This window comes from Toxotes jaculatrix, chromosome 3 (genome assembly GCF_017976425.1).
Source record: "Toxotes jaculatrix isolate fToxJac2 chromosome 3, fToxJac2.pri, whole genome shotgun sequence".
In the NCBI taxonomy this organism is placed as follows: Eukaryota; Metazoa; Chordata; class Actinopteri; family Toxotidae; genus Toxotes; species Toxotes jaculatrix.
The window spans coordinates 5,470,199-5,542,287 of NC_054396.1; the positions used below are offsets into that span (position 1 = coordinate 5,470,199).

General features: G+C 41.4%; 1 protein-coding gene across 2 annotated transcripts; it reads right to left on the reverse strand.

The window, feature by feature from the left end:
• Window positions 1–429: 429 nt before the first annotated feature.
• chl1b (cell adhesion molecule L1-like b) lies at window positions 430–37,171 on the reverse strand. Of its 2 annotated transcripts, XM_041034365.1 has the most exons (28): window positions 37,007–37,171; window positions 29,122–29,312; window positions 26,802–26,910; window positions 26,399–26,589; window positions 25,651–25,773; window positions 24,312–24,482; window positions 23,991–24,017; window positions 23,712–23,823; window positions 23,254–23,435; window positions 20,973–21,104; window positions 19,925–20,065; window positions 18,848–18,959; window positions 18,413–18,579; window positions 18,167–18,332; window positions 17,916–18,040; window positions 17,430–17,531; window positions 16,906–17,103; window positions 16,618–16,688; window positions 15,576–15,798; window positions 14,241–14,356; window positions 13,767–13,971; window positions 13,512–13,634; window positions 10,619–10,798; window positions 9,391–9,420; window positions 8,458–8,529; window positions 5,727–5,858; window positions 4,661–4,733; window positions 430–2,602 (listed from the first exon to the last, which is right to left on the reverse strand). In XM_041034365.1, exons 2-28 carry the CDS (start codon window positions 29,219–29,221, stop codon window positions 2,398–2,400), a joined length of 3,588 nt encoding a protein of 1,195 aa, XP_040890299.1. In that variant the 5' UTR covers window positions 29,222–29,312; window positions 37,007–37,171; the 3' UTR covers window positions 430–2,397. The 2 variants fall into 2 exon arrangements, with proteins under 2 accessions (XP_040890299.1, XP_040890301.1); XM_041034367.1 differs by lacking the exons at window positions 8,458–8,529; window positions 9,391–9,420.
• Between the last annotated feature and the right edge of the window lie 34,918 nt (window positions 37,172–72,089).

Consider the following 72,089-nt stretch of genomic DNA (forward strand, 5'->3'; position numbering starts at 1 on the left):
GTATTTGAGGCAGATGTGACCCACACAGTGAGGACCCTCACAGTGACACTCTCCACTCCCTACTACCAACCATCAGACATGATTACAGCTCTCGCTGCTTGATCCAGAGTCTGCCTGAGCCCACTCCTTTGATTTCTTATGATTCTCTACTGCAGCCAAAGTAATCAAACAAGATGCTCAACTCAGACAGAGACTTGACCCTGACGCGACATTTGTTAAAGTCATGCTGCAAATGGGAACAGTTTATCAAACATCTCCGTTTTACTCAGAGTGAATAAAGACGCTTTCTCTCCACTCATATTTGACTGCTGACTGGAGGTAAAGGCAGAGGTTTAGTCGGTCATGTATTCCTCTGTGGGGGCACTACATATAGTACTGTAGGTATCAGTGATGGCTGTGACCAAACAGGCAGTCAGACCATAACCAGGATGTAGGAAAGTAAAGCAATTTAATGACATCAAAAAACACCAATTAACATTCTTACCATGCAATGGCTGAATTTATACAAAACACTGCGATTGCTCCGATCATGGTGCTAATGTTAATGCTGGACAACATAAGAACTGTGTTTTGAATGGCAGTAACAGAGTAAGGCTTGTTAAGACTGATCGAACACTGTCTACACAACATTGTATAAGCAGGGTTGGTGGATGTCAAATATGCAACCAGATCACAGTAATCTGATTATATAAAAGTCTATAATCCATTACAGGTACGACGCGCTTCCTCCTTAAAGGGGCACTCCACCAACTTCACACATTAAAATCAGTTTATGGATCATGCAGAGTACGACCCTGATGATGCCTTAGTGTTGTCACCTGGGTTATCGCAACTTAAATTTGGAGACCAGACCATTATTAACAGAAAGTCTGCTGTATAGACTGGGGGTCTGGAGTTTGAAAGAACCAGACGTTTCTGGTGAAAGATGCTATCAGAATGCATTATGGGTAATGTAGGATCCCGTTTTTGGAAGTCTGACCCATGCTGGGGACTAAAAGCAGGATATTTTGGCTTCTGCTGCTACAATTTTGACCACTCTTTTTTGGAAGAAAGTCTCTGCACAAGTCCTTCAACATTTTGGAAGGGCACTACTAAATCACTGGAGTATTCCCTTTGATCCCCTTTAAAGGGTTAGTTTGAATTCTTGCTCTTTCTTGCCATGGGTACATTGATACCACTCTCAGGTCTCTGTATGCTTATTATGAAGCAGCAGCTAGTAGCCCGTTAGCTTAGCTGGAAACAGTTCTGTCCAGATATATCAAAATCCACCTCCTAGCACCTCTAAAGCTCACTGATTAACATGTTATTTGTTCAACCTGTATAAAAACCAGAGTATAAAAAAACAACAATTCTGTTTTGCAGGGGCTATTTCTTAGCCCCGCGGTGTTGTTTTTTATACTTTGGTTTTTATCCAGATTAAACAAACAAGCTATTACGTGTTCCCAAAACTACTCCTATAAAGCTCATGTGGCTACTTGTAAAACTAAAATCTTTTTTAGGGATTAAATTTGAGAGAAACTTCATTTGTGTCATTATTTGAAACACCAGCTATTGGCAGCTGTAGTACTATAAAAAAAATGATCTATAAATTGGAATAAATTGTAATTGTACTTGTCCGTGACCTGTAATGGATTACAGTTTTAAAAATCTCTTCCAAATGTGGTACAGCAGTAAGCACATGTTCAATGGATCTAAATGTTCATAAACAAGGCATAACAACTAAATTATACTTTCTTCTAACATCACAGGGAGATTTATGCTTCAAGGATATTTATGGTAGGATATTTATGGTATGAAATGATATGTAAATTTCCTTGTTATTTTGTCAGGTATAAAACCACTGGAAAAAATAAGTTAATAAGCAACCTTTATACACATCTTACATCATATTTAATGAATCCATTTCAAATATAAAAGGTCAGTAATATTTGCTCCAATTGAAAAATATCAGCTTGATATCCCCACTCATCTGTGGTCTGCTACAACATGACATCAGAGGCAAAGCTGCATGTAATGATGCGCAATGGGGAGTGAAATTTTCCTAACGTCTGTACAAACAGCACTGCAGCTGAAGTAATGGAAAGAGATAAAAGAAAATCCAAGCCCTCTAAATGTTTTGTGTAATAATAATTATAAAAAAAAAAAAAAAAAAAGGACACTCCGCACATAGAATATACACTATATATACACAGTATTTAGTAATGGTCATTGTGTTGCAACTTGACAAAACAGAGCTTCATAAAATGAGAATGGCAGTGTGCAGTTGGCAATGACGCATTACATTTGACACAAAACGTGTGCTCGGTATGGATAATGTCTGTTTCCTCTTTCACTTGTTCCTCCCAGCAGGTTTAATGAAAATGGTGTCCAGGGGAGGAGGGCTGGCGGTTCCGCTCCTCATGCCGGGGTCTGAACGGTGGTTTTGATCTCAGCGGACACCCTCTTCTCCTTTCGCCCCGCGTACTCGCCGATGAAAGAGCCGTCCTCGTTGAACTGAGCGTCCTCGTCGCCGTAGTCCACCAGACTGTCCCCGCTGTCCCCAGCTTTGATCTCTCTGCTCAGTGAGTGTTGGCTTCCCTTCAGTGGCTTCTCGTCGTTGTCACTGCAAGAGAGGCACGGTGGATTTAGAGTCACCTCATTTCACCCATGGCTTCACTCTATGGCTTATTGGAGAGGACGGGGGTGCAGGCTTGAGATATCATTGCCTCTACGATGAGCCTGTGTGATTGGCATTACCTCTGGCTGACCAATGGGAAATAATCACACAGGTGCACATGTTGAGACAATATTAATATACGTGCATCAATGCATCTGACAAAGTGATGACTGGATGAGAAACAAAGCACTGAAAGGGACAGTAGACTGGTGCTGATGTTGAAGCTGCACATTCTGTGGTCCTGTAATGCAATTTAACTGTGAGACTAATAAACAGCTGGAACTTTTATTTGATTAGGTTCATAAGTTACTAACTTTCTCAAATCCTGGTGACAGTACAGCCTTTGCTGACAAAGCTAACACAAGTTGAAGAGTAGGGAATACTCACTATGGTTGACACATCTGACCTGACATATAATAAAATGCTGTTTAAAATATTGTTTAATATTGACTTAAACTACAAAAGACAGCTAAATGAATGGTGTAAGAAACTGTAAGGGTGTTCGCTCAGACACTGGAGGTTGTGTGAGGGCACTGCTGAACCCATGTAAGTTCTCTTTAAGTCAGAGCACACATACTTCTCCATAGAGCATATATAAATAAAACAGTCATACACTTGTAAATGATTGTCATTTAAAGGAACAGTTCAACATTTGAATTCTTGCCAAGAATTAGAATTAGAAGACTAATATTAGAAGACTAATATCATACTCATGGAGGAGGACGGACACCAAGTTAGCTTAGCTTATCATAAAGACTGAAAACCGTGTGAAACAACCAGCCTGGCTGGCACCTCTAAAACTCACTAATTAACAGATTACAGCATGCTTACATGTTGGGGTTCTAAAGGTGGTTGTGTGCCAGACTATTTCTTCCCTGGGAGCAGTGACTTCCTGGAGTCTTGTCATCTCTGTGAGGTCGAGTCGGCAGTGCAGACTCCAACCAAGAAACAGTGGCTGTTACATCTTGTTTTCAGTCTCTGTACTATGCTAAGCTATCCAGCTGTTTGCTGTAGCCTTACAATGAAAGGACAGATATGAGCATGGTGTCGATCTTCCCATCTAACTCTGTGCAAGAACCCAAAGAAGCATGTTTCCCAAAATGTTCCTTTAAGTTTATATATATTGTCTGCCCTATAAAAGGTGTTATATTTTACAGCTGGTGGTCCTAAATTGACTTGCTAGCTAAGAAAATTTAATGTCATTACACATGTTATGTGCAATGTTGTGACCCAATTTAGTGAATCAGGAGTTTGGAGGTACCTAGCAGTTGCTACAAACCAGGAAGTCCTTTACACACAAACGTAGTGACAAATTAAAGAATAGCTGGTGCAACCAGCGCCTAGAGTCAACAGGACAAACTATATATCCTGTCACACTGAGCCGTTTCTGACTTCATCACATCAGCACTGCGGATCCCACTGATTGGGGAATTACACTGGGTCTCGTACTGCAGTAGACTGTTATGAATTGGACCACTAAAGGATTAATGAAACGTGCCCAGATATTACTGCCCTGGAGATGAGCTGCTTTCAATTACACTGATTGGTTTCAGACTCCCGCTGTGTGCTGGGCAGCCTGACTTTAGCTCCATAAGAAGAGCAAATGGCAGCATCTGAGCGACGCTGCGACTCCCTGTATGACGATGATGATGCCACGTCTGTCACATCTAACACCAACACAACACCGTATCTACGATCACAATGTCCTATAAAGGGAAGCTAACACTCCAACAACACTGATGTGGAAACAGCTCAGGGATGCTATTGCTGTTTATCACATACACTTCAGTTACTCAGTCCATCAAATGTCTTGTACAGAAGAAGTGCGAGGCTCCACGTGAACCTCATGCATGCTGGGTTGTCTTTTCAGCGAGAGGAGAAAATGCAGAGAGAATTACTGAAGAGAAGAAGACGGAAACAACCACAAGAGGAAGAGAAATTCATACCTTGTTGCGCGTGAATTGCAGTGAGGTGGTGAAATAGTGCTCTGAGGGATACGCTTACCTGTACTCACAAAATGTGTCGTCATTCATGCCCTGGGACTCCACGTCTGGGTGAAGGTCTTCTTTTTCTTTTACTGCTCACAAAATGAAGAGAAGATAGCAGTGATTTCCTCAGGAGAGGGCTGCCAATGAAGATCACTGTGTCCCCTGACTGGTAACTTTGTTTGAATGAGTTAGATTCTCGGTCCCTTATTCTCTGCACTTATTCACTAGATGAAAGATCAATGCAAGCCATAGAAAAGATTGCAAAATTTTAATTGAAATGTGCATTAGTTTATAAAACTTTTTAAATTATAAATCTAATTCTATAACAAAACTTTAGCTTTATGTTGTGTAAAATATTTTATAAAAGCCATTTTTATAGAAAAGTTACATTCATGATAAAAATGGTAAATACTGTATGAATTAAAATGCATAGTCCTATATGTGGTGTAACAGGAAAAAAGACAAAAACAAAAATGGCTCAGGCGAATGAAAGAAAAGGTTGTTGGAGCTATGGGTGATAATGAGAACTTAATGAGAAAACAAAGGACGGAGCTGCGTCTCGCTCTTTTTCTGCTGACGAGTGAAGCGATCGCTGCCCAGACGACAGCCTGATGGCCATTAGCTGTGAATAATAAAGCTGATAAGGACTCTCATGTCCCCAACAGGAGGAATAACACCGAGATACCACACAGCTTATGTCATTGCTCCCCGCAAAGCCGCCCCATGTGCACCATTTGCATTTTGTCTCGCTGCGCGCTGCACTTTGTTTAGATTGTTGCTGGAAAAAGCTGCGTGTCTAAATAATGCAACATTCAAATGCCGGGCATACAGTAGAAATGCTCATTTTCCTATCAATACACCAGCCTATTTTATGTGTAAATTTGCATTAAAATAATTTTGAGGCCTGAGAAGGAAAAACATATCAGCTTACATATTCCTGTAATGGCTTCAAGGATGTTTGATAATTTCTCTCATAGCAACAAACAGAGAAATGGAAATATAATGATGCTCCGAGCAGCAATTAGTATTCAAGCAAGCCGACATGTGTGTGTGTGTGTGTGTGCTTGTGAGTGAGCACCTACCGGAATACTTCCCTCCTTTATTTCTGTTGACAAAGCAAGCGATCAACACAATGAGTGTGAGGAGAGCGATGGCACACATCAGGCCGATAAACCAGCCCTGGGTGGATATTCCTCCGTGGATGCTGGCCAGACCTGAGGAGAACAATACTCAGTGACTTTGACACGCCTTGGCCTTTTCATCAGGACACTTGATTGAATGTTTACATCGACAAAGCCTATCTGATGCAAAGGCAGGAGGTGGTAGGGCGCGTTGCTGATGGAAACGCTCCAATATTAATATTAAACAGCTAATCCTGCTTGTCTAATTAATCAAGCAAGGAACGCTGTACAAATGCAATTCCTCTCAGCTACTCTGTGCGTCTTAAATCCTAGTGACACCGCAAAGGACCACACGCCGCGGCTTGAATCACTGCTCAAGGACGCACTGCTGCACCTGCACTCTGTTCAGTGAGAGGTCAATTAGCTCTGCTCCCTTTCTTTTTTTTTTGGTTTTAATTTGAGCCGTTATGGTCTCCCTCCTCACCTGTGGACACGGTCGTGATAATGTCTTCAAATAGACTAGAATTCTCAACCCAGCTGTTAGGGATAAGGCTCACAGTGTACTCAGTCCCAGGTTCAAGCCCGTCAGTGATGCGGAAAGTCTTAGAGGAGTTAAAGGCCTCTGTAATCTTCCAGTGACCCTCACCTGTGCAGAGGGTGAATGATCAGGGTGGGTTAGTGCTCATGAGGATACTAAATTAGTGTAATCTAGCGTAGATATGAATGAAAAGACAGGAAGGACTATTTCAGACGCAACACAGCGAACGTCACTACGTGTTTCACCTACAGAATCTACTTCACTCAGTCTAACAACATCCAGAAACTAACAGGGAAAAAAGGTCACATGAGCTTCTGGTTGTACATATTACGCAACATAAAACTCTGTGTGCTCTCCTCCACATATCCAGCTGATATTTGCAAAGCCGTCACTCACAGCTGAGCTAACATTCAACAGGACTGACGGAGAAATGAGAGAAGGTGAGAAAAAGGAGCGAAACACTGAGGAAGAATTATTAAAGGACAAAGCAGGTCAAAGCCATCATGGAGTGGTTAGGAGTGTTGTCATTATGCGATGAAGGATGTTGCTCTTCACCTTCTGTGAAAGAGTCGAGCGTGCTCTTCTGTTTCCCTAACACTATTGTGAGGGTGCATCAATTACATCTGACAGAGCGGGACATCGGGTGAGTCTCAACAGCACACGACAAGAGTAATGTCGATGTGGAAATGGAAATGAAATCTTGCTTGAGAAATATCTAATTATTAGAAGATGAATAAATAATTAATCAATTATCAGAATTGTTTCTGCAATTCTACAATGCATTATTTAATTCCCAGAAACAACGCAGAGGAACTCAGTGTCCTCAGTGAATAGCTATAGTTTTTTGTTTTTTTTATTTATTAATTATTTGCTTTGAAAGCAATTTAAAGTTTCATCTGACTCAGATGTGTAATGTAGCCTTCTGATACTGAACAGAAGAAAAATAAATCTACGTAGTGATGTAGTGAATGATGTGCGTCATTAGTATGGGAAAAGTATGATTTGACAGCAGCTGTCTAAGCTAGTCAATCCACTTCATTTCCCCATGGCAAACATGCAAATCTTCTGCTGTGTCTCCCGCTCAGGTGCATTATTTGCTCAGGTGATAATTCGGCACACAAGGACATCTGCGTCTGCACTGCCCATCCCAACCACTGCAAATGACACTCTCTGACTAATGTTGATGGATTAGTCTGCAACTATGGTAATTCCAATTATTGGAACGGCACGATAACTTCAACTGACATAGGCCCCTGAACTAAAAATATCTGGAGGCTGGCTGCCGTGTTTTGTCACCACACTCCTCAGCTTGCTATTAAACGCTGCAGAAAGCAGCTGCTCACCCAGCGGGGAGCTGATGCCCTGGAAGACGCCCCTTCAAAGTCAGGAGGCTTTTTTAGAGGGAGAGGCCAGAAAACATTCTGATATAGGAGCTTTCAACAGCTTCCACTTATCCACTTATCTCAGTGTCCTGTAAATATCACCCTCCCAGTATGATCTCACACCTCCCCGGCTCGGCCCAGGAGGACATTTCTCCTCACTGTCTTCTCCTCAGCTGAGAATCGGCCCTGGACGCTTTCTTGTCCCAGAGCTGTGTTGCTGTTTACCCACTTGAAGATTACATGGAAATGTCAGGTGACTGTTAGGTCAATACGCTGCCATGTACAGGGTGACTGGGGCCCAACAAATCAATCACTGACAATGAGACATATTTGTCCCATTCAAGTGACTGCACTCTACAGCTACACTGTCGGATCAGGATATAGATCTAGAATCCTAGATTTCCCTGTGGTATAGCAGAGAAATTAAAACCACCTTTTCCATTAGCATGTACTTGTCTCATGACAAACAATACAATAGAGCTGTTACTTTACATCCCAGCTCTTGTTGCTACCGGAAACCACTTAAAACATCAAAGAAAATAACTAATTAGCCTGCACAGTATAGTGGTATTTTGGATCTTTGTTTTTTTTTGTGATATAAATTTATTTTTGAGACAGCAACCAGGGAGTTCAGGGGTTATCACATCACTGCAAAAATCTTTCGATGAAACATAAACATGTATTTGGTTTCTGTTTTATTTTATTTATTTCACAGCTTTTGTTTGTCTCTGTGGTTTGATGCTCGGTGTGTCAGAATGTGCAGCAGCTCTACCTATGGTGGAACGAGTGGGTTTGGTCACAGGGGACTTTGGAGTGCTTGGAGGTGAGGGGGAAGCTGACTTGCCTGAAAAGAAAGACAGACCTTGTGGTTATCAATTGGGATAGAGCCCCGGGGCGCTATACTCTACTGTTAGAACAAATGCTATTTCCAGCTAAACTCTAGGATTAGTAACTACATGTCTACAGTGAAATATAATCTAAAAAAAAAATAATTAAATTAAATTTGTTTATACACAAGGTGAGATGTTGGGATATTTAATTTGTCTTGATCTTGCCTTTTAACAGCGACTTTCTTTTCTTTTTTTGCATCATTAAAAGGAAGAAGGATGGATGTGTGGTGTGTCTGATCTTCTCCCTGGGTTTGGCTCTTAAAGCATCATTTATTTCCTCAGCTTGAGGTAGACATGTTGCACTGAGTCTGCTGTTGCTAGGATAAAAGTCAATATTCGTTTACAGTCACTAATGAGCCAAGATTAATATGAATTTATAATTAGGTTACTCATTACCATTGCTATTAGAGAGGAAGCCACAAACTTTATCTAAGAAGTTGACATTTTTCTAATGAAAGGAGGCATCAGAGTGCTCTCTGCTGATGGCAAGGGCAAACAGAAGACAAGGTCAATTATCTGCAGAGGAGCACAGTGTTTAGCACTTTTTAATTCCGTACAGGAAAAAAATAAAATGTGTGTTCAAAACCCCATGATTTATTCAGGGTTACAGCATCCACACCTGTCCACATTTCTAAATCTAACCATGCACTGACTACTTAGAACATTATCATGACTATTAAACGTGTCATACCAACATGCAAATTTCTAAACGTGTAGAATTAATGGGAAGAATTAATGAGTATTTTCAGAGCGGTTGAGATTATATGTGCAGGTATGACACGACACAGTTTCTACATAAATAGAGATCTACATACTGAGGCCGACAGTGGAAGCCAAAGTGGAAGCTGGAAAAAATAAATAAATAAATAAATAAATAAATAAATGACAGACAGAAACAGACAGGGGACAAGCATTGCATTGCTAAGCAGACGTTTACAGATTCACACACATTTACAATACACACTGTGTGATCAAAGGTAATGCTGAAAGCAGTGTGCTTTTTAGTGGCGTGAGAGTGATGGTAATAGTAGAGTTAGTTGATAGAGTTACCACAAAAAACTTCTTCTTAAGAGCCTTCCACATACAGACACACACACAGGTAACAACTCTACAAAATTGTAATTCTATACATAAAAATGAGTCTGTCTCTTTATATGTTGGCTTTTCAGCATACAAACAAACAAACCCTAAGAGCCAATTAAGTTTCTTTCTGTGATTTTTCTACAGCACAAAGTAATCGCTTGCATATTGAACACCTGCAGCGCATTTCAAAAAGTTGAGTATTTTGTTTTTGATTAACACAACTTGAATGACAAACTAAATTTCTTCGGGGTGGCACCCAATTATTTATGCTGACAGTATCTGTGGCCGCAGTCCATTTTACTGACACTCAGGTGAATCCACGTACAGTTTCCTGTTTCATTTCCCATCCAATCATTCATACCCAGTGTCTATAATCTACAATCTACAATCTGAGCCTGAGTCTGAGCCAGCTGAAGTACGGCCAGCAGTCCTCAACAAATGATATATAATTGAAAAGAAATGATTACATGCTACAAGCCGGCTCATTATGATTACTTACCCACAAACTCTTTCATGATTACACAATGCAGTATCAGAACCTTCAGTTTCCCTCCTGCTAAAAGCAATTTTCTTTCTTAGCTGATTGTTTCATAGCTCACGCTCTCCGTCCAATCAATAAGCACTTGCTCTCTCATGACAGTGACAAATGAAAACCTCCAGTACACCCATATGAAATTGTTTATCCACAAAAATTACTTACATGGAGATATGAAAAGCTTGGCTGCCCAGGCATACATCATATTCTACTAGTTCAATGCTATTTTGAAAGACAGAAATGGCTTTGTCACCTAGTTCGCTTAGCCTGAATTCTGACGAGCCAATTCTACACCTCAAAGCTCGTCTGTGTTCTCATTGTCTTCCCCGGCAAAGCGACACGCTCACCCGCCCGTTCACGCAAGCACAAGCCTATCCAGACACACACCACCCAGTCAATTGCTTTCTGGACCCTCCATCACTCACTTGTTTCTAGGGTGGTGGTGCACTCCTCGCTGACAACAGGCCCGCAGCCCACCGTGGTGCAGGACCGCAGGTAGAACTTGTATTTGCTTAAGGGCTCCAGGTCGCGCAGGATCCACTTGGTGGTCTCAGGGTTGCTGATGTCTATCGTCTGCAGTGGCCCCACCTCCTCTGTGTCGTTGACTAGATGTCAAAATCACAAAACAATATGAATGATTTAGATTACAGTTTTAGTTAGTAAATGACTTTATTAAACTATCAGTTGATCCTGCTCTCTTTTTCTAGTGTTCACTCAGAGGTAATCTATTTCTTCTTGATTACCTTCCTCACTTGATCATGAAAAAAGTAGTCTAAAATTTTTGATGTACCACACCCTCTGGACATGTGAAACAGTTGATAGCTCTGATAAGCTTCTGATTTATTGTTTATGATATTATGATTTGACAGGACTTAAAAGTCATTCAGCTTTAAACATCAATTTCTATTGTTGGACTTACATATTTGCTTTTCTGGCAAAAGACAAAATGCCAAAAAAAAAAAAAAAGAAGTTATTTGCTTTCTGACTTTATGTTATTTGCAAACAAACAGATTAGGTCCTGCACATTTACATCGAGATTTTCTTTGTGTTGTCGTCTGCACTCTGTCTGTCTACACTGTGATGGGATCTCATTTTTCACTACGTAAAGAAGGCCGGCAGGTAGGAGGTGGCATTTATGTTCTTTGTAACAAAAACAAACACAGCAGGTGCTGAGGTGACCTTTGCTGTAAAAGAGGTGCTACGTCTCTCTGAGAGCAAACAATGACAATAATATATTGGTCCACTTTTCTTTTTGCCTTGACACTACCCACTGTTATCAGACATTACAATTTTTTGTTTTGTTTCTATGGATGAAAACGATCCATTTTTGGTAAATTATGCAATCAAGGCTGGTACAGAGAAGAGGCCACAGACACCGTGTTTCTACCCTGTGGATGCATACTCTCTCACTCGTCCAGAAACACTCAGGCCTGACAGCTGGTGCACATGATCTTATAGAGTGAACTGGCTGAAGGCTGCAGACTTTGGCTTTGCCACTGACTTCAGACAACAACATTTCCAAATATTCTTAAGCCTGCTGGGCCAAATATGGTTGGCCTTGTGCAGTGAGAAACAGACCAACAACACTGAAATCTGAGAATGACCCAACAGCTAGTGTGAGTTTAGGCCAAATGGGAAGAGAAACATAATGAAATGAAGCCAAGGTCATACTGAACTCCCACTTGTGTACATGTTTCAAATCCTTGCAGGGCAAACTTGGTTCACCCGTGGTAAGTTCCTCTACAGTTACTCTAATATACAGTAAAAAGGTCTTAAGTGTTCAGAAAGATCAATATGCATAAATATACAATGGCAAATAAAACGGAAGAATCCTCACATAAATTCTTCAGTGCTCAAGCTGTATCTGCTACTGTATGCCACACAGCACAAATATAGGTGCGTATGCGTATGAGAGTAAGGTGCTCCAATCAAATAGGAGAAATATTTTCACTTTTGTAACACGGTCTAGTAGTTGTTTAGTGCGCACTGGCCTTTTCTGCTCCAGGCTTTGGCGAGGGTTAGCAGCTCTATACGGCAGTGTGGCCCCGCTGCCCACTCGATGGTGAGGGGAGCTTTAGGATACATTCAGCGTTTACATTCATAAATTTACTTAGTTTTAGATTTAGAAAAGAATACTGACAAAAATGGCTGTATGATTTCAGTGAACTGCTAATATTATCGCTACAAATTACTGATCTTTTTCGATGACGACCACGCAATGACCTAAAGGTTGCTCTTATGTGTCACAGCCGTTTAGTTAAAGCTGTTTAAACAGCCTGGTACTGCCGCACGCTCAGTGTGTTAAACAATGCTACAAAAGTGAAGCCTGTGAAATGTGAAGCTATTAAAGGCTGCTGTGAAGATGGGCGTAGCCCTCAAACAGCTGCGCTGCAGCTCGAGATTCCACTTGTGTCACTGATGATACACTAATACTCCTCAACATTTCACACATGACTTCCTTCAAGAGGACTTCAAAAAAAAAAAAAAAGTCACACTTCAAAGAGTCCATCAGCTTTATTGCTGTGGCACAATGAAAACGTCCTCTCCTGAAATACTGTATGACACTTGGCCCTCTTGTGCAGTCGCCAAATCAAACTCAATTAGCCGAGAAATGCGGCACTAAGACGTTTTTGGAAGTTAGTCATTAGCTCTGTTATGACTTTTGTTTAAGGACGGCAGAGTGTGCGCACATGTGGGATGTGTTCAGTGATCGCATCCCCTGGGACTGTGAGCTATAGTGAAGATGTCCCCTGCGGACAGTATGGGGTCATGGAGACTGGACCTTAACAGACTGTGACACAGTGGCCTCGGTCAGCACTAGCTGAGCCATGATTGTAACACGCAGGCCGGCAGACATCGCCCTGACATGTTTCCTATACACACACTCTGACCTCACCATGACCCGGGCCCTATTAGAGCAGCACAACGATTTTCCCTTCCGTGCTGAGGATCACGGGTTAGACAATCACCCGCGAGCCTAAGATAAACCTCCTTTCTTTTACTGATACTCCAGGAGTATTGCACACACTCTGTATCAAAATTGTACAATATCATATGGAGACAAAGGCTGTGCATTTAAACACAGAGGCTATTGAGGTCTATAATATGCAGTCAGAGTTGCCAGATTGAAATACACAGCCTACGTGTTTTTGTCTACGCAGTTTCGTTTTTCTTACGAGGGTACAAGCTGGAAAGAAACAGAGGGATGTAAACACTATTAACCACAAGAGAAAAACAATATCTCTTTGTGGCAAGACGGGGGCATCACCATTATATCTGAGTTAGTTAAGTAGAAGCATGAGGCGTAGGGATACGTACTGAGCTGATATTCGAGGAGGTACCCGGTGAGAATCCCATTAGGCTCCAATGGTGGGGCCCAGACCAGAGAGACAGTGTGCTTCTGTACATCTGTGACCCTGAAAACAGGATTTTTCTCAGGGACTGTGGGGGCAAAGAAGGTAATACACACAGTAAGCAGTTGAATTCTCCAACCCAGTTTCCTTGGCTATTATTAGATTTTCCCTTCAGTAGTTGTGAATCAATACACTTCATGCTGTTTTTCCACAATCCTACCTCCCTCTGGGGTTTTGAAGTTGACGGGATGGCTGCCGGGGCCATTGCCCCGCCCGTTGAAGGTCATGACAATGAGGCTGTACTCAGAGAAGGGAGTTAGACCCGGTATTGTGGCGTGGTTTCGGTCCCCGGGGAACGTCAGCGTGTGTTTGTCTCCATGGCTTTTCTTTGAGTTCACCAGACTGCGCAGACGCCACCAGTTTATCTACATCAGGAGAGAGAGACACACAGAGCCATCCTCAGCAGCGAGATCAAACTTTGTGCTTGGTGCGTATGTGTGAGAGGATGCTGAAGTTATTGTTTTGTGTTTTTCTTTTGTTTTGCTTTTTTTTTCTGGTGGCGCAAGCAGGAAAACATGGGGCTGGCCAAGTAAATGAGACAGAGAGGGGTGAGAGAAGCAAACGTTTGGAGCAAGGTCAGGGCCATTCCTTTTAAACTGTGTCTAAAAGCAAAGGTCTGTTTTTGAGGTATTACCCTGTAGCCTCCCAGATGTCCATGTAGCTTGTCCTTGTGTACACGCGTCCAGCTAACCTTGACCACTGAGCTGTTCATCACCTCCACAGCTACATCATCAGGCGCAGCAGAGGGAACTGCAAAGGCAAACGCGCGTTAGAGTCCACACTAAGCTGAAAGTAAGTCAAGGAAAAACAGAGCAGTGAGAAGTGAAGACTCCCAACAATGATCCTGAAAATAACTCAGAACATGTGAACAAATGAATAAAAGACCAAAAAATATTAAAAATACTAAATGACTAGATACAGCTACAGATTATCTATTTGCAGGAACACCTATTGGGGACTGATCAATCAATAATTAATCATTAAAGGACTCTGTCTACAGTAAAATAACTACTGTAAGTGATAAAACCATTGAACTAAAGGGGGTGATGACTTTCTAACACCACATTTGAGCAAGGACACAACAGTGAGACGTGTCATGACCTGAGGTGACCTCCTGGGGGCAAGTCCAGAAGAAAGCTAAACACAGGAAATACAGTAAGCCTGTGTAAAGACTGTGTGGCTTGAGACAGTGTACCTGCTAGAGCAGACAACCTTGAAACTGAAAGTCTAAGACCAACTCCAAGTCTGAAACATTACAAAGCCTATAAATAAATCATTTCACAAAGTCCACCTGAATGCTGCAGCTGAAAATGCCTGAGTTAAGCAGAGAGGGAGGAAAATATTTTAATGAAACCACGTTGTTGTCCATAAAATCACATATCCTAAAGCAACACTGGCTACTTTGCACTTTGTCATCTCCAAATGAAAACAGGCAGAGAGTGGGAAGCTTGTGCAATTCTATCTTCTGCTATCCAGAAACCCTTTAAGTTTATGTCAGTAAACTCCAGACGTATAATCACTTATATCCACCAGGACTATCTGCAATCTCTTTCCACTGAAAACAGCAACAAGAAAATTCAGCTTTCAGGTTTTCTCACCAGAATTTAATTAAGAGAAAATCTATAATATTTCTGTTTACAGGTTTTACAGGCATCTTTTCGAGCACCTTTTGTCAAATACCTTTTAATATATGTCTGAAGAGCAACATTATATTTTTGAAGCTGCAGTAACTGATATTATAGTTTTTTGGGGGCTAAGAGGAAAAGCATACAGGACTGTGAAATGTTCTTTAGAACTGAGGACAGCATAACCAAAACAATGTGTTAAAAGAGATGAGGGAGGGACTACAGAGTTGGATGATATTTCTTTTCAGTGACCCCTTTCTCATTACTCATAGTCATTTAATCCATTGTTAATGTAAAAATTATGAACTAGCGCAGCTTTAAATAAAATTCTGTCAAATACTCACAGTCCTCTCCTGAGTAGCCAGTCACCATCTTGGGCTCGGGGCCCCAGCCCTGATGGTTCTTGGCTTGGATCTTGATCTCGTAGGGAACAAAGGTGGGAGTGTTCTTCACCACAAACGAGTGTCTCTTCACCATGTGTTCCTTCCAGCCCTCTCCCAAGTCCTGTCTTCTGTAACTCACCTTATACTCTAGACCAGGACCGTTGTGTTCAATGGGTAACAAGGGCTGAAGGATGGGAGAAAAAGAAAGCAAAAATTAAAAAAAAAAAAAAAGGAAGAACAATGGTGTGAAGGGTTTCATACAGACTTTCACAGTTGCATAAGACGCTTCTTGTATTTCACCGCTCAGTGTCACTGCCTCTATGGGATTAAAATGACAAGCTAGCCCAGTGAGCTGTGCTTGGAACACTGGCAGTGTTTTATCCCACTATCTAATAAAACAATGGAACAATTGACCTGGTCTTGCAGTGAGGCTTTTCTTTGATATAGGGCTTCGTATATCACGGTAGATGAAAAGATTTATCTCCTCACAGAAGTCAGAGTGTGAGAAATAGAATGAGATGCCATTTTTCACAAAAGCAAGTCATTAGCAGTGGGAGAGCTCATGAATCCAGGATTCGGGGTCCACGTTACCATGATAGGGCAACCAGATAATAAGTGAAGGAGAGATTCATCTTTCTACAATAAAGCTGAATATATTACTGTACGCATTAAAAGAAAATTTTCCTTTTCATAGCCTTCCTTTCTCTTTCTAATCAAAGAAAAGGAGCAGATTTCAATGGAAACTCTTTCACAGTGATCCCAGGAAATGGCTTTTCTAAAGATCTGAACCACAGAATGAAATATCAAACGTGAGCCATTTCTATTTCTTAAATTCCTATTCGTAATTACCTATGAAACATTGATAAAACTTAATCTGTTCTCCTAGAGAAATTCTTTGAGTTCCAAAAACTGTAGTCGATGTGAATAATTCGCTATGTAAAGGTAGCCACCATTACAGAATTTGCAGTAAGAGGATAATGAAAGACCAAACTCTATTCCTTACCTCCCAGTTGATATCCATTTCATGTGGCAAATGACCTTCAATTTTGATATTTTCAGGGTTCTTGTCGGGGGCTGTAGAAAAGAAGGAATATAGATTTTGTCGGCATAGTGGAAGAAATCTCCAGTGAAATAGGCACACAAGAGAGCAGATTTTCAACAAGAGTGGAATCAATTATGTAGCAGGTCTTAGTGTTTTAAAGTTCACAGAGCAGCAGTGTTGGCAGCTCGAGTGGCCTGGAGGACCTTATCAAAAAAGCGTAATAAACAATGAAAGGAGGAAGCGTCAAACCTGCTGGGGGGGTCTTGTATCTCTCTGTGGGCTCACTGGGAGGACCCCTCCCCACAGCGTTAACTCCAGACACGCGGAAGCGATAGTCGACGTGACCGTGCAGTTTCAGGACGGCTGAGTTGTGGTTCCCAGGTACTCGGAGCAGCTCCTTCCAGTTTCCTGGCTCCCACTGGCTTTCCTCGTAGCTGATTATAAACTCTGTTGACAGGTAGAAAGACAATCAGAGTGGTCCCTCACTGCTATGGTTCTTGCCAAAGGATTGCTTATCTAACCACCAGCTGTGCAGAAAGCTCCTCAAACCCTGCTCTGGGCTTGTATATTCCTCAGGGAGACTAATCATAATTCATGCTTGGATGAATCAATAATGGATTCACACTGTACAAGATGGCATCAAACAAATCTATTTACCTGCAAAGTGATGCCTAAAATGTGTATATCACATTAATACCATTCACTGCAAGATGCACTCATTCAATATGCACTATATGTACTGACACTGACACACACACAGACGCTCTGTTTACCTGTGGTTGAGCTGTTGTGATCGTCTCCAGGGATCCATTTCAGTTTCACACTTCTGCTCTTGTGTTCAGACAGTACCAAGTTCTCAGGTGCATCAGGGACATCTGAAAACCATCACAACAACATGGCTTTGGAAAATCACAGACACATCAATCTGTGTGGCAATAAAAAAAAAAAAGAAAGGCAGAGGGAGAAAATGTTCAATCAAATCATCCCGAGAGTTCGAGGATGTGGAACAGGCTGCATCGCTGCATGGCGTTCCACCATTTCTTTTAGACTTTAAGATGTCAACAGCATCTCGTAAGGGTGATTGTCAGACACTGCACGTTCATGCACTGCAGTAATAAAGCTGTGGTCTGCATGTTCATGCTCCGCTTTGGCTTCCTGACATATTGATCCATGAACAAATGTGTCATACATTAATGTGGCACCAGGGGTCTCTGATCCTCTGGCTCCGGAGCAGAAATATTGTTCATATGTTAGCTCACCTAACACCATGAGCAGCGCTGAGGCCGAGTCTCGGTCCACTGGAGTTCTTGCCACACATGTGTACACACCCTGGTCTCCGTGGCTTACATTGATAATCTGAAGAATACCATCCTCCACTAAGTATCTGTTGACAGAAAGATGGAGACGCCATATTGACTGATGAAACTGAAAAGTAAAATGACTTTCCAGCTGGGATGAAGTCTGCAATGCTGTATAAGAAAAACAGGAAAAAAAAAATCTAGCATCCTACCTTGAATTCTCAGTGTAGTTGAGGGTTATCTCCATATCATCTTTTTCCCACAGGAGCTCAAAGTCGTTGCTGAAGGACTTGTCGTACTCTGCCAGGCATGAGAGCTGGGCCGTGGTACCTATTAAGATCTGCTGGTCCTCCGGGGCCACGGTTATTCTAGTGGGATCTTCCATAGGCAAACCTGTATTAGTTACATCTCAAGGACTGTGAGTCACTGCAAACACTGTTACCTGTAAAACTGTTTACCTTTCACATAGAGCATGGCGTCGAGGGCAGACGATCCTTCTGTGTTTTTAGCTAAACATGTGTACTGTCCCATGTCATCTTTCTCTGTGCTGTGGATCTCCAGCGATCCGTTTTCGTGAACGGTAAATCTTAGCCCCTTCACAGATTCAGAGGAGTCGTCTTTGCTCCTGAAAAACATTCAGAAAACAAAAAAACCCACACCCACTGAGGTCTCAAAGTTCTGTCAGGTCAAATTAAATATGAACACAGCAGTAGTCGAAACACTACACTATGGCAGCAAAAACAAAACAAAACTTGAGAGTTGAGTGGCATGTTTTTAAAGAAACAGCTGGGCACTGATATAGAAACTGTGTACAGGAGTATAGCTGCATTGAGCAGTTGAGATCTACTGCTCTCTGCTGGTGTGTAGGAGACAGGGAAAAAATGTACACTTACCAGGTGACAGTGGAAGGAGGAGAGCTGAAGACCTTGCAGTGCATCATCACTCCTTTCCCCTCTACAGCGGAGTAATCCTCCCCGTCTTTGGTCAAAATCATGGGGGGCAGATCTGCAAAGACCAGCAGCACAATGTACTCATCACTCCAGATTTGTTAGGGTAAGCAGTGGTGGATGCACTAATGTGAATTTTCCACCGCTGATGGAACAAGGTGTGGCCCGTGAGTGCAGTACTTTCAGGGATTTTAGGAGGCGAAAGCAACATTGAGCGCGATCAAGTTTGCAGTTTAGCAGTTTTAAAGCCAGATAATGGAATGAGTCAGATAATCGTGGGTTAAACCAGGTGACAACACCGTTGCCTTTATTGTGCGTTAATTGTAGGCTCCTTTGTGTAAGAAAAATTATTCAGCTGTCAGGTTGTCAGAAATGTGTAAACGTGAAAATGAAATCAAAGAAGAAAACAATGGAATAATGAGTTAGCCGAGCATGTGCACCTTATCAGTTGTGGCCAAAGCCTCCCATTAAAATGGTCTGTCTCCCCTAATTGTTTACAAAGGCAGCAGCTGGGACTTAGCATTCAGAGGCTGTCCAGCTTTATTAACTCCTGTGTCACCAAGAACAAACTCTGCAGCGCGATGGAAAGCAACATTGTGTCTTTTTGTTTTTTTTATCTGCACTTGTAAAGCAGCACATGTTTGTCTTATGGCTCTGAAATCAGTATGGAATTGAGGGGAAACTTGTTAGCATATAAATGTCAGGGAACAGTGCGCGTTGCTCCACAGGGAGAGCTGCTAGTCTGAATGAAGGAGTGCAGCTTGTAGACAGCCCTCCTTCCCTGGGCTCCTCACTGCTTTATGGGCATATGCCAGCATCGGCGGCAGCTCTCTAGCTTGACGCATCAGTCAGCAGACTCCCAGTGACTCACCGCACTTACTCATACACACTGTGAAACAAACACTTTTCGTGGCAAATCTTTCGATTGTGTTTTCACGTACTTGGCACAAATAACATAAACATAACAGTGAAACAGAACTGATGAAAACTGTGGCTCACAGGACTAAAAGCTTATGTACTTACTCATAATCATGATGTTTGCATTGGACAGAAGGCTTCCATGTCTGTTAGAGGCCTCACACTGATAGACTGCACTGTCAGATGCTTTGGCGTTATGCAAAACTATGGTGCCATCAGACACCTTCCTGCTGGCTGCTGGGGTTTCTGTATTCAACCAGAGACACAGTTGATAAAACACCAGCTCTAAAGACAACATTCATGCTGCAACACACATTTAACATCTATATTAAATACAGGTAATAAAATCTCAACAGGTAACTGGACTTAAGTCCTTAAGTCTGCAATGCACCGAAGTCCCATGGCACCTTCCCACAGGTGGTGGGCCCATGGGAGGTGGTGCCGCCCAGAGTGGGGCTCAAACCCACAACCCCGAGAGACTGAGTCTCATGCACTATCGACTGAGCTAACTGGGCAGCAGACAGTGGAGTTTCTACCCATTTTCAGGCTAAAACCCCATCTCTTCACCACACTCCTCAACGTCCTGTCCTCTCCCCTTATTATTATTATTTTTCAACCCTTCACAACTGTCTTGCGGTCATGTTTGGGGGTCCCGACCCAGTTACTGGGAACCACTGCCCTAATCCCATGAGCCAGGACTTTCTTAAAATACACATTTTTAAATGATTCTTCAGTGGCATGTAGGATGCACAGCAAATAAAGGAAAAAACCAACTGTACTATCAATGTGTTTTCCAGATTTTGGCCTCTACCCTCCTACTGTATGATATAAAACCTGAACAGTTATTGTGATGAGCGGCATTGTTTTGATCCGTTTCCTTTTTCCTTAGATACAATGTTTGTGTCTCATTGGATGGCATTAATTTATCAAGTGTTTATTTAGCATTTGTGGCTTCAAAAACTTTCCTAGCCACAACTTTCCTTTAACACTACTTCCCCATGTTGTATCTTATGTAATACAAGAAAGAAAAGCGAAACATCAACATTAACACTTCAACACTTCCTGTGACCTCAAAATTGTCCTGTTATTAGGACTAGAACTACATCAATCTATATCATCATTGTAAATGGTAAAGTGAGTTTGTGGGACTGACCCTGCAGAGGTACACCGTTCACCCTCCATGTTATAGTGGGCTGAGGAGTCCCTCTGGCGGAGCAGCTGATGGACACATCTGAGCCGATCATGCTCAGCTGACTCTCAGGCTCAAACACCCACTCTGGAGGCTCTAGGAACACACAATCAGCACGATGTTATCAAAATGATGAGTGTCAGTTTCAGAGAGACACTAAGCATGTACAGAGAGACGACACGATCACAGGAACAGCTGCGCAACACGTGTGATTTAATATACACTGCTCAAAATAATTAAAGGAACACTCCTAAAACACATCAGATCTCAAGGGGAAAAAAATCCAGATATCCAGATATATAAGCCAGATATCTATACTGATATGGACTGGGTAATGTGTTAGGAACAAAATGATACCACATTATTGATGCAAATGAAAATGATCAACCTACAGAGGGCTGAATTCAAAGACACCCCGAAAATCAAAGTGAAAAAATGATGCGGCAGGCTGGTCTATTTTACTGAAATTTCATTGCAGCAACTCAGAATGGCACTCAGCAGTTTATATGGCCCCCATGTGCTTGTATGCATGCTCCTAATGAGATGACGGATGGTGTCCTGGGGTATTTCCTCCCAGATTTGGACCAGATCATCTCTGGATGATAATGGGTCCAAGGATTTCATCCTGATACCTAATGGCAGTCAGGGTGCAGCTGTCTAGCCTGTAGAGGTCTGTGCGTCCCTCCATGGATATGCCTCCCCAGACCATCACTGACCCACCACCAGACCGGTCATGCCGAACGATGTTACAGGCAGCATAATGTTCTCCACGGCTTCTCCAGACCCTTTCACATCTGTCACATGTGGTTAAGGCGAACCTGCTCTCATCTGTGAAAAGCATAGGGCAGCAGTGGCGAACCTGCCAATTCTGGTGTTCTATGGCAAATGCCAATCGAGCTCCATGGTGCCGGGCGGCAAGCACACTAGAGGACGCTGGGCCCTCAAGCTACCTTCATGAAGTCTGTTCCTGATTGTTTGGTCAGAGACACTCACACCAGTGGCCTGCTGGAGGTCATTCTGTAGGGCTCTGGCAGTGCTCATCCTGTTCCTACTTGCACAAAGGAGCAGATACTGGTCCTGCTGATGGGCTAAGAACCTTCTACGGCCCTGTCCAGCTCTCCTAGAGTCACTGCCTGTGTCCTGGAGTCTACTCAATGCTCTTGAGACTGTGCTGGAGACACAGCAAACCTTCTGGCAATGGCAGGTATTGATGTGCCATCCTGGAGGAGTTGGACTGCCTGTGCAGCCTCTGTAGGGTCCAGGTATTGCGTCATGCTACCAGCAGTGACACTGACCCTAGCCAAATGCAAAGCTAGTGAAAAACAGTTAGAAAAGATGAGGAGGTCAGTGGCCTCCACCTGTAAACCCATTCCTGTTTTGGGGGTTGTCTCTTTGCTGCCCCTTTAGTGCACCTGTTGTTAATTTCATTAACACCAAAGCAGCTGAGACTGATTAACAACCCCCTCTGCTCCTTAACTGACCAGATCAATATCCCACAAGTTTAACTGACTTGATGCTATACTCTGATTAAAAAGTGCTCCTTTCATTTTTTTGAGCAGTGTATATATGCAGGCCTTCCCATGACAGACACAAGGAGGCACAAGAAGCACATCACCTGCCTACTGTCTCACCAGAATCATTGTTGGCACATTATAGGCAATGTGTTTAAGTTTCTATCATGCATTGTTTCTGTATTAGTTTGTTCATAACAATATATTTGTACATGAATCTCCATATGGCACAGTGTTCAGCACAGACTGTAGCAGGGATCCACTGAAACAATTCCAGGGAGGAGACATTATGGTTATTTACAGGATATCTGGTGAAAAGGCAAACTGCATTACCATCATCAGGTTGGTGTATTATAGGCCCTACTGTTCCCCAAATTACCAAATGACTATAGTGATGTGTGTATGACTATGGTTGCTCCTTTCTTTTTATCTACAGAGCTTCCTTGTTACTCAGCTACAGTGCATGTACAGTGTGCTCTAAACTTAATCAGCGGTGAAAAGTAGCTAAGTATTTAATTAAACCTTAGGTCTTAGCCTGTGATTGTGGTCTCTTGTCGTAAAACCAGAGCACTTATGAGAGATTCTCTGGTTTTAAATACTGTATTATTAGAGCTCCTACAGTAGTTCTGCTGTAGATGCTTCTCTCAAGAAAAGTGAAGGATCCATTATTCAAATTATTTCCAATAAGTTTGATGTGATAGCAGCACTGTAACTTCACTACATGTAGCACTTACCTTCTACTGTCACCGTGAAGTAATGGACAGCTTTTCCTAACGCGTTCTCTGCCTTGCACATGTACTTTCCGCTGTCATCCTGTTCAGCTGCTGGCACAATCAGCAATTTTCCATGATTCTCCAGTTTCACTTTAACAGGAAGCTGCTCACCCATCTTCACCCACTTGACCTGTGGAGTTGGACTAACAGAACGGGGACACATAGTGAGTCTAAAAAATAGTTAGGTATTGCCTATATATGACAGGAAATGGCATTCAAGCCCGTGGTAAGTCATTCATAAAATTAACAAATTAACTAAATTTAGTAAATCTAAATTGTACAATGTTGAAACCAAATAGTTTACATCCATTACAGTTAAAATCTGTTTTACATTCATGCCGCTTCAAAAAGTAGTTTTGGTTTGTTTTTGGAGTGAAGTGTAAGAGAATGAAGTTACTGAAAAAGGTAGTAGTACTTACAATCCTTCAGCAATACACTCCAATTTCAAGTCCTCTCCTTTGACCAGTTTTACCTCTGATCTGTCACCAGAGGGCGTCAGAAGAGAAGGCTTTCTGTCCAGGATTGCATTAGCTAAGGAAGTATAGACGATAATAAGACAGTAAAATATAAATCAGAGTTGTAATGCTTCCTAAAGGCTACACTTAATTATAAACTATTGATTTTCACACGCCTGCATTGTGCACACAACTCTTTATAGATGCTGTACAGCACAGGGGTGTTTTACTCTAAAAACTTACCCGTTTCAGGGCTCATGTCACTTTTTTCTGGAATGGGGGTGGATGAGACAAAAACACAATGAACATGAGGACAATGTGGATGCATCATGACAAACATCAGAGAGATCAAAATCACAACACAAAACCAAGAAGATGCACAGAACAAGACAACATGACACTTGGATGACTTCTGAGGTGCTGCTGTGAGCGTGGATATCAGTGTTGTGTTGGAAGCATGCTGGAATTGATCCCTGCTTTGAAGACAAATCAAAGTTTGCATCACGCTGGCTTGAGAGGAGAACAGCGCTCATGCGAAGACAAAGAAGTTGAGGTGACACGTACTAGTCTTGACGATGACAGACATGGCGGTCTTCTGAACGATGGTTCGGATTCTGGGGAAGGCCGCGAAGCAGCAGTAGTCTCTCCTGCTGTCCTTCTCCACCGCGTGAGAGAAGTAGAGGTCTCCGTTCAAACCCATAGACACCCTCTCATCCTGTTCTATGTGCTGAAGATCTGAGCACAGAAACAGGAAGATTTTAGATTTTAACCCGTGATTTTAGCCATTTGTCCTAAAACCAGAGATTTTAACAGCCATGAAAAAGTGTGATATGAATGACCTCTACTATAACACCATGCTGATAAATTACTGTTCTTAAGTACAATTTGATGTAATCTGAGTATTTTCATTTTGTGCTACATTATACTTCTACTCCAGTAAATTTCAAAAGGAAATGTTTGACCTTTTACTCACAACATTTATCTGACAGCTACAGTTACTAATTACTTCACAAATTAGATTTTACAGAAAAACTAGTTACATTAATAGCTAGGTTTATGAAATACAATGCACTTTTATGTATTCAACCAGGGTTTCCCAATCTTTAGGACTCAAGACTGTTTACAAAGCAGCAGTGTCTACTTTTGGCCTCTCCACATGTCACATGTTTCACAAATCCATAAGTTGATTGAAGTCACACTGAAGAATGAGTTCATTTCTAAATTTCTTTCACTGGGGCACGAAGAAGCCAAATTTTACTTCTACAGTACTACTACTTTCATTTTACTGCAGAAGTAGTACTTTTATTTTGATACTTTCAGTACATTCTGCTGATAAGACTTCTGTAATTTTAATAAGGTTCGACTCTTATTTTTACTGGGTTCTATAACACTTTTATTTATGTAAAGGATGCAAACACGTCTTTCACCACTCCTGTTTGTGTGCCCAGAAAAACCATCTCATTCCACAGACTGGCACTACCACATATGCAATGTATTCTGTATCAACCTGTTCCAGTACTTCATTGAAACTGTAAGATGTTTAAAAGAGAAATATTCAAAACCAAGATTTTAATCATCATTTTATACACATTGCCACAGACTTCAGCCTGACATATTTAGTACCTGTGGGAACTTTGGGATCTCCAGTCAAATTTAAAATGAAGATCTGTGAGATTGAGCAGTGTTTGCCTGCGCAGCATGACTTTGATATTTAAGGGATTAATCAGTTCAGAAGGTGAGGAGAAGACCTTAAATACTTTGCTCTCTAAATATGCCTAAATACAGCACTTTGTAGGTGAGAACAGAAAGTGTTTCAATATGCTCAAGGTTTAATTCTGAAATAAACTGCAGCCTTATAAAATACAACCTTATTAATTTATCATAGATTAAAGGTATCACTTACTAATGGTCATCCAGTAGATCTGCAGCGGAGGTATTCCTTTAGGTGGGTCACACTTTAAAGTAAAAGGCTGTCCTTCCTCCACCACGACAGGATCAAGTGTTTCTTTAGGAAACTTTGGAACATCTAGATTAAAGAAAAAGCCTGCAGTGAGTAGAGTGAGTCAGACAAGAATGAATAACATACTCTGTGCAGTTCTCATCCTCTCCAGCAGATGGCAGTAAAATCATTCTTGAATTCTGTGTTGGGCATATGATTCCTGTCCTCTGTCTGATTTACTAGACTGAATTCTGTAGGATATTTTTTTTCCTTCAGTTCTTGCCTGCAGGAACAAAACAGACATCACTATGACTATTGTGTGTGGCTTGTCACCACTGCTGAGTCGGTTGAAGCCCAGCCAAATTTAGTCGATGTCCCCCACAGAGTGGATTTTCTTTGAGAATTTATACTCTTTCTTGGGAAGAAAATGAAAAATGCACATAGCAAAGGAGGTGATAGAGAGGCTAGATCACATTCGATGCTTTTTCCAGTGCAGAGCTATAGAAGAGATGCTGCGAGGGGTGGAGCGCTGGGGAGTCTCAATGACTTTCTGCCACGTCCAATACAATGAAAAGCTCACAATGGAGAGGTGCAGTCATTACACAGGACTGCCGCTCCTGAATCACTTTGAAAGCACTGTAACAGACCACTCCACACACACACACACACACACACACACGTACTCACACACTCACAGATGTATGTTACTCACGGGGCACAATGAACTCAATCTCCTTCGATATGGCGGCCCCCAGTTTGTTTGAGGCGTAACAGCGATAGGTTCCCTGGTACTCTGTAAGGTTCCCATTATTGGGTATCACAAAGGTCCCAGAATTCTCCTCTTTCATCAGCCGGGGGTCTAGAGAGGGGTCGAATTCCTGGCCATTCTTTGTCCATCTGAATCTACATAAAGAAAGCCAGTACTGAAATGTCAAGTCCAACAGCTGAGACTATAGCATGCTCATTTTCCAAAGTTGGTGCAAAAAATGAGGGCAACAAAATACAGTACATCATGCTGTTGTTGTTGTTGTTTGTTATTGGTGTCTGTTTGGCTGCTAATAAGCTCTCCATCCTCTCTTCCTCCTATCTGAAGTTATGCAAGGCTCAGTACTCACTCTGGCTCGGGATTCCCTTTGGCTTCACACGTCACGGGGAAGCTCTCATCAAAAGGGAAGGCGATGAGAGAACTGGGCGACTGAGCTGTGATGGTGGGCAGCTGCTCAACTGGGCAACAAACAAACAAACAAACAAGTATGGAAATGTCAGAAATACAACACAGGCCTCAATACAGAACTCTTTTCAAAAGTATATCACATTAAACATGATGCTACTGCAGTGGTTCCCAACCGTTTCTGGCTTGTGATTCCTGATAACAGGGCAATGCCTTCTTGTGACCCCCTCATCGTAGGTTGAAAGGCCTTAGTGAGGACATTACTGTGAGTGGTTCAACTGAAGAGTAACTTTCCTGTTTCAACTGTTTAATCTGAAGGCTTTTAAGGAGCCTGAAGTAGTTAAAGTATCCAAAATTTCACAGGAGAAAAGCAAAAATTAGACAAAAACCTATACAAAATACAAATACTTGTTCTTCCTTTCTTCTCCCTTTAATTGTCTTGTGACCACTCAGATTCATCTTGGGATGCTTTGACCCCAGGTTGGAAACCACTGTACTATGATGTTTATTACTATGTGTCTCTATATGCAGAGTTCTATCCCAAAACATAAAACTTAACTCAAAGTATCTAAAAAAATGTACAATTTTGTCTATACAGCTGAATGTTTATAATTTAATTTTGTTAGATTGTTTTTATTTTGGCATAAAACTCTTTATATGGTTTCACATGATGACAGATATGTGACATATGGTAAGGATGGAAAACACACAACACAGTATGATTATGGTGTGATTGAGTGTTAAGGAATAGCAAATACCATGAGTCCTGGAAGCTAAAATAGCAGTATTATGGAGTCATGACTGATGACACATGAAAATCTGATCCAGCGCATAAGTAAAGCTGCTGCTGTGCTCAACAGCGAGCCAGGAGATTAACTGACAGAGAGCTGAGGACGTCACTAATACCAGCTACAGTATGGCAGAGTGAACTTACTGTTTACATGACCTAAAACTACACAATCCATCGCAGCAGGGGGAAAATAAACAAAACAAAAACAGTCTTGTCACCAGTATTCTTTATACACAGCCCCTTTTTAAACACACACACTGGTAATGCAAAACAGAAGACTGAATTTAAAACATATTCTAACATCACTGAGCCCAAACATGTTTCTGCCTTTTCAGAAAACCTGTTTGAACTGTTCCTTATCAAGCCTTTAAGAGATGTTTCTGAATAATTTAGAAGAAGAGGTTTGATATGAGTTTTCAATGAAACTGGGATACATACCGATCTAACACAAAAGAATGTGATTCAAAGAAGATAATAGCTGTGACTATATTCCATTCACAGACTGCATGATGACTGTAACAGTTCTCTGTGGTGGGATTTATCTGCCTCTAAATTATTCAACACTTTTTTTTAAATGATAAAAACACTTCAAGTTCAATCAAGGACAAGTTCTCTGCAGATGAGCATGAAGACCTGTACGACTCTTAACACTTAACCTTCCCTTGTTTCAATATTCAACTTGATCCTCTTGCTTTATAAATTGCTTTCTTTGTTTATTAAGTACAGTTAAGTGCCAATTATCTCAACATTTAGCTGATTCATTCTGAATTGTTAGATTGTATAACATCACAGAAACATTTTGTTTCTCATTCTCTGAACTAATCAAATTAAGCTTCTAAAGAAACATGTCTGGCACATTAGCAGGTGGTTAAAACTCTCCGCAAACAAAATGTTATGTCTCTTATCATCAGAAGAAAATGCATTAGATGAGAACTTGCATATGTCTTTTAAAACATGTTAAGGTCATTTAAGGTATGCTAGCAAAAACCCACACTGACAGATTTCTTTTGACCACTTGGGGGCAGTAGAAACAAGTTGTGAACACAACACTGACATTGAGACTTTAAGTTTAGCAGCTTTACCGTGTTTTACATTATACAGCCAACGATTTAAAGGGTTTGTTCTCCCAGATTATGAAAAAAAACACTTCCTCCATCTATCCAGATAGTTTTGGTTTCATATAACCAGTTTTTGAGATATCTTGCTCTGAGATCCATGCCTCTATTGTAACTTAATGGAAGTGGATTCAGCAACAATGTGGTCTTTCCAGAAATAATGTCCATGTTTATCTGGGTGTAAAAGACTAAACAATGTCATATTTTTTAAACAGGGATGCCTTTCACTGAAATGAGTCCCTAGCAAAACTGAGAAATGCCCCTTTAACTACAACAGTCATTGAAACTAATATGCACTCTCCTGAATCCTTTGTGAACATGTGAAAACTAGTGTTGTGCTATAGTATGTCAGCACTCACCCTCCAGCGGGATGTCAATGGCAGTAGTTGTATGAAAGGCACAAACACAGGTGATCAAGACCAGAACGGCGACCTCTCCCGGGCTCCTCTGCAACCTCATGGTTTCACTGTAAATCTCAGACGTCCTCAAGAAACGAGCGCTCCCCTCTATGTCCTCAGTTCATTTCTCTGGCGAGCTGAAGATGCTGTACCTGTGAGAGCAGCACAGACGGAGAAGGCCCTGTGAATCCACCCACGCGCTGGCAGACAGAAAGGCAAACCCCAAACACAACAAATCCCCCGTGACTGGGAGCCCGACTGCTCTCTGCTCAGCCAGGCATAACCAGACACTCCGCGCATTTTCATTTGCATCAACGGGGACTCTGTTCTGCACTAGTTCAAATTTTGCTGCGATAAAGAAATATTCACATTAAAGCCTCCTATCATCCGCTTCCCCTGAGACTCACATTGTTTTGTAGTTTGATGTCTGTGGAAGTGTGGAGCAGAAAGCGTGTTTTTCATGTGACAATGGAAATAAATAAAGAAAGAAATGAAGGAGCCTGTGGATTTATTAATGCATGGCAGATGTTCAACATTACTGAAGGAAAAAAGGCATTTATTCCAAAACATAGCCAAGACTGAAATCAAAATTACCATCAGAATTGAGACACTATTCAGCCGATTTAATCATACTGCTGTTTTGATCAGCGCCTGCATGATTCTGATAACAATGACTCAAAGAGATTAACAATGCAGTTACACATTTATCTATTATTGCAGCAAATATTGCTGCCTGAGGGGCGTGCGGCATAAATCGCAACTGTAGTTAACAGTCAGACAGAGTAAGCTGTCTGCACTCGCACGCTGACAGGCTGCAGAGTACAGAGCTCTGGATCATTTTCAAGTTAACAGACCAGAGTCTGGATCATTATGAGCACATGATCGGTCCAGAGTGCATCGCTGGACCTGGGAGGAGGACGGAAAAGAGCGACGTATGGGAATTTTAGTGTCTGTGCTCTGTAAACCCTGTGGGGTGTCAGTTCATTAGTCTTCCTTGTGTTGGCTGTGACCCAGCTTGGTTAAGTCATGCTGTCGTAATTAGCTCAACAACTAACATCCACCATAATAACAAAAAGAGCAATAATAGCAAAACACTATAGTTTTAGAGAAATTGGAAATCATAAATGCTCTTGGGCTACTGGGACTTCTGCTGGTGATCACATAAAACAGAAATGGTTTAACATGCAAGGAGCATCACAAAGATAGGCAGACCAGTAATCACAATCATTGTATTAGTGTGGATAGGTCGTCCAGTTAATCTCAAAGAAGGCATACGTACGTTGTCAAGCTGTACAGTTACTAGTTCATGCTCAACCAGCCATGCAATGTCTAGAAAAGAGCTCCCTGTTCACAGTGGTGCATGAATCACAACTCTTTCCTCTTTCCTAATCTTCTTACTGCCTTAACAAACTCAATAGGAAACACTGAGGTCAAACTCCTGTTCAAGAGATGTAATTGAATAATTGACCAGAGAACAAAAGAGTCGATTTCATTCATTCGGTGAACGACGAACATGTTCTCTGAACTTTTCAACCGTGCCTCATGGTAATGGTATTAACTCTGTCTGTGATTCAATACTGACCTTTCTGAACCAAGTTGTGACCCCTGCCCCACCCACCGATAGCATCACCAACAAGGTTCCAGTTCTGAGTGTGCTATACATAATATAACTGCACCTCATTCAATCACAATCCAGGCTTATTGGTTTTTCAGAGTTATAAGTCATCTACAGGAATGCCTTAGGCTTTCCTTTGTTTCAGGCTTTTCCCAGACACGGTGATTTATGTTGCTAAACACAGATTAAAATCAAAAGGTAAGGGCTTTGTGCTAATTGGCTTGTGTTTTGTTGGTAAGATTGGCCTGGTTAAGAGGAGAGGGAGGAGGGAGGTTACAATTCCCACAAGACAATGTGTTCTCATTGTCCTATTGCGCTGGCCAAAATCCTTTACCAACCTAACAACACCTTAGATGGATTACACTTTGTTCAAACTGTGCTTGATCATTTGCCTTTTGATTTAATTTGTTCTCCCCTCGTTAAACATTTATTGAGAACCAACTTGGCCATCTGGTTTAGGGAGGTCCGCTCAGAGCTTAACTGCTGCGAGGGACAATGTCTACACTGAAGTCAGAGGGTATGGTGGCTATTGGTCCTATATGATGCACACAAGAGCCCCCCCCCCCCCCCCCCCCCCCCCCACCTGCCCGCCACTCCTGGCTCGCATAATTTACAGACCGCAGGCTGTTCTTAATCCCCACCCCTTTCAGCAGCGATCACACTAGCCTGAGATTGATGAAGCTGGCAGGAGGTTAAAAGCTGCTCACTGTGGGAAGGCCAATATGAACCCTAACCTTACTTAGCCAAGGCTCAGGGGGGACAGAAGCTCTGCCGTGGAGGGGGCACGGAGAGGGAAATGAAGCGATGTGGGCCAAGTAAAATCTGCCTCCCTACTTTAAAGCTGTCTCTGAGTGGCAGCTGTGGAGAACTCTCTGACAAAACTTTCTCCTTGTCAACAAGACCAAATCACATCGAATGTAGACCAATTTGATACAGAGTCGTTGTAACCTAATTTTACCCATCATAATTGATGCGTCTGCCACAATAAAAAGCTACGCAGACAGTTTTCAGATTCCCAGCTTTCCTAAACCCTGTAATATAAAAGCTTAGACGTGGATATGATATGGAAAAAACGGTGCCACAATAACTTTTTTTCAGTCAGTACTGATTTGAGCATGAAGATTCCCTTCAGGTTAGAATTCCCTTCAGGTTAGAATTCCCCAGAGTCAGAACCTGAAAAATAATCAAGAATTATATGAGCTGCAAATATCAAATCTATTTGAATAAATAAATTCTACAAAAATAAACCCAAATATTTAGCCTTGTCTGTCTAAATCCTTTAACCCTGCAGTGTGAAATGTCAGGAAGCTGTGTTGTATCAGTTACAATCACTACTTTTCAATGGTATCTATCAATCAATGATAATTTTCATTGTTGCTATTCACTGAAAACTGAATACGTCTGGGGTTTGAACTGCTGGTTGGACTAAACAAGATGCTTATATAAAGATGGGTCCTTGGACTCTGGAAAGCTGTGATGGGTATTTTTTCACTTTTGTTGACATTTAATAGACTAAACCATTATTCTGAAAAATAATAATCAGCAAAGTAATCATCAGTTTGTGTTGTGTTGTCATTGTGATCTCTGATTACCGTGCAGCTTTCACTTCTTCTTCCTAAGGAAACAATTCTGGCACACAACTATACAACTGGCAAGCTCTGTCTGTTTCTTGACTCCCATGGTTCAGCCATCTGCTCTGGCATTACACCTTAACTGTGACCCATAAACAAATTTACAAATATACAAAATGTGTCACACGCTGTAAGGATCGCATGAGTAAGATTTCAAAGGAAAAAAGAGCACAACAACAACAAGTGGTTTCCTAGAACATTCTCCACACTTGTGGATGTGTTGTTTAGTAACGGGGTGGGGTCCAGGCTCAGCCATTCAAAGTTCACTACAGTAGGCTCTTGAACTGGCACCATCTGCTCCTTTCTCACACAAAGACAACAGGCGGAGAAGTGTGGGCCTACTGTAGTTTAATGTGCAAGCCTGTAATAGGATTAAGCAGATCCTCATCTTGTCAGGCGGGATTAAAATATTCTCTTCACTAAAGACCTGAAACGGGAAAGACAGCAGCTCCACACTCCCCTCTCACGGTCCTGATAAAGCCTCCACACTGATTCCCATTTGATCATTCAAGAACAATTAAAACAACGACCAAGCTGATTAACACTAAGCAGCAATTGACTCTTCTGATGTGTGTAATGAGTGCACAGTTTTTTCGGTCGTCATTTTGTTCTTTTTGTCCAATCAAATGCTCATTTAGCTTGCAAATCGGACACACTGTCTGGCTCTCAGCGAAAAACAAAGCTTGTGTAAGTGGTAAAACTTTTATGTAGAAATTAATTTTCCTCTTTGTTCAAAGATTTTGTTTTTCCTCCTCACTCTTCTGAATTTGATCTAGATTCAGTTGTGACCTTTGACGACGATAAACATTTTCAATATTCTGCTACATGCTGGGCCATGCAATTCATCTATTATTAAAATAATAGTGGCGGGAGAGAAAAAAAACAGAAACAAGACGCTAAATGAGATTAGGAAGTGGGAGCAATATTAGATAATATGCTTGTCTAATTGAGATTTGGCTTAATTTTACTGCACTTCAGAAAGCATGACAGTTCCATTATCACACCATGAATATTTCAGAGGTCTGTTGCTTTAGCATGCTGAGGGGACGGGGTCTGGAGCTGGGTAAAGGAGGGACAGAGGATGAGGACGGTGGAATGAGGGGAGTCTCTCAGCTGTAGAGGAATGGGGGCTCAGCTGCAGACAGATATAGAGCGGCTGCACTGATGAACTGTGCAGTGTCTGACCTCTGTGTTCTATATGAACTAATGAACAATGACCTTGATGACCCCCACTCTCATCATTGGGGAGAAAGTGGGATGCGCTGCGTACATCGTGCAGTGACCCTGCAGCCTTATGTAACTACACACAGTACTGTAACAGGATGATCATGTCACCAGCTGGCACTGGACACACTGGAATCGTGTATGTAGGATGTAGTTCATTTGAAAAAATAAAAAAAATAAAATAACTTGAAGAGATTTTCAGCCACTAGAGGTTTTTTATCTTGTTAGTAATGTTCATTTTCACAAAAGCTTTTCATTTTCCCATGGACAAAAGAGAATGAAGGCTTTCTCCAGCCTCTTAGTTGCTCTTTTGTGTGTCTGAAAGCTGCTTGTCTGCCTGAAATATGAAATTTTGCTGTGAATATTTGAGCAAAACAGGAGTGAAAACTGTACAGAATAAAGCCTACAGTAGTCTCTCCATATTTTCGCTTCGGATTATGACTTTTAATTCTAGTCTGCTGAATAATTTATATGCAGAATGAAAACACTTACACTGATCACCAGAGCCTGTCATGATAATAAATCATGTGGACTGTTTGTGGCATGTCAGCTAAAACTATATTACATGTGCTTTCAGAGTCCTCATTTTGAACCTGTTAATATGTTTAAGGCGAAAGAAAAGGTTTCAGAAAGTGCACTGCACCTGTCTGCATCACAGCTTACAGCTTTTTTTTTCATTTTCCCTCTGATCTGCTCTCTTTGAAGTCCCACAGGAGTGCCCCCCTTGCCCAGGACAATAATCACATTACTGTGTGATCCTCGCTGAGTAGCCGGCAGTGAGATGAATTCACAAGTTGGACTGCAGGGACTGGAATATTATTTTTGTGTGAACTAACACAGCCCACTTCTCTCCACATTCATTCACTTTGTCTGACTGATGTTGGCAATTTCCCCAGACGAAAACTGTGCCACAGCAAGACATGATCGATGGCCCTTGTATCAAAAATCCTCACCTCCATCAGACCCAGAAGCAATTTATTTCTGCCAGCAACCAAGAATTTCTGATGTCCTCACAGCACACACGAGGCTGCAGCAAAACCACATTTTTACAGACATACCTCTGCTGCTTGAACCATTTTTAAATCCCTTCAGGAGTCTAATATACATACAGTAAAAAATCATAATTTCAGCCTGTGAAATGAGAGGTTCCGTGCTGACTCTAATTCAGCATTTGAATTTCCTGTTTCGTGCTAGAGCAGAGCATCTGGACAGTGTTACTCTGGGTAAGCTGTTTGACACAGCTGTCGGATATGTGGCCCAGTTCCTGTGCCCCTTCATCACTTAATAGGGTCGAGCTGAGGTTGTGTTGAGACCAGTCAAATAGGATGAGTTCAAGACCAGACGCCGAAGATTTAAGGTTTTAAAATATGACAATCTCTGTATTTACACTGGATTCTCACTGTCTACAGACACGAAAACAAGAAACCCATCAAAATAATTCATTTAATCTACTGTTGAACCTTTAAGTGTTTTTTGGCTTGAAAATGTTATAAAACTTTCAATAGCCAGCAATAATTTAAATGGTTTTCAAAGCAAAACTGACATCAACTTGCAACTGCTTGAAATGATGCTGATCAAAGTTGCATCCACATGCTGCAAAGTTAGAAACTTCTACATTTCAAAAGAAATTCCACCCTGGGTTTGATATTCAAGGGCACGTTTCAGAATCCAGCAACAAGCAAGGAAAAGAAGCTGGGAAGTGTCATATTTAATAACTTGACTTCACTGACTTTTCCTCTCTACAATACAAATACAGCTCACACTCAGAGCAGTTACATTAAGATCATTAAAATGATTTTATAACGACAAACCAATCAAAGCAAGATGCTTCCAGTACTAACACTGTTTCTCACTGAAACTCATTAGTTTGGTTACACTTACAGACACATCAGCTACAGTTCAACACTCTATATACATTCTGTGTACTTGCAATTAATTCTTAATTCCTTTTCCTTGTAGACTCGAATATTTTTAACACATGATGACACACAAATGTGAAACATGCTATTTCATGCTACATGTATTCAATCTACAGTAAACGGCTTGTTACATAAAACTAATTGGGGGTCTACAGTGATGCACCCAGGGGTCAGTCATCACTGTTCATTGCCAGTTTGATGTAAATTTGCTTTGGCAAGAAGCAAGAGGAAGAATGAACTTCAGTGAATGCGATCCCAGTCTGTATTTGTTTAGTGAGATACTGCATTGTATCTGTGGTCCTCTGAGCAGCAGAGTTTTAGTTAGTAGAGTTTTAGCCCAGTGAAGTTTAAGGCTTCTTCAAGTTGAATTAATGAACAACGAGGCCTGAAAATGTGACTACAGAATCACCTGAGTTACACAAAATACAATGAAACTGTGATTGATCCTGTGGAACACAAGATGAGCTTTGGTATAGATCAGTGAACTTGAGCAACTGGTATATTTATGTGTTTATATTTAACTGTATGACTAATCTCACGGTGTCGCAACAGGCAATTATTTCTATTATTGATTAATTTGACAATTATTTTCTGGTTCAGTTGTTTAAATGAAAAAATGACACCTAATGAGATTTTTTCAGATGCCTTTTTCTGTCTGATCAATGCTCTAAAACTCAAAGTTGTTTTACTATTTTCTATTTACTTTATTATCATAAAAGAATAAGAAATAAATATTTACATTTGAGAAGCTGAAATCAGTGAATTTGGGGCATTTTACTAAGTTCTTTTTAATCAATTATCCAAATAGTTGCTGCTTTATTTTTGTCGATCAACTTAACTCCATTAATCAACTTATCATTTCACTTTTAATCTCATTAACCTCATTTATTTGTTTGTTCAGTCAATATGCAGATGTTCATGTTTTGAACACTTACAATTAAATCTTAATAAACTGGCACATTTCCCTATTTACATCTTCAGATAATACAGATGGTGCTTTAAACTTGTCACACATTTCCCATGAAACACTTGTTCATGACTGTTCCACATTTCAAGCATCAACTTCCACAGATGTTTATCAGACATCACAGTAACTCTGACATTTCGTCACAGAGCTGATTTGGCTGCAGTTGTTGAAAACTTTCTAAAAGTGACCCTGTTTGGCATCTGTCTGACAGAAACAATGGCAAAATGTTGATATTTTAACTTAAAAACAAACCCAAAAAAACCCTGTAATGTCAGATGAAACATTCAAAAAACTATGCAGGAGAACAACATTTCTTCTGTCTTAAAATGGAAATCATAAGCCAATAATTTTCCTTTTGGCTTTTATGGGAAAATAAAATCCGCTGAATGCTTTCCAGAGTGTCTCCTCCAAGTGCAAAGACCATAACATGCTCAACTCAAAGGTGCTGCCACAGGCTTTTAGACATCCTCATATACTACGGAATACTTACAAGATTTTACTTCATTCTCAGCTCTGGTCCCCATGAGAGGAGTAACCATTCTTTTCCAGATGATAAGATCCAGAATAAAAAGAAACCAGGAGTAAGTTAGAATCAGATTTCTGAATAAACGGAGAGTGCTAAACCCGTTCTGCGTTGTGTCATACAGGCTGGAGACAGACAGGAACGGAGCCACTGTAGTCACATATGTTGCCAAAGCCTCTAGCTTGGCAAAGACGCTCATTAAGCCACTGACAATCATTCCCACAAAGCCCGATCTAAAGGCTATTCACCGGGTGTGTACAAAGGAGAGTGGTGGAATGCAAGTTCCATCTTGCCCCCTCCCACCATTCAGCATCATAGCAAAGATTGTTTGCTGCACCTGGAAGCTCAGTGAAAAGTGTTTATTTGCAATGATCAATAGAGGAAAAATATGAACAGTGCACTGGTTGGGAGCACAGATCGCCCGCTGTGTGAAAATCTGTTGAGTTTTGCTCCTGCTGCAATCTTCTTCTGTCAGCCAGCGACAATCTCCTTAATTGCTAATACTGCTGAAGATTGTCGCTTAGCATTAGTCCAGTGTTGTCGGAGCTTTTGAAACATGCTCCTCTCCTTTATCTTCCTAATGGAAGAGGATATTTGCTTGAAAAACCACTGCTTTTTCATTTTTCCTTTTTTTTTTTAATAGTATGCATCTGGATTCAAGTGGACTCGATTGTTCCACACTGGTGAACAGGGACCTGACTCCACGACTATACAGATGGACTTGAGTGGAGGCTGGGTGACATGTCAGAGGAAAGCTCAGTGCACTGAGAGTGCTGAGACTGTCGATAAGAGCCTTCCACCAGCCCAATAAAAAAGCCGCAGTCTCTCTCCCACGACACACGAGGGGGAAGGGAGGAAGAGCCCCCAGTCTGGATGATGTATGGTGTGGACCCTAGCCTGAGACTTGGGTTTTAACGGGGGAGAAAGGCAGAAAATGAAAGGGGGGAGGAGGGTCATGCTTGAATTATGCTGATGTGGGTCGTAACCGTGGTGAAAAAAACCAACCAAAGGCACGGCTGCTTCGATGGAACTGGCAGCCACAAATAACAAGGTTATTATCACTCAGGCCTCACAAACGCTGACAGTTAGGAAATGGTGTAGGTGAGATTGCACCTTTACAGGACCGGACAGACATATTTACCAGCTTGTTCTGTGCAATTTAAATATACTCATTTTATTTCATGTTTTTTTCTGTTACACTGAACATAAATCATCTCGATTTAACTTACAGTTGTAGCTTCTTTGCTAAAAAAAAAAAAAAAAAATGGAGTAAAGTGAATGGACTGACTTTTCATCCTACTTAGCTTGAGGTTTTCATTTAGCAAATTAGGTTTAAAAGGCAGATGGAGAACATGAAGAAGGAAATACCAATACTGAGGCTGAGATTTGGAACTGTCGGATGGGGGGGACTGGACACATAATGAGAACAGTCAGCCAAAGTCAGTAACTGAGAACACTCACACGCCTCTGCAGCGTCAGCGCCAGGCCCTCAGAGCCCATAAGCACTCTTTGAGCTACAACAGGATGGAGCTGCCATTATGGTCACACAAACAGAGGGAAGCCTTATGAACTTTGCACAAATGCTTAGTGCTCCGGGGCTGGACAGCTCTGGAAGCCAGGGGAGATGGGTAGGTACCGGGGCGGGCTGCCAGTTCCGAAAAGCTTAGTGTTCATGCACTCGGGCCAGACAAACCTGACATTGTCCTGGGCACTGCCCCGGGGAAAGCCTCTTCCCCTTTCTCTCTCTGCTATTCTGGCTCATTCACACTTCTAGCTCAGTTGATTCACTGATTTGGACGTGTCTTACAGAGGCAAGAAGGCAAACATTTATTCACACTTTGAACCAACTCTTACAATTCCATAAAGGAAGTCAGGGAGAAAGTGTAATCAGATCGTGTAACTCAATAAACTCTCATAAATTCAGCTGGCTTATTTTCTCCTGTCACCGTGATTTACTGACACCTGATGTGTCATTTATCACATTTCCCAGTCTGATACAATTTTGAGCATACTCTCTGACTTCACATGGATGGGACTCATTCAAAAATTCAATTTTAAAATGAGATAATCCACTGCAGCATCACAGAAAATGTGTACACCATCTTTAATTTATGTCGTATCTCTTATCTCCCTCAAGCAGCAATCACTAAGTGTTATCTGACGGCTACAAGATGGAGGTCTGCAGCCGTATCGTGTCACTGGAATTAAAATAATGCTCTCTTGACCCACTGCCCCCAAAGCAGAGTGAATGACAGATAAACACAAACAGAACCATGTCTATTCAAAACTAAAGCCATGTTGCTCCTCCACTGACAGCTTTGAGAGCAGAGAATGAAAAATGGAGGCAGTTGCACCCACAGTTCATGGCCCCACTAAAACCTCGAAATACAGCTGTGTATTTCCAATGTGTTCGAGCGATACCTGAAAAGCCTCCTTCAACCTGTCAGGTTAAGATAAACGTTTAAAAAACGAGTTAAGGTGGAGCCACCAGTATTCCTCAAGGACAACCAGATTGCTGAGAAAGCACGAAGACTGATTTACACTTTTCACACCACTTGGCAAATATGCTGGCTACACACAGTGTGAGGCTTTTAATTGAACTTTGGGCACGCAGCCCATTTCACCGAAAAGTTGTCTGTTACTCAGTCTGTCAAAAACGGTCAATAAGCCTCTAACCTGGCACTCGCAGATAGAAGGAAGGCAGCCTGCCTTCGGCTGATACTTTTTTCTCTGCACTCTGAATCAATATGAACACCAATGCATTTCTGTGTATGGTAGTCTTATAGGTTGCCATGGTAACAAGTGCCCCTATCTTCAAAACCGATCACACGGGCACTGACGAAAAGTTGTCTTGGGTTGATGCATTGTGGAGCCGTTCACTGCGGCGTTCTACGTGATGATGTATTTATGCTTTTATTCCAGGGCACAGAAATCCATCGCAAACAAGCTGCAACTCTATTTGAACTCCGCAAGCACCTGTGCATTATTTCTATTATTGCCATTATTATTGTGACTTGTACAGTTTATGACCTGTGACTGCAAATGAAAAACAGACAAAATTCCAGCAATGAAATTGCCCACTTTTATGTGCAATTATCCATTATCCATGGCACTTTAATAGTCCCCTCAATTATTTCCAGATTTTTGTTGACAGCTGATTTATTTTACGCAGCACACTACAAAGAAAACTGATCAAACAACACATATCTAAAAACAGATAAATCAAAAAACCATGGGGGGCTGCACACATTCTGTGGTTTATCTGAACTATACACAGTGTTTAATATTGTGTCTGCAAGCGTGGTTCCAGTTTCCTCATAGAGTGTGAAGGCAGAGCTGACTGCAGCCCTGTGAGGACAGGAGAGAGACTGTACCAGACTGTTGTCCAGCTCTCTCAGCCAGACTGCCGGCCATCAGAGCATCACAGATGGTGCTCTCAGCGATCATGGCAGTGATCAGGGGATCTCTACTCCTGATTAGCACACCTACTGAACACACTCTGCACAACAACGTCTGTTCCGTCTCTGGCTGCTCAACACCTACAGTAGTTGGGTTTTATCCCAGGCAAACACGACTTTTGCAAACAGTGTACACTCTGTCTCTTACAAGGCAGCTCAAATAATCATCTAAAATACTCCTGATTGATTTAAAACTACGAACATTTGCATGTAAGTAAAAACACACATTTTATAATTTGACATGATGCAGTAAAACTATTTTAATCTTCAAGACTAACAACCATAATTCACTGTGACAAGAATAAAAATATATGTTTAACCAAAATCACATACCCTCATTTTTTAAATAGAAAAACCCAAAGTTAAAATAAATGTTCTGCCTATTTAAAAAATAGAGGGGAGGGATTAATTTAACCACATCAAAGAGGAAACAGTAGACCAGAGCCTGGACAAAAGCAGACTGGCTCGGCTCCTGTAGTTTCTTATCTTCACTCCTGTAGACAAGTTCAGATGAAGTGTCCACTCAGACCTCAATTTAATCATGTTTCCCCCAAGAATCAATAAGCTATTTCCCCCAGGTCACTTTTAGCAATAGAAAAGCCCTCCTCTCCACAGCTATTTAGAGTGTGTACACAGCTGACAGAAAATACAGAGGCAAATATAAGCCTGAATAATGAATTCATTAAGATAAACGCGGTGTCTCTCAGTATCATGTGTAGGCATGGTAACCAGGCTTGGCTCCGCTCTGAGATACACCCTGGACACACAGCCTTCCAAATGGTTGGAGGGATCAGCATACACACATTGGCACACACACAGCATGTGCAAACATACACACACACATACACTTGCATATGCACAGACCTGCTCACACAAGTGCTCACTCCAACCTGAATCAAATCCCCTTCTCTAGAGAGGGTGGCTCAGTTGTAATTTAATGGAAAGGTCCTGCAGGCAGGAAGCTAAATGAGAAGATGATCATCTCCATCAGCAGCAGCCCACCTGTCAGAGAAAAGGTTCATGGGGAAATACTCGCAGCACTACACAATGTGTTCTCCTCAACATTATTATGCCAACAAGTAGGATTAATTATTTCCGGAAAACAGCCTTTTTTCCGCCTATATTCCTATGACAAGGGAAAACAGGCTAGATAATTTTGTTGCACGCCCACTCATAATAAGCTGTGAGGATCTAATAGCCTTTTAAGGAGTGCCCTGCTGGCCACCTCTTCACACACACATCTTGGGGTCAGCCCTTTAGGAGCACTGAGGCAGAGCAGCCCGTCGCGCTACACAGCTAATCCTGCGGTGGAAAATGTCGGCGGGATCCGTCTCACATGGACGCACAGCAAGAGATGAGGAGGCAGACCCAATATTTGAGACGAATTAAAGATGTGTGTGTGTGTCTTTGTGTGTGTAGAGGGCTAGGGGTGTTGAGGGCAAGGTCTTGTCTGTGTGTGTGGCTTTACGCAGACATGCTCTTCAATAGGCTGGCTGCACAACTTTTCAAACTTCATCCTCATGGCCATTCACTGAGCACATAAAAAGAACACTGGCACATCTACTTGAGTGTGTGTGTGTGTGGGCTGACAACATTGTCTCGATGTTCCTTAGCCTTAGCAACAATGGGAAATACTTGTTTCTCCAATATTCACCTTAAAATGTAAAAAAAAACAAAACAAAACCAAAAAACTACCATGCAATGGCACCTCACATTTCTTAGTTGTCTTTACTTTAGCCAAAGGCAGAACACACTGATGGGAACCCTTTTGCTCTATTATTCTCAGCGTCTCTCTTGATAGCCAATTAGCCCATGTTAGGTATAGCAGCCCACAGGCACAATTCTGTAAAGTACACCAGGAACCATACTACCATGCAAATATCCCTTCAGGCTTCTCATGATGGACTGTGCTTATCGGTGTCTCTTTATATTTTTATGCTACATATGTTCCAGCAGAATCAGTGGCTTATAAAACTTCAAATCAATCAATCATAAATAATTCACCGTGTCTGTAGGGGCCTGTTGAGGAAGTGCAAGAACCTGGCATTTGCCTACAACCTCATATGTGACACGGACAGCTTAATAAATTATGGGGTACCAGAGAAATTTATGGATGAGCATAAAGCAGCACCTGGTGACTTGAGGCAAAACAGGTACGGTTTCCTCATTAAGTGTAATACTCAACAGCCAATCATAAAAATGGCTGGCTTTCATCACTGTTTTACTGTTTATGTGCACCAATGGTGAAATACAACAATAGACCTGTGGAACAAACCATAGAACAGGAAATGTAACCACAGGTAAATACCTGCCAAGAATAAGACCATTATAACAGATGTGGAGCGTGTGGCACCAAATCAAGAGCTTAAAGCTCTCAGTGTTTCTAAGAGCTGGTACCACTTGAAAGGATGCTCGAACAAATGAAACAAATGCCTGCTTCAAACTGAAACACGAGGCACACCCAGAAAGTTATCTTTTCACAACTTGAAAGGACAGATTGAGCATTACCAAACTCCAGTGAAAGGGGCTTTTGGAGCTGCTGCCTTTGTCAGGCTAACATCAAAAGCTCTGCCTGAAGACAGAATATCGCTTTGTGTTTTCTGTGTGTGGGTGGAGGTCTGCTGTTTGTTGTACTTAAAGTCACATAGAGGAGAACTAACTGCAATATTTTTCCCACATGTTGGCATTTATTATTATGCCACTTTGAGACTTAGCTTGACAACTACTTTTAAAAATCTAGTTCTATCAACCAGTATTACAAAATTATAAAGATGATGACAGTGATATTGATGATGTTGTCTCCACACATTCAAAAGTGATGCTTTCTGAAACAAGAAGACACTGTCCATCAAAGTTCGTAGTAGTCCAGGTCCTCTTGTGGAAAGGTCACCACCTCATACAATGAAGCAAAAATGTAAAATAAATAAATAAATAATAATAATAAATTACGTAATACGTTAATTAGCAGTGTCAGCTGGTTTCAGCCCTTTATCTGTTTCTCTCTTCTATTTTCTGTGCTGACATAAACAGTAATTTAAAACTGTTTTCATTTACTTTTTTCTGTTTCTGTCATCAAACAACGGAACAAGCAATGAATATTAACTGAAACGGGGCTCATTAAGATACACGTTAACCAGCAGTTTCTTTTCCAAGCTGCTGCTAAAATCCTGATTTTACAGCCATGACAAAACCACCACACTCATAAGTTAAGAAAACTGGCTGTGCTGGGACTTTGGCTATATTTACTTCTAAAATGATCACTCAGAGGGAAAGTTAAGTGCTCATTCACATCCATGTCAGCTGTCGTGTGGTCAGTCGGATGGCTGCAAATGCACCACAGCTGGCAGTCACATCAAAATAAAAGCCAATATTGACACTCATACAATCCATTCAGCTCATTTTTGGAGGAGATACACACTTTGGTTTGGTTTCACTTGGTAACAAACTGCTACGTAACACAAGAAAAGAATTTAATTTAGGCAACGTTATGTGGTTTGACTACACTTAGCTCTAGGAATAAAACCCTGGAGTAATGTATGAACACTCCCAGGTCATAATACCGAGTGTTCTTCCTGTTATTCCCATTCTGCCAATATTGTGGGAATGTGGATATAGCTCCATGAACAGCAGGCTAAGCTTGGGTTTAGATTCTTAAAGCACCACCTGTTGGTCAATCAACACAATTTGTGTGCAAAGTATTAGTCAGTGGTGGGCTTGGCTACTGTTTTCATGTTTCTATTGAACGTGAGTTTAAGCTATGCAGTCCCAGTAAGGCAAAGCAAAATCAAATATGCATTTAGGTGCTTGTTTTATTTTGCATGTACTGTAAAGGGTTAAACTATGGGAGGTTGAGAGGCAATAGAAGTGAAAAGCTCTACATATCAAATGAGAAAAGGAGGACATAATTCAGGTCTAAAGAGGTATCAAGTGGTTGGAGCAAAAGGAGTTTGGCGTCCTCAGGTTCTGAGTATGTGTTCAAGTACTGATGCAGCAACAGCATTTAGCTGCTAGGCTGCAGTCTAGTATCTGCACTAAGTAGGATAAAATCTAATTTGCTTGATCATCAAATCAAACCCACAACAGGGCTGTGTGGGGGAAGGAAAAGGAGATAAAAATCGTTAGCGGTGGCATGCTATCTTTACAGACTCGGCTGTAGATGGAAAAGAGTTGTATTGTAATCATGCATCCTGCTTCAGACACTAGGGCAATATAGATTTGTTCTGTGGTTTGTTATACATCCCAGTAACAGGTTGGCTGATGGCAATCCAGGCACGTAGCTGACCACCCAGTTGTTCCACGTGGTGGCTGGATAATCAGGTTAGCTGATGATTGCACACACAGCATTGTGAGCTCCGCCACAGGCCAACCAAAGCCAAACAACACACATTTGAAGAACACTGTTTGACTGAAAGGTACCAGCAACTTCAATCTCATTATTTCTTTTGAAGCACATTGTCAACAGACTAAAAGCTGTGCCAGTGATGTAATGGTGAAGATGCAGTGCACAATCAGCATTACATGAGAAAAGAACAGAGGGACAATGACAACAAAGGTGGTTCATCAAAAAGGATGTACCACTGACTAAGCAATGGTACGTGATTTTTTTTCATGGCACAATAGCAGTCCATTTGTTCACAGCAGAGTGCTCAAATATTTGACTAAACAGTTCTAAAAGATTGTCCATTGGCCACTGACCTTTAGACATGGTGGGAAACATTTGCACTATTGACTTTTATTCAGTACTTACAACTCATAGTTTCTGATTTTGTAAAACAAATACAGATACTTATTTGTATTAAAGGAGGAGTAAGTGATTTTAGAGAAACATTGTTGATATTTAACTCAACAGCCAAACAAATACACCCCTCCCTTCAGTGCTCCTTCAGAAGCTACACCCTCAAACTCATGGACACACATCGCCAAGGCAACAACACTAACAACTGGGCAAGCTGACCAAAAGAAAAATATGGAGGAATCCAGATGGTCCACTGCCTGAGGGTAAGGCACCAATAAAGGGAAGCAATTTTTATCACTATGAAAATACAAGTGGTACAGGTAGAATGTGTGACAATAAGCTTGTAAATATTTAAATGGTACTGTGGCCATTTACTTATCTGAGCTAAAGTCTAAGCTGAGGAGTAGCTTAGCCTATGCATTGCTACTAACAGTGAATAGCAATGCCATGGGTCATCAGTCACAAATATCAAACATGTTTTAAAAAAAATGTTTATGACAACAACTGGCAGTAACTGGATCACTTAAGATTAGAATCTTTACATATCACACATTATATGATTTTACCTGCTGACTGTCACTGTGACTGTGAACACCAACTGAACCAGACTGGAACAAATCATATTCACAGCAAGGGACTGCTGCAACTCTAAAAACAGAGTGGGCCGTCAGCCATGGCTGAATGAATGTAAGTGATGGTGGGAAACAGAATTTGACACACCTATGCACAGACCTTAACTGGTATGCGTAATAAGGGTTTGCTTACAGATGCTAAGATCCAACAGTGCTTGGGGAAAGACATGGGTAAAGTACTTCTACACAGTTATTCACTCCTGTGGCATTGATGGTGGCTTGTCACTCTGTTGTCCGAGTGTCCATTTACACTAATGTTTACTCTGGACTTACTATCAAAACATCAATAGCACTACTGGGAGAGCAGTCTAGCGAGATTCCACCTCCTCCCCTGAATAGTTCAATAACATCAATCCAGTGTTAGTACTGTCAACAAAACCCTATGCTTTAGATCATGAAATAACATATTGAAAATGGCATTAAGAGTTGAGAGAAAAGTCTGATGCACTGTTGTCTAATCATTCAAAGAAGTCAATACAACATTGAACCTGTTCCACAGTTTAACCAGAATGTCACTCAAGAAATACCTTTTGAGAAGCTGACATAATATCAATCCAAAAGGGCCATGAGGCTGGAGCCTTGCTCTGCAGACTGCCTTCCAGCACCCATATAGATAAGGAGTAATTACTTTCCCAAGCAATCACTAAACCCTGCCTGCCCTTCATTTATTTGTTTGCAGAAAGTTTCTCCAATACAGAACCTTGTGTCGCCGTCATTTACATATGGGGAGCACATAGTTACTGGAATTCAATGTAACCCACTGGAATAGCCTGCGGTTCAAATGCCAGCACCTGTGCTATTGGTTTATTACTTTGTTTTCCCCTTTAACCAGTCCACAAAGTCAATGACTACACTGATGTGTGGGCTTTTGTAGTAACAAAACCACACATAATGCCAGTAACTTTTTATAGATATTTTAAATGTCAGGGCTGAGGCTCTGTTCCAAGCAGAGGTTTCTGTGACCAAAGTTGTTGTGAAGAAAGTAACCTCACTGTTCAGTGTGACATAACATGCTTACATGCATCTTCCAGCAGGAAAATACATTTTCTGAAGCCTTGTTCCCCAGGAAACAAGCAGTCTCCTTGTCATATTTCTCCTGTTTTGTAATGCGTCTGGCTTTTTCATGCAGTCCACAGCCACAGCCACCATTAGGGGTAGACTATGCCATGTCGTGACATGGGAACCCTTATAAACGTGTTAAGAGCCGGAGGCATTAGCATTTTGGACGCTAGTGAATAGAGGCATTTGTTCTTCTTCCTGTGCCTCCCTGAAAGACTCTATTAAAGGGTTTAGGAATTGCTCTGTTTTGGACATATTGAAGTTGGGACAGCAAGGAGAGAACATCTGACAGTAGATTTTCCTAGAAATCGTTCTGTTTTTATTCAGTAATTGTGCATTTCACTAATTCTTCTGCAAGTATTTTTATGTAGACATAGAAAACTGTCACAAATTTAAAAAAAAGAATTGTAGTAAAAATGTTCACCGTTTCCCTGCCTTTTAAACCCTTTCCTAACTTTTATGAAATGTGTCAAACTTTAAAACATGCAATACAAATACTGTACTGTATGTTAAATATTGTTTGCTGGACTAGAAGGCTACTGTATGACTGAGGGGGTTTAGATAAAATCAAACAAGTCAATAAGAGCAGACTGTGCTTCATTTATGACCTTTTCTAGCTGTGACAGACGACAAAATCGACCACACATCCAAAAGAAAATATATTTTCCTTTAACATACACTAAATTGTTAGTGTTTGTTTGGTACCTTTTTCCACATACCTACAGATGTAACATGTCACAAAGACAGAAGTGCTTAATGGATTCCACCTTGTTGCTTTTGAGGGAGCTGGTAATAGAGCGAGCAGAATTCCTCTCCACTGTTGGCTCCATTAACGAAGGCCTGGATTGATCTCTGATTCTATCTCATGCTGTGGTCACAGCAGGATCTGTGGTCAGTTTGAGACAGGCTCTTCACTGTCTGACATCCTGGCTTTCATCTCCAAACCTTTAACAGTTTATGCGTTACATGTGGAATGACTACATCATCCATAATTCATATTCCTCAGCTGTGCCTAATGGTGAACAATGGTCGGTACACTGCATCGTAGCAACGAGCGTACACTGCTCAGTAGGCGGCTTTGATTCTCTATCACCAGTTGTCTGCTGCTGCTAATGCAGAATGAGGTTACTGAAACACAATTGATCAAAATGCAAGTGAACTAGATATAGTATACCTCTCCAACAGGCAACTGTAAAACCATGTCAATACATTTGGTTTTTGGAGTTGTTTTATTATGTCTGGAATAAATTTGTGATATTTTAAACACTGACACTTGTCACTTGATGGCAGGAGGGTAAGATGGGCTTCTCATCAAGAGTCTCTGTCACGACTATGGGAGCAAGGACTAGGACCCAAACGCAAAACCCTGGCAAAAAGGTAGAACTAAAAGTCTTTTAATTAACCAAAAATCACTGGAAGAGTCCAGTGCCAATAATCAGCACTCCATATAACCAAAAATACAAAAGTCTTTACTTGAAAACAGGAAACCAATGTGAGTCCATGAGGTGGGGAATAAACGCAAGGCACAGGTACGGGATCAGACACGGGAAAAAAACAGACTTAGGAACAGACTTGGGTTTCGACACAGGCATGGAACAGCAGGAGACAAAACGTATGACGACGGCATGAGACAAAAACAAACTGACAAGAACACAGGGAAACGACGAGACTTAAATACACAAGGTAAGTGGCAACAGGTGAAACCAATTAGGGCGGGGCAGACAATCACAAAGGAGGGAAACAAGACAAAGACAGGAAGTAGAACAAGACAAGATACACAAGGGCAGTGATTTCAAAATAAAACAGGAACTATAAACAAAACTTAACAAACTAAACAAGAGTTCAAAAGTCCACAAAAGAGTTCAGAACATAAATGGATTCCCAAAAACAGCCCCCTTAGGGGCTAGTCATGACAGTCTCATCAAGGGACAAAGAATATGTTCCACTAGAACACCCTTCTACCTGTATTTCAACGCACTGATATCAAATTTGAGATTGTCTAAAACACTAATCTGTATCTTGGCAAGACTATTAAAAGATTAGTGTGTGTATATGCATGACATTTAAACTGTAAAGTACAGGGTTTATACAATTAAAAACCTTGGACAAGTGACTGTACCCTTCTGCCAGCATTGCCTCATTATGTGTTTTTGGTTTTGCCATTTCCACAAGACTAATGAAGTTGCCCTTACTGCTCAGGAATCAAAAGTAATGTGATTACAACCAAAGATTAGAGCCTGGCTGACATATTAGAGGGCTGATATTATTGGCAGAAACTGGCTTAACGAAGACGGATGTGTCAGAGTGCATGTGAGCTGGCAGGGCAGCATATTAGAGATGAGAGCATAAAGTTATGTTTATATCATTTAGCTGTAAAACACCATAGCACTACCATTATCAGTACTCTTTTTACTGAAGTAAAACTAAAGAAATATCAGTTGATGAAATGTTCTTAGAATATTTTAATCCTGAAAATCGTTATCAGCATTGGCCCCTGAAGTCCAGTCTTGGTCAGGCTCCAACTAAAAAGCAGCACTGGGGATTCCAGCCACTGCTCCATATAAGGGATTGATCTCCCTCAACATGAGTATTGATCGGCATCAGGTAGGGACATAGCACAGCCATTGGGCTAATCATCATCAATGACGCCCTACTTGCCAGAATCACATTGGATTCAAAAGTCGAAACATAAATCAAGTGTTATCGCGGGCAAAATCCTGATGAATGCAGCCAAACCAAGGAGAAAACCAAGTGCTATTTTTCTCCATCCTGTTTGGGTAACCCTCAAAGTGGCTTGCATAGAATAAAATAAATGTATGAGGTTATAACAAAGCATACCGTCGATGCGCCATGACATCAACTAACCAGTCTTTTTAGTGGCAAGGACAACAGGGAACCACACTGATTTAATTCTACCTATGATATACAGTGAATGTACCGCAAGCTCTCAGGGGCATACCGAGTTAAATTACTGTGAAAGCTTATTGATTTGTAAAGTGTAGATTTGGAGGAGAGAATGATTGGGCCTAAAACCAGGGAAAGGCCATGCACAATGACTGCAGGCTCTTCAGTAAAGAGTTCATTCGGATGGCTGAAAATCTATACTGCCAATACAAAAACAGCAGAAAGGCGGTTAGACTATGTCCGGCTTTGCATGTAATTGGAAAAAGATGGCCATGTAAAGCTTTTCACCACGACTGGAGAAATGAAAAAAAAACTTGATGAATGTGCCTTGTCATGACCCTGTATTGATTTTCAAATATTGCATTTAACACTTTCTTGAGAAATAGAAGGTGATAAATCTTCATTTTTCCTGAATATGCATGCAGACATTTACCACCGCACCTTTCAACACTGGAGTATTTTCCATTTGAAGATGCTTATATGGTTATTTGAAATCTTAAAACACAATTAAGAGTCCAGGGAAAGCACATCCATTACCCATCAATTTTACCCAGCCCATCCCCCCAAGTTAACACTGCCACCACTGTTTGTCTCTCCTCCACGCTCCCCTCCCTCTTAATATTGAAACAAGTAAACAACACCATCTTCTCCAGCCTTTAAATGAAGATAAACAAGGACAAACTGCTCAATTAGCCTCCTTTGATGATTCATGGGTGGTAGAAGGAGGACGTCACAGCAAATGAACTCGTGGTGGCTCCTCGCGTCCTGCATCTTGCTTTAAAGCCGGACCAGTGAATTCCTCTCTCTTGAATTAATTCATGTGTTCACACCCTCAAGTCTCAGATGAGCCCTCCGAATGTGCCGAGGCAGCAGAACGGGGACAGCCATTAGTGTCTACAGAGGCGCAGCTCTAATGATGATGGCTGTGGTCTTGCTGTGCTCTGCATTCTGGGCACTAGAGCTTCTGGCTCTGGTCAGACTGGGAAAGGATTCCCCAACATGCTCTTCTGTAGATAGTAACCTTGTTATATTTACTGGTTCAAGACCAGAACCAACATCCCTTTGATGCACTGAAGCACATACACCTTTGATCAAACCTGTTTTTTTCCTGTTACTCTCTCTCTTTCATGTAAATGCTTTACGCTGCTGTTCAAGTCCAAAGCAAAGAAAAAGCATCTAGAAAATTAAGGAAATCAAAGCAGTGGTATCCAGTGGCCCACTCCAGCCTTCTGCCATGGCGCTGTTTACTGACTGTGACAGAGAATGAAACTACGCCATCAGTTTAATGCCCCCACCTTCTGCTTTAACACAGCAGCAGGAAACTGATACCATTTTCACCACTTATTGAGCAAAACAAATCCCTCTCTGGTTCCTGTTGGAGCCAGTGTAAGGTATTTTCAGGCTGAGCATTGTTATGGACTCCCCAAGCTCTAGGTTGACTTGATCAGTATTGGCCCCCATTTCACAATTCACAGAAAAAGACAGACAGACAGACGTGACTCCACTGGCAATACACAAACACACACTATCATTGTGCTCCTCCAGCTACGTACAATATGAATCACCACACAGACAGTCTCTATACAGTGGATGAATATCCATTACTCACACCACATATTCAGTCTGTTTCCATCTCTCCAGGGTAGTAAGCATGCAGTCACAAAATGATGAAGGAGGGTCCACAGGCCTGCTAGATTATTTGGACCTTTTATTTTTTTACTAATTCTATCAATCACAGCTGTTCTACCATCTGTGTTAGGAAACCATGTAGAGAATTCACATTACAGTTCAAACCCCAGCCGGTTTTAAAGTGTACAATTTACAATATTGTGAAATAAATAATCGTTTAACATCATTAAAAGCTTCAACAAAAGATGTGGAGAAGTTAGATCTGTGCAGGTTTAACATTTAGAGTGACACCACCAACGTAAAATCACACATGAAGTGGGAACAACATCCCTGATGCAGCAGATCACAATACCACAGCTGTGACTGGACTGGAAAATCCTCCTCTCTTCACTGTAATGCTAACATGTCTGTCAACTTACAAACAGAGCATCAGTCTCTTTGTTAAGTTAAGACACACTCCCACACGCACTGGAGAAGAGTCATTGTTTTTCACTCTGTTTGAATACATCTTTACACTCTGGTTGTGTAGCGAATGAAAAGAAGGATGTTGTTTACTTCGTGACTGAGATAGCTGAACCAAACCCACAGAGGAGCAGCTTTGGTCTAAACAGAGTTGAAAAATGAGCGTTGTGTAAAAGGGAAGAAAAGAGTGTCCACTGTTGCAAAATCTGCATGAAGCTTCTTTGAGAGCCAGCTAAACTATGTTCGTGCTCACTGGGAAGAATGCGGTCTGTTCTTTTATGAACGGAGGAAGAGTCTGCCAGTGGACTGCCCTTCATAGAAAGGCACAATACACAGGGTTAATAGCAGTGCTTCTGGCACACTTTTGACCCCAGCTAAAATCCCATCACGCTGCAGGTGGTGAAGAAAGAGAGGGGCTCAAGTATTAAAGAGGCCTCTGTGTGTTAGTAATGACATTCGACACGGAACAACAGAGGAAGACCTGCCCATAACCTTCAGACTCTCTGCACCTCTTCCACTAGTGAACCACAGGAAGAAGCAAAGCCATCTGTAACTTTGGTTTGGCTGTACATGGGGAACCGGGGAATGCTCATTGCTCAGGGATATGATCCAAATGTTTCAACAGCAGGTGAGTTACACCACACAGCAGAGCCAAGGGGCCTATACAGCACCAGTTCAACAAGAAGACACGGCCCCTGGGGGAATCAGACCTGTGGACAGTTTCATGAGGGCATGTTGGTCACTGCTACACACCACTTCACACTCTGAAAAAGAAAATCACAAATCCATGACACAGGGTCCAAACTGTGGCTCAGCTGGAGCAAGTGGCTGTTAGAAAGGAATTACTCAGGCGTAAAATGGTTTAAAAACAGGAGGTATGAATTGGTTATCTATAGTGCGGAGAAGGCACGTGTGAATTCATTGGCTGTCAGAAAACTGACACACCTCAAGGCTAATGGTGTCAATTATAGTCGCTTTCTGAGGTGATCTCTGCAGACATCCCGTGTCAAACTGTCATCCCATGATCCCATCCCATTCCACCATGTCCTCCTAAATTATCATGACCCCTACAGAGCTGGCACTCTCTTGTTAGACTATTTTTTTAAAGGTGGATAAATCACGGAGGTGACATCAGCATGACTTCAAAGAGCTTCAGATTAATACCTCTATTTTTCAAGCAAAAACATACGCTAAAACAGATGTTATTACCCCTTTTAGTGACACTTGGAACACATGCAAAAATGTGTGAGAACACGTCAGTCTGCATTACAAGACAATCTAAAATGTAGTGTCATAAGAGGCCCACATAGTAGCACAGCTCTGCCTTAGCTGAACCTCTGCTCAAGAAACGCAAGCAAAATACTCAAAAAAGAGAAAATTGACTAAATTCATTCTGAGTTCAATTTTCTGTCCAATGTGAAGATTTTTTTTTTCTTTACTGCAGTTAATTCATGAGAAAAGCCATCACGCATGACTGACTAGAATTTAATCTGCACTTTTGAAAGAATTTGTGAGACACAAGTGGTCTGTCGGTGGCTGGTGTGTGGTTGTAGCACACTATGAAACAAAGTTAAACCACAAGTTCACTGAATAATAATCCTGCTTCTGTTATCGTACTTGTGGCAGATGCAAGAGAATTAGAGCTAAAGCCGTTGACAAAACTCTGTCACTCTCTCAAGAAAATAAATCACGGCGGCATGAAGTCAATTTAAATGCAAATGTCAATGTTAAAGACAACAAACCGCCTATAGTACTCCATCTCAAGGAGTTGCGGTGATGAAGGTGAATAATACGACTGAAGACCACCCCAGTGTCCTTCCTGGGAAAGATGACGCACCGTCTCCTGGCTTATGACACACAACAGGAAACCGGAAGGGTCAGCAGAAAGCCACGGAGAAGTGAGCATCCATCCAGGCAAAAAAACAAGCCTGTGTTAGATGTCACATGAAAACCCATGGAAGCATTTCCAGGCTGAAGCCGGGATATCAAAGTAGGATTTCTCTAGGATCACCTCTATTGATCTGTTTTTGTTTCTCAAAGCCATCGCTTCAAGCCCGTAAGCCATTTCAAATTGGCAAAGCACTCACACTGAAATCGTGTAGGGTTTGCTCATACACTGACTTCACAGTTTTGACAGTGCTCAAAAATTCTGGCTCCACTGACTCACTTGGAACCCAAACCAGATTAAACCCAGATTTTTGCCATTGCCTACAGATGTTGTACAAGAACCAGATGTAATTTTGTTTTATCTGCTGAGGAAAAAATCACTGTCCTATTCTAATTTGTTGTTTAAATATTTTCATCACGCCCTTTATCAATGTACCCTTAAACATGAAGTATCAGTGAAGTCTCCCTAAAACAATTTGTTAGAGTAACACAAGTACAACCCTGGATAAAAGGATTCAGCACTGATGAATGTACACAAACAAGCCAAAAGAACTAATTACCAGAGCTGCAGGGAACTGTTTTTATCTAAAAAGTATTTGTTCCTCTTAATATCAACAGGATTAATCTGAAACAAACATCTGTTTCTTTCCCTATATACGCAGTTCTCCAAAATCATAAATTAGCATTCGGCTGTTAATCATGCAATGCCTCTGCGACATAACAATGTCATCTTTATTTTCCTTTTCAGGTTGTGCAATTTGTTAAGCTTACTGTACTAGTTTACTACACATATTCCGTTGTTTTTTTTTTTTTCTTTCTGTGCTGAAGACACACAAAGTTCACACAACACTCAGTGCACAAAAATACACTGTTTTCTAACTCCTGGGATCATGGCCGAGAGAAGGACCCTCCAGCTGTATTTCTGTAAAAGAGCAAAGCATCACCACCACCACCCACCACCCACCACCAAAAAGTAAATTCTCAAACTGTGGGAAACACTGGAGACATTTACAAAAACCATCCGAGTAAATCCATACTGTAATTTACCCACTCTACTGTGTTCCATGAGTACCAAGCTGCTACATAACAATGTTTGCATGCTGCTTTCTCAAAGGAAAATAATTCCAATTATAGTGGATACTACACTGGTTGGCATTTCATAATGAGCACTACACTCAAAATTAGCGTTTCTCTAGTCGTTGTATTCAGGAAAGCCTGCATTACATTGATTAGCTGATGCAATTAAACAGTATTTACCCCACCACTGCCCTCTTGTGTGTTCCAGTGAGTCAATTTGTGACTAAAATGCTTTGTAATTCAGTACCAAGCAATTTTTTAAAGCCTCAGCATCATAATAGCTCAACCTAACCAGAATGAGACCTCGTAACTGGTCTCATTTTGCCCACAAAACCATCCCACGATAGCTATAAGAATTCCACTGTAAACCGCTGAAAATGTTACAAGGTGAGACAGTATGCAATCCGATATGAGGCCATAAAAACGTGCGCTGCAATCAGGCTTGGTTTCTGCCCAAAAAAATCTGGAGCTGTAAAAATAATGAGGTCAAGAAGGTCTGTAGTTCATAACTGCTGGTCTGCGGGTCACACTTGTAAAAATGGAGAGTGGAGCTCCCCCAAGCTGATGAATTAATTTGGATTCGTACCAGCTTGGCAAGATTCTTTCACTCAACATTTGCTCAGTCTGGGGGTGAGTACATTAAGAAATAGTCATGCTGGGTTCTGGCTCTTTGAAGGAGACCCTAAAGGACAACTGCAAAGATGTTCACAAACTATCACAATATTCAAAAAGTGCTGAAAATGTTAGTTATGAGGGGAAAAAAAAGCTCAGTTCTGACACATAAAAAGAATCACTTAATACTGCAATAGTGAGTCAATAACAGAGTAATTCTGTAGAACCAGGCTGTCTCTATTTAAAGTTTTAAATTGTGGGGAAAAAAGCTCTATAAAATCTTGTATTTCCATTTTAGGTCATTTGTTTTCTGCACATTCCCAAATAATTGAACATAAACTGCAATTTTGGACAAATCAATCAATAGAACTGCTACAACAGAAACAATTAAAGGACTATACTTCTTGCTCACGTGTTAGGCCACTTAACAAATTGACCACTCAGGAGCTCAGCTTTGTTTCATGATTCTAATCATGTCTGATCTGCTGTCTAATCTTCCACTTGGAGAATAGTGCTGTGCTTGACTCCAGGCCTCAATGGGCCAGTAAACAGCCTCTTACTATGCAGATCAGGCACTGGGCTCACATGTTCACACCAACTCAACATACTAGTAGCTGCACCGGCTTGGGGCTCCCAGCAGTCCACTTACAGCACCCAGTGGAGCCCAACACGGTGTAATGAGGTCTCAGGGGAAGCCTCTGGACATACAGCACTGCTGCCCTCACAGCAGACCCTGTCACACAGACACATATTTCTCACCTACTTTTAGACAGTCTGCTACAGCACTTAAGGGACACACATTATCTCATACAAATGATGAAGTACTGATTTGAAAGGTACCACATCACATGTCTGACAAAGATGTTTTTCTGAATATGCAAAGAGAACCGGGTACTATGTTCAAAAAAACATTCTGAAGTTTTTCATCGGTGATGAGGTTTTAGTAAACAGACAGCAGAGTGAGCTGTCTGTCCTTGATTCAAGTACAATTCAACCAAGTACACGTACCAAAACAGTGCTATTTTTGATTCCTCACATGTAGTCTGGCCACACTACTAGTGTGGTTGTATAAATGACAATGTTGGTATGTTGGTCCACCACTTTGGTCCAGACTGAAATATCTGTGTGGTGCCCAGATGACTTTCCTGATGTTCTGACTTTTCCTCTAAACCTAAAATCTGATAAAAAAAAATTGTTTTAAGACACAACAACCATTCAAGAAATTTGCAAAGATAAAATACAATCTCAAATTAGCAAAATAATGAGTTATATCAAGAGATATTTGTTCAAAGAATGACAAGACTAAGGATTAAACCAAGCATTTGACGCTAACTTTCCATATTTGGGAGTTTTTAATACTCTGGTTTTTGCCATGGACACATTTCGGTCGGTACCTAAAAAGTATTATGGTTCCTGAGTTTCTAAGTCATTCATCAAGTAAAAATGGAAAATATCTGCAGGGTCCAACTTCTCAAACATGACAGACCTGCTGCTCTGTCTGAAATGACTGTAAACTAAATGGGGTTTGGGATTTTGGACTGTTGCTTGACCCGAAACAAGCAGTTTGAGGTATGGGAATTTGTGATGAGTAAACTGCATCCAGTTAACTGGAAAACAGTCACGCCTCACACTACAATGCCTCACAGCATTATAGTGTGAGGCGTGTTTCACTTCTGACTCGGTACGTCCTCTGTGTCCTCTGCCTGTCACATGTGTCCTCCCTCATCCTCGGTGCCCTTCACTTCCAGGTCCCAAGGGTCTCCTTGTAACCTTATCCATGCATCCACACACAATACCCTTCATGGGACACAAAGCCAATGACACCACGTTCCTCTGTTCCATTCTCTACATTTGTCACTTTTATTCCTATGCTCTTTGTTCGTTTTACCTCTGTATGCATGACTTATCCCAAATTGAGCCCGCAATTGAAATGGAAATCATCCCAGTGACTTTAAGGCAATAACTTCTTACTCTCTGAGGCATAGCTGTCGTGTTTGTTGTTCCTTGGAGAATCTTATGGTTGTGTTGCCCTTTTCACCAAGGTTTTTTAACATAAACATTGAATTTAGACCATGTGTACCCTGTGATTCAAGAGTGGCGTTATAAATTTGAGAAGGCACGCCAGAATCGGGACAATACGATTGGAAAATGAGTTTGAAGCTGACAGCAATGCACAGTGGGATTAGAATGCCTCTCATAAAACATCCCCTTATTGGTTCTCTTCTCTGGTTATGGTTTTCATGTGAGCATAATCTAAATTGATTAATTAAACATAAAAATTACAATTCTAAAGCCAGACAAGGAAGAATAACAGCACATATCACTGGCTTCGCACTGAATCCAATAGAGGATGGAAAATTCCCATGAAAGATACATTCACACAGAGCCTGGAGGAAAGGATAATAACACAACAAGTGGAGGATGTGTGCAGATATTGTCACTAGGACATAACAATAAAGAGACATTCTTATTTTTTTCTGAATGATGACATATAAACACAAGACATGAAAAGCATGCAAGCCCCACAGCGAGTAGCAAATAACACTATGTCTGGGTTACATGGTCTATTTATGAGTACCACAGACAAAGAACAATGAGGCTAAACTCTACCTTCAGGCAGGGATGTGTGTTTAGCAGACTGCCAGTGCTGGCTACTGACCTCTCGTTCCCTCCTGCTGGGAAAAGAAGCACTGAACACACGAGATAACATTGACCTCGCCGTTCGCTTTGTCCTTCAGTATTAACTTTACTGATTAATTGTCTGTGCAGCGCAAGAAACCATCGATCATGTTCACCCAGTGACTCCGGTGATGCAGTGGCCTGTTAAATAAGAAATAAACCTTGATTCTGACGATCAGCACCTCTTATCTTTGCATGATCCTCCATCCCCGTCAGAGGCTGCGAGGAGGGAATCTTAACCAGCAACCCTCTACCTCTGCTCTGAACCAGTCACAGGTATCACAAAAAAATCTGGTAAATAAATATGCACACTGCCAGAGAGAAGGCAAGGAAATGAATATTTCATGTAACCAAACACATTTCCAGAGCATGCTGGCTAGAATGTGCCTTTTCCGCTGTCAGCGGTGACAAACATGAAAGAAGGGGGCTCAGGTACGACGGCTCTGCAGCACTCTCAACTCTGCCTGCAGCACAGGGAGAAACGAGTCGTCACTGTAATTACTTGTACTGTTGGAGCCTGAGCTGAACCTCAATTAGGGGCCTGGGTACTTGCTAGGCTCCACACCTTCCCTGCCGTGTCTGCCAGCCACTCCGCGACACACAATCTAACATCTCAACACCACCAGGTATCACTGCAATGTTTGTCATTATCACAGTTTAGGTTCACACTTTGTGTCCATGAACAAACGTACCTGTTCACACACACTCTTCCTAGAGGTCACTCTTTTGCATTAACAACAGCAAAACATTGAGGATAGGGCGGCTTAAAGGGACAATTAGTCTGCCACAGCAGTTCACTCGTGCTCTCTGTTGTCAGGCTGCTTCCTCTAATCTCTAATAGCCATCTGATACTCCAGATTTTATCCAACAGACTGAATTATAGCCTGAAATTATACTGCTGATGCTGATATGAGATGAGCCCACTACAGACTGTGCACAGATAAGACACGGGTGAATATTTTTGAGTGGTTTAAATTCACAGATTCGTAGACAGGATGTATCAGATGCAAAATCCTATAAATCCAATATGGTAAATTCAGGTTCCAGTTTTGGTTGGCTTAATTTACACCCACATATCACTGAGGCTACACTGAATCTTGATACACACATCTTTCAGTCTGCCCTGTTAAAGGCCAGGTGTATACAGCCCGACCATAAAGAAAGGGCTCTCTGTGCCTCTCCCTTTCTCCTTTTCACTTTCAACCCCCTACCTCTCTCATGTACACAGGACGACACACACAGTGCACACACATGCTGTAAGCACAAACCTGTCTGCAGCACCACAAATACACACCTGTGTGAAAAGGTAAAGACAAAATCACAGCTTGCCTCTATCTCTCACATCTTCAATGCACTCCCTGCCTCAGAACCAGTTTGTGATGATCGTGCAAAGGATGAAAACAACACAGCAAGATATACACTCCGGCGTTCTTATCACTCGTCTGTGTGAGTGAGTTTCAATCTGCGTGCGGCAAAGGCAGCCAGATACCATACTGTGTAGAACCTCATTGATGTGGAAGTGAAAGTTTGATCCAAACAGTTACCATAACTGTGTGTCTCTCGACATATGAGCAGACATTTGTTAGCGGCTGAGCATGCCAGCCACTAACATATGAAGAATGAGTCTGTCTGCAGCTACAAAGGATGTTCTGTTTCCTGCATTTTGCAATCTAAATGATTTAAAAGGATGAAAAAGGTCCATGAAATGCGTCAGATCAGAGCTGCATATTAAGTGGTGAGAGGACTGGCTGACATGGACCAGCTGGGAGATGGTCGACACTTTGCTTGCCCAATTACTGGCTCTCGCTCAAATTGTTTGGTGAGAAGCATTCGACCTACTTCTGGACACAAAGCACCACTGCCCTGAATACAGAGAGGCTGGGGACCACGTGTGATGACAAGTGCCATTAGAGGCTCTTGTCTTTGGCCTAGAAATTAAATTCAGGCAACTTACCTGATGTGCGATAATTTTGGCTATGGACAGTGGAGAACCAATGTGCTTATGGCACGGCCTGCTGGGATGAGCAGGGGGACAACATAAATAGGATCTACTCTTCTTGAAGAGCAGCTTGAGATGATTACATTCACTAATGGCAGTCTGACCTTCAGAAGGTCTTTGCGTTTAACACTGGCAGCAGCAAGATGAGCATCAGGAGTAGCAGCACCGCTAGCACTAATACAACTACTAGCAAAAGTGGTATTAGGAGTGTGTTTACTACAATGGAACAGGACTTTTTTCATTTTTTTGGAAACTGTGCCACAAACTGTGTTACAGACAATATAGGGCAAACTGAGTGTGTTGAGAAGAATGAAAAAAAAAAAGAAGCATCAAAAGGAATACAAATATCAAATTATGGGTAAAGCATGTAACACTTCTCTGTTTCCTGGGATTCCCTCAAAGGCATCATCTGTAATGAGACACCAAACAACAACACCAACAGAAAACCAACATTTGAATTTGCAGCACTTCCATACAGTGTGTGATAAATTTGCATACCTTGTGAATATTCATACTGAGGGAATCACTAAGTTAACCATGTGAGATATATCTGATCTATAAATGCAACAAACACATGCAAGCAACAACTGATCCATCCCCCATCAGCTATAGCTATAGGTAATAACAATACCAATCTTCTGATTTAAATGTGTCTGTAATCTGATTTTAATCACTCATTAAAGTCTCATCAGTCATTCTGATCTTGTGCCAATGCAAGCTTTACACTTCTGCAACAGTAATGCACGTAATGAACAGCAATTACATTAAGTGTGGGAATGGGATTAAAGAAAGCTTGGTTATTTTGTCAGGTTTTCTCTCTAAAAATGAACTGATAGTGCTTCGTCAGAGGAGCCAGTTACAAAGGACATGGCCTGAAAAAAAGGAATCAAACATTCTCTTTTTCTTATTCTACAGAGTGAAAACAACCTTTTATAGACTTTCAAGGGAGCTTCTAGTGACACCACTTACCTTTTCACAGTACAAGAATAAATCTGCTGAAATGGTGGATCCTCTACATTAAAATCTGCACAAAAAAATATTACTGTAATTCAACCATCAGCAGGGCTTCTACACAGATGTCTGCTCACACATTTTTTCCTGCCACACACACACACACACACACACACATATCACATGCAAAATAAAATGCTTGCACTCATTCTGCCAATACAGAATGAGATAATGCGATTCACCACATTGGATGGGAAGTATGATTCAGTCCTGCGGTTCAGCATTCAGCATGAGAAGCGGTGATAAGCAGGCTGAGATCATTACTGTGTGATGGGCAGTGTGGTGGGAAATAAAAGGGATGGCAGAGTGAGATCTCCAGTCAGTGATCACTATCAGGCATCACAGGCACACACACATAAAAAAGGAAAAATTAACTTTCATCTCTGAATAACACTGATTAATACTTATCAGCTCCAAAACCTGTGCACCTTTGCATCAGGTAGTTGATTTTAAAATGACATCAAAGCTTCATGATAATATTTTCTCCTAAAAAAAAAAAAAAGTGGTAAATGTCTGCCTCTGCAGCTGAGTAAACCTGGCTGAGCTAGCTTAGCCCTCCACCGGCTCATCTCTCACATCACTGCTTAGGACCAAACTGAAACTCTAGTTATTATTCCACTCATGAAAAACTGACGATATTACAACACCAGTCGTGACTCCTTTCCCTCCTATCTTCTTCTCCCCCCCCCCCCCCCCCCCCCCCCCCCCCCCTCGCTTTTTTCTGCCCCCTAATTTTTATTATTATTTTCATCCCCCACCTGACATGAAGAGAGGGATGCGGTGCGTACAGGTGCCTGCTCAAATCACGGGACCGACTCAGGGCTCCGTGTTCAAAGCTAGATAAAGATTTCTAACAAGTGCTACAACTAACAACACTTAACAGGGACCAAATGTGATGTGTAGCCTCATGTGTTAAAAGAAATATTAATTCCCAGGCGTTATGAAGACACGGAAATTGCGGAAACTCACCTTCAGGTGAAACTCATGCCGTGGCAGCCGTTCAGAAAGTTGAATTTTCTCCACCGCTGGAAGAAGAGGGCAGAGAGGGAGGTTTCACCGTTAACGTTACGCCGCTTTGCCTCGCAGTTGGTCTGAACCGGAGCACCTCCTCTCCTCTCCCCTCCTCTCCCTCTCCTCTCCCTCTCCTCCTCCCCTGGATGCTACTATCGCCCCCCGCCCGCCTCTGGAAGAAGAAAAAGTATTAGCGGTTTCTTCCTCCTCCACAAAGACAGACCCAAAGAAAAGAAGGGACCCTATCGCAGTCAATAGGTTTTTCAAAACCCCATGGCAACGTAGAAAACCCGTGCGCAACTTCCCCACGTTGTGACCGGGTTAAAGCGCTCCCCGGCACCCCCAACACTGACAGCACGCATTATTCCCAAGCTTCAGAATAAGAGCGGCTTTAAATGCGAGGAGGTGGCGGGGAAGGGGAGCACTGAACTCCGCTGCTGAGGATGCTGCTCAAACATGGATGAGAGGACATAACATTTAAATTTACTGTAGATTAGATTTCCAGTAGATTAGGGATGTGATATGTTCATTATGTTGTGTATTAGACTACATAATACTGTGTAATATCCCATTTGAGCATGTAGACTAGTTATTTATCCATTTGGTCTTGGATTGAATTACTTTTTTCTTATTCCCATCTTATATTTTTCTTATATTTATTTTCAACTACCAAAGCATAACTCACAGTTAGATTTTAAATTCCTTGCTCAAGGGCACCTGAATATTGCAGTAAAGACAGAAGGGCAAGTCTTGTTCATTTGCTCAGTATTTCAGCTGGCCAGGTTCAAGTCAGCTTTTCAAAGCCTTGTCTTCTGCAACAGCACTACTGTTGCAGTTTTATTTTTTTTCTATTTCATTACGCTATGAAGACAGGTTCTCATCAAAAATATAAATGTACAGTTACAGAACTTTTAATTCAGGTATGGCCTCAACCATAGCAAGTATGGCCTCAACCATAGCAGATGGAGGCTGATACTGATATTTGAGAATTAAAATAAAAAAAAAATACAATAATGACATGTCTTGTTCACTAGATTGTTAAATTATGTATTATAAACTCATTATATATCATTATATACTATGTGTTTTGCATTTATCACCTCATTTAGGTGCTGAGTTGATGCACAGTATGAGTTTGACAGTAGAAGGCTGTTTTCACATTCATCTGCTGCAGGGGGGAGGTTTCTCTGTGCTCACACTAAATCTGAATTTAAGACATGTACATAAGAGCAGGATTTTGTGACATCACAAAATAGTTTCGTGGCCCAGTATGCAACATTTTGAAAAGGACAATATTTGTAAATTCATAGATTCTGTATTTTTCAATGAAAGAGAAAGAATGTCATTTTAAACGATAAAGAAGAATAGGAACATCTTATAATGTAATACACATACATTATCACCACACCAAAAAACACAGCTTCAAAAATGAACATAAAGTTTAATCCAGTATCTTCTGAGGTCTCTGCAAAACTAAGAATATTAAGCTTCATTAATGCAGGATTCACTGCATGGCTGCTGTCTTGGATTGCATCACATTAACAGGTAGTCATATTGTTGTGTCAACCTGCTGTATATCAACAGCATTCCCTCCTTTCATCATAATGCCAGCCCGTGTATTGTAGACTAATAGTCTCTGTAGGGATCTGTGATTTCAGCACCTCTGACAGCACAAGATCATTAAGAACTCTCTGCATCAGAGGAGCAGGCACTAAAGGTCGGCTAGAAATCAATTTATCCAATAACCTCAGACCCACAGACAGATATGGAGTGGTTTTCCAACCTGGAAATGACGAGGTGGGAAGGGCGTCTCACCATTGCCAGTAATCTTCAGAAGCTCAACATATTCTGTTATCTCTGACTCACTGGATCATTTTGAATTTCACTGCAGTCTGTGATATACATTTCTTTATTTTCATACATAAAAACTTTCACTTACAAAACCAGAAGATTTTGTATTTATTGACTTATTGCAGGTGTTATGAGTCAAATATTAGAAAAAGGGCTTTTCTTTTCTATGTCGTACACAAGGCATGTCCTCCAGACATATTGTCCAGCTTCTGCCTCTCCCTGCTCACATCCATCTCCTCCTGTCATATCTATGACTGAATGTCAGTGTCAGGCAACACCTGTCACTTGTGTTGTGGTCAGTGATGAGTTACAGCATGGACCTGAAACATGTCCAGGCGTATCCCCCCCACCCCCCCAAACCTATGACACTGTAACTAAATTACAAGGCAACTGCATATAACTGTATTTTATTTGACTGTTACTTACTGGTGCGTTCTGTTACTTTGCCATAGTGTTCTTAATTTTTGTACAGCACCATTTTTGCTGCTCCACTGTTGTTTTTCTCTTACTATCTTGTTATAATCCATACAGAGCCGTAGCCACGATTTGTGAAATTTTAAGATGTCATGAGTCCCATCCAGCGTCCCCCAGGCTCCCACTGGCACCAAAAGTGAAAGTCTAAAATGTTTTATTTATGTGGATGCATTTTCAGTTTATTGTTCAGTTATATTTTCTGTGAATTTTATTTCCCAGGATAAAAATGTATTGTAAATTCTGTCTCAAAGCCTTCTCCATACTTTTAAAATTTTAAGCTGAAACACTGAATCCTTCATCTGTTTATTCATATTGGTGGCCTAAAAGTAGTCACATTTAAAATGTATTTGCTAGTTAAACATAGGTAAAAGAGCTTCCATGCAACTATCTGCCATAAACAAGAGGAGAAGGCACTCTCCTGTGGGTTAGTGGTTCACATTTGCAGGCCACCTGAACAGGGAGGGGTCACAATAGGTCTAAAGGTAACAAATTCACAGAACACAGAGTCCTGAGTCAGTCTGTCTCCCTGGTTTGTTCACAGTGGATTCATCTTCAGCCAACTGGCACCACAGAGGAAGGACTAAAACCTCTCTGTTACACAAAGAAGGGAAATGAACAGATTGACTTGAATCCAAATAACCTGATTTAGGGTATCATAATCACACTGAATGGATTACACAATGGTTTGACTGAGCAATAAATGTAACAAGATACCTTTGTGAGGTGCTCCGTGTTACAGTGAGTGCTCTTATCATATCTAATTAGATTTGGTGGGACATCTGCTTCCTTTTTTTTCCTGCAGGAACCATCTCATCTATACGTGGTAAATGTGATGAAGTAGTTTAAGGCCCAGCTCTCAGCTGACCTTGCACAAGCCCAGGTTAAAAGCTGGAATTATATGTAAATAGATTCACTGTGTTGCTCTTTCACAGATGATGTGCCATCCTCCTTTGACTGCTCTCACAGGTTTAAAGTGGGTGGGACTAGGAAGGTTCTGGTCTAGTTTCTTCACAGTGGATGTACTTTTTTCATTCAGCTCCCTTTTAGAATGCTGTCATACACCAGCGCCATCATTTCACAGCAGCTCCACTGTATAATTTGAGAGCAGAAAGGAAAGAGGCGGTGGGCTTGTCACTTTTATTAACATCAGATGGTGCCACCCTGGTCACATTACTGATAAAGAATGTTTCTACAGCTCAGACATTGTTAGCTGTGAGGCAACGCCCATACTACATGCACTGGTACTTCTCACATGCCATCTTGGCATGGCCTCTCTGCTGACCCTGCATGTGACTACATCCACTCTGTTACCACAAGGCTTCAGACCAGTCTCCAGAACCACCAACAGCTCACCATCAGCAAAACAAAGCAGTTGGTGGTGGACTTCAGGAGTACAAACACCTGGATGTCCACTTGGACAGCAAAATGGACAAGATTGGGAACTCTGCATCTCTTCACAGGAAGGACCCAGGTCAGCTCTTTTTCATCGGTGGCACCATGCTGCTGATGTTTTAGAAGTCTGTGATGGCCAGCACCATTTTCTACGCTGTGGTCTGCTGGGTTAGTACCCTGAGGGTGGCCAACACCAACAGACCCAAACTGGCTCAGAAGGCTGGCTCAGTCCTGGGGGTGGAGCTGTACCCTCGACATGTAGCTGCAGAGAGGAGGATGTTGTCAAAATTCCTCCCCTGTCCTCCAGAGGAGAATATTCAGCCAGAGACTGAGAGACTGAACCATTACAGTTAATTTACTGTTAATTTACTTTATTTTTGTTCCCATTTGCACTTTTATGCATATTGTGATTTTACATTGCATATTATTCTTAACTTTTTGCACGTTTGCATTTGTACATTTTTTATATTGACTTACTGTGTATTTATTATCTTTACTATTACAGCATTTTTAAAAGTAGTTTTGCTTATTCTTTCCTAATCGAGTGTTGAGCAGTTGTAAAAAGAAATTTACCAGCTGGGGTCATTTATTTATTTAATTTTTTCCTGATTCTGATTCTGATTACACAAAGTTATTATTAATTACAAACTATTTACATTGTGCCAGTCAATGGCCATGCATACACACACTCTGCATAAAATACCCAATAAAAACTGTTTTCCATACAGATATTTTCCCTCCTTTAGCAATAATAAATGTTCTAACTGCACAATTTCTCAGGTGACATGCTGTTGGCCATATAAACCATAATTACTGCTGGGATGTAAACCCAAGATATGAAATCATGGCACCTCCCCAACTAGACAAGGCAGGGCCTCATTACGTGACAGCGAATGTGAAATTTCCAATGGAGACTGAGCGAGGGGAAAAGAATGAGGTGGTGCCGTCAACACAGGGTCTGAAAACAGAGGGTACCTCTGTCAAAGGTGTCAAAGTTCACGGGCAGAGCATGAATGAATGCACCCCCCATCGCCTCGCTTCCGTCTTGTTTTTCCTGATGTGTTCCCCCATCTCTCTCTCTCTCTCTCCTTCTGTATCATGGAATATCACCGTGGGGCAGAAATCCCCTCATTGACGTCTGCAGGGCTGCATAATGAGAATAAATGAGCTGGAAGTAAATATGCAGGCTGTGTGCTGTTTGCCACTCTATACCAGTCGGCCCATAGGCTTTCATCAAAAATTAAGATGGATTGTGTTGCCAAAAGCCCATAAAAATGCTGCAGAGTGTTTTATTTATCTAAAGCAGAATTCAAAGGCCATTTCAAAGGATTTAACAAGTACATTCATTCCCATTTGGAACATTTTGTTTATATGCTTTTATCCCTGTTGCTGATATTTATTTTAAGTTAATACAATGGAGATGATCCAGTATGTTGAACTGCATTTGCAGCGTCATTTCAAGCTTACACAAACAAACAGTTAACATGTGTTTTTTATCACAGTGGAGGGTATTGAACCTTGTGTAGCAGTGGTGGTCCACTGATGTGAATCACCAACTCCTTCACTTGCTCCTCCCCCAGCCTTTTGTAGCTCAGTTGGTGGCTTCATTATATGTAATGCAGGCCACACAGGCACTTTTTAACTCATCACTAAAGCAGTTACTCCACGGGAAGAGGAAAATACACAGTACACAAGACCCCACCTCTGAAATATTCATGAATATCATCAAGTCAAAGAGTTATGAGATTAGATGAGCTGCTCCGTTTGTCTGACTTAACTCCATACACAACATGAATTTGCCACTTTTATTCATAAAAATGAAAGCAGAACCACCGAGCACAGGCTGAAGCTCACACACCACAGATGTAAACAAACAATAAGTTGTCAGGGTGGATTAAAGTACCACTTGTCAGCTCTGAAGCCACTGGAGAGAAAATCTCCTTCTGAGAAGAGTGTGTTATCAAATGTATGTGCTCTGAGCTGCAAGTTGTTCACCCACAGCAGCTGGCCCACGAATACTAATACACTGTGTATATACTGAACTGATAAGAAAGTGCAGCAAATATTGTTCGATCAATCAGGCACACAGAGAGAAACTGCACATAAATAAGGTTTTCCAAAGGTTAATTAGGTGTTGTGGTTTTGCTAACGTTTCTGTGTCTCCTGGTTAAAAAGTCTGTGAAAAGCAGTAAATGATAATTCATTTTCTGGCTGTTTTGTTTGGGGAGCAATAAATTCCTGTGAAACTGTTTTGTGTGTGTGTGTGTGTGTGTAACAAAACATTTATGCCATCGTAATGAGGTATGCTCAGCACAACTATACACCTTTTTAACAAAAGACATTTTGACATGTGAGAGTAGGAAAAACGGAGGTGTGAATAATAGAAATAATGGCAGCTGAATTCAATTTATCTGGTCAGTTTCAGGATCCTAGTATAGTGCATAACAGGAGCCTGAAACATGTTGGCTCACTGTCACACTGTCATGTCTCTTACTGTGACACTTGAATAGAACAGAGCTATTCTTAATGTTCTTAGTAACACCTATGCTTTTCCTGCTGTGACAAGTCAAACGTCAGCTAAGAAAAAAAACCCTCAGTGTCACACATGCACAGTCAGCGAGAGGAATAGCTCAGCGTTTAGGGAAATACACTTATTTGCCTTCTTTGTGAGAATGAAGTGCCTGTGCAATGTCATTGTCTCTGTCTGTGCATTGAGTACAGAGCTGAACTCAGGGCAGTATTAGCCTAGCTTAGCATAAAGACTGGAGGCAGGGAGAAACAGACAGCATGGCTCCATACAAACATGAAACAGTTGCCTAACAGCAACTACAAGCCCATGTTGTAATGTTTTTGTTTAGTCTGTGAACACACATCCTGGAACCATTTCTTGGGGGGACAGCAGCTGGGTGTAGTGACTTTGCACTGCTTTCCAATGTCATGCCATCACAAGGAGCATTTCCACGCACCTGTTTTTGTTTGAAATTTTTAATTTGGACATAAAAACTTGATTGGAGACACTATTTCTCAATTTGTTTTCAATAAATAAATGAATGAAAAAACTCAACTCAAAATATGATAAAAAATGCTCATTCTTGGCTGAGGTGGAAAGTGGAAAGGCTTATCAATACAAACACAATGGAAATACGACTTAGTGAATAAATCATGACGTATATGATGCATGTGACTTTAACGTCCACTGAAGCTTCCTCTTCACAGAACAGACTAAAAATGGCAGCAGACAAACAACTAGTGGTGCAATAAGGAGACTGTAACTTTTCTCAGATTAATATTAATATAAAATAAAAGTAAATGTCTTTTTTCCATCATGTTTTCTACACGTCTGTTTTTCACTGCTCGGGGTTTGATTGCACCAGACTGGAGCTGTTTATCTTAATGCCCTCAACTTGTGATATTCACAACTGTAGTGGAGGGAAAAGCACATTCAAATTCAGGTATTTCTTTTCCAGATTTACTGGAAATTTGGTTAAAATTTGTGCTCCATTTGGCTGAAAACCTGGCTGGTGAGATTTCAAGTTTGGCAGCACTGTGCCGATACAGAGAATCTGTGCTCCCTGACCACCATAGCAGATGTCCTACTAAACTGATGGCAGTATCAGTAGCCCTGATACATACTCTTGCAAATATATTTTATTTATCAATGTATCATTTTTAACTTTTCAGGTATTGGACTGTTGGATGAAATAGTACTACTGCACACATAATGATACTCCAGGAAGCAGTCATACATCTGATGAAGGCTCTGAGGGATTTTTTAAATTTACAGTGGGCTGTAGGCTACGTTGCAGGGATACATCATGGGCGTCAGCACCGAAGAATCTTTGGCTGTGCGCATGCTGTATAATCACTGAGGGCAGCTGTGATTTATTACATGAAGGCTCAGTGCTCGGACTTCCAGTGGCTCAGCTTTTACCGGTACACCTGCAGCGAACACATCATAATAAAACAAGAGCCTCTCCCACTTTCTACTATGAGAATGTGTGAACGACATCTGTGGCTTTCCTGCGGCTCCTCGTAGCCCCTCCCTGCATCACACAGGAAGTGCTGGAGGCACAGCCATAGCTTTCGATTCGTAATTAATATCAGCAGCAGGTTGGGAGAGGGCGTTTTCCTGTGGCAGATTGCTCTGTGCGTAGGCGCCCTCCCCAGAGAACACACTGCTCTGCTAGGAGAGCTTCATCATATGCCTTCGTGGAATCATTTACTCTTTATGAGAGCGACAAGGAGCATCCTCTCACCCAATAAAGGCTGGGAGATACCGTGGTGTCTGGATGAAAGCAGAAGGGGGGGAAGCTCACATTATGAAAGCTGTTTCCATAGCAATCCAAATATTGCAGCTATGAAATTTGAACTGAGGTGGGAGACTGGTGCCAAACCACCGTCAATCATTTAACAAAAGAGGAAATGGGGAATAAGCTTTCCCTCTCTTCCTATAGTAATACAACTGCTGTACAACTTGATAAAGATGGAGTGTTATCATTAGATGTGAGCATGTGCGGTTTTTCTGAGCGTGCATGAGAGAGATTGTCTGTTGCAGCTCTGCATTTTGCAACCACTGGGATGAGACAATTGATTCAGCTGTAGAGCAGGATGCCCTTGATCTACTAACAATTTTATTATCCTTTATTGTTGAAAATCAAAGACAAATCAGCACAGGAGAAGCTGCGCTCTGCACTAAACATTAACACCATTTAACCATCAAACAAAGAGCTGAGTTTCCAGCCTGAATCCTACATGTGGAGCACCTTATTGTTATACTCAAGACTTGAAAATGAAGCTGACCACGCTGCGCAGTGAAGACATAAACCACTACAGCAAGAAAACACGGGGCTAGAGTCACTACTCTACTCCTGTGAAAGAATTTACCATTAGATAATTAAATTTCTCTGTGGTTGGACGCAACACAATGACTGTGTGATCATGCAAATAATTGCCTTTCTGCTCGTACTCGGGTAAATAGGTCGACAGGCACGGCCATATCAGATCTCCAGGAACACAAGCGAGGCTCAAATTTACACACAACAATGTCTGTATATTAATTCATTATTGTGTGAATGGATGCTGTGGATAAACAGCATCAGGGGCTTTCTGATAAGAAAGATGTCACACAGCAGCTTTTCTTTTTTTTGTGTGTGTGGTTTTTTTCATGATAGGAAAACATCTCTGCTGTTCTGACCCTGGAGGCTGTATGATCAAGCCAAGATGAGATTTGAAGGTGTGAATGATGCACTGGTGTTACAATTGTTTTGCGGTTGCACACCGCTCTCAGGGGAGGTGCATAAGCAGGTAATAGAATTGGGCCCACGGGATAACAGGGGTGTTATTTTGTCTGTTTCAATTAAATGTCTTCGGGAGCCATTCGAGGGAGGGCGACTACGTGTTTGGTAGCAGGGCAAACGCTGCCCACAGGGGAGCAGGAGGGATTGGTAATAACCAGCGGAGTGACTATAAAGGAGTCTACCAACTAATCAATAACTTTAGATCCAGAGCCCTATCTAATCAAGATTTAAGCCCTGGGGCTAATTAAAAAGAAACAATGGAAATCGATAGAAATAATCCTTCACATTTGCTTCGGTGTCTTCACACTTACCCTTTAATATCTGGAGCATTAGTCAGAGTGAAAATTCACAATCTCTAATTATCTGCGGTGATAATAATGATTAAAAAATACCAAACATTTCAGCATTAATACACATCGATGCACTTCATATGTGCTCAAGTATTTCCTCTGCTTCTGTCTGCAATCCCAAGCAGCTGTCTGCACGAGATTCAGACATTTGCATCAGATATTGCACATGACATAATGATCACCGTGTTGTCATGACATTTTAAAGTGTGACAGGTGACATTTTCAGCCAGAGGCAAAATTATTTAAGCAATTAGTCAAAATTAAATCGGTGTTTCTCCGCCTTTTCTGTACCTTAACAGTTCTGAGGAAGCTTTGTCTATATGAAACTAACCTTTGCATTGCACCAAGGGAAATGTAGGATCTAGTGTTTTTGGAGTTTGACTCATATTGGGAATAAATATCAGGATATCTTAACCTCTGCTACTCTCAGTTTTATTATTCCCCTTTCTTTTTTCTGTCTCTTGTCAGTCTATAAACTGTATGAAAGTGCTGTACTAAATTGTCAGAGGGCTCCTTTAATATAAAAACCAC

What these genes read in the sequence shown, in the direction of transcription:
- chl1b (XM_041034365.1), bottom strand. Translation starts at nt 29,221, where the DNA reads ATGAGGTTGCAGAGGAGCCCGGGAGAGGTCGCCGTTCTGGTCTTGATC. An exon ending in CCTCCTTCCACTGTCACCTG is followed by an intron (nt 18,580 to 18,847) that starts GTAAGTGTACAT and finishes AATGTTTTTCAG; the next exon opens with GAGCAAAGACGACTCCTCTG. An exon ending in AACTACACTGAGAATTCAAG is followed by an intron (nt 18,041 to 18,166) that starts GTAGGATGCTAG and finishes TTCTGTCAACAG; the next exon opens with ATACTTAGTGGAGGATGGTA.